This window comes from Podarcis erhardii (assembly GCF_964252035.2).
Source record: "Podarcis erhardii genome assembly, chromosome: 11".
Taxonomy (NCBI): domain Eukaryota; kingdom Metazoa; phylum Chordata; class Lepidosauria; order Squamata; family Lacertidae; genus Podarcis; species Podarcis erhardii.
The window spans coordinates 50,963,795-51,035,883 of NC_138501.1; the positions used below are offsets into that span (position 1 = coordinate 50,963,795).

A 72,089-nucleotide genomic window follows, 5' to 3' on the forward strand; every position below is an offset into this window, starting at 1 on the left:
CGTGCAGGCTTTGCACTGCCCCAAATGGTCCGCCAGCTGCCTCCCCTTCAGCTGTAGGGTGGCAGAGTGGGAGGAGGCAGGTAGACTCCTCTGAGGCCCTGCAGAGCATCCTGCCCTAGCTGGCCCCACCCCCAGGTGCAGGGCACGCACGCCACACCAGGCGCCTGATAGGCTTGCTCCACTGCTGCAGTGATCAAGTGGGTATATAAGGAATGAGATGAACTTTCAGGTGTCCTGTTCCCAGAACAGGGGTGTGCTGGCCTCGGGGGTAACCTGAGAAATGTGATCCAGGTCCGGTCCCAAATCCAAAGGTTCTGCTAGGAGTCAGTCCGATGGGGCCAACGCAGGACGCAAAGCAGGAAACCAGATAAAAACAGGTACAGGATCTCAGGCAGGATCTAGCATCCAGCAATGTTGCTCCCACAACCTGTGGCGGGGTCTGACAGCCTTTTATCTTTGTCAGGGTAACGGGCAGTCCTGATCCCCTGGTGACTCACCTCCCTGTTTCACCCAAAGACAAGCACTCCTCCTGCGAGTACTCAGGTCTCTCCTTCTCTCAGACCTTAGTCTCTGCAGCTTGGGAGACGTCGGTGGGTTACTCGACCCAGGGGCTGCCTCAGCATTCCCTGACCAAACCGGTAGTGGAGCAGCTGTAAGTGATGGCCCAGCTGGAGGCAATGAGGTAATCCCTGCATCTGGAGCCAGGGTAGGCTCAGGCCCCTGACACGGCCCAGCTGGTGCTTGCTGCAGGGGAACCTGTGCAGACTGGGACTCTTCAGGATCAGGCTCCAGACTTGGTTCAGATGATGCCTGAGGCAAAGGATCCGGTGCAGACTGAGACCCCTCTGGTTTCGAGTCTGAGCCCGAATCCCAGGCCATCGCAAGGGGTCCTCTTGAGCACAGGACCCTGATGTTCTACACTACCATCATTTTATTCGAATGCTACCTTTCCACAGTTCATGGAAAACTACTCTCAAGGCAGCTGACAACATGAAAAGATTTACATAATTGCAAACATAGCAAAGGTACAATCTCGAATCGGGCCCAGAATCAAATGGACAGCAAAAATGGCATGTGGCCGAGGTTATATGTTCTTGCTGTGCTGCTCTACTGTGGGTAGGTGGCAGGCTGCAACATTTTGTAGAATTCTTTGGTGGAGTGAATACTCCTTTAAGGAGATTGGATCTCTGGCTTTCGTTTTTGTCCTGTTCTGCAACTTGCTTCCAAATCATACACAAAAGGAAAAGCACCACATTCGCGAAACATCTTCCCCCCCACCTACCTCTCTTTGTAAATAAGTGCATGCATTTGCAGGTCAATAAGGTAATTGAGTGAAGAAAGGAGGGGAGAGAAGTTGTGAATAACTGAAATTGATTTTTACGCATAGCTCTGTGGAGAGACATTAACTACTTATGAGCTCACGGGGCCCGTGTTAGCTGTTAGCATTATTTCGCGATCTGGTCATGTTTATTTCTGGGCACACAAAACTCTTCCAACATTTGAATCCTGAATTGATGGTCATAGCTATGATAAATATCATTGACTTCTTTTGATCCTCTCATATTTTTGGATTTTGGTAGGATTCCGGATTTACAGGATCGTGGGACCAGCTCACATGCCTACCAGACCGGTATGTGCTCTTCTTCCTGACTCACAGAAGCCAGTGTGGTTCATAGCTTCCTTAACATAAAGTGCTTCATGGGTTGTCCATTGAGGATCCACTTCTGCAGGTGCAAGAGTTTGTGTGACTCTTCCCCTATGAAAAAGGGAACACCTTGCTACTTGCTGACTCACTATCTAAATGCTCAGTTGATTATTTCACTGCTTGCGTTGTGGTCTAATCCACTGGGCCTCTTGGGATTGCGAATCAGAAGGTCGGCAGTTTGAATCCACATGATAGGGTGAGCTCCTGTTGCTATGTCCCAGCTCCTGCCAACCTAGGAGTTTAAAAACATACCAGCACAAGTAGATAAATAGGTAATGTTGCGGTGGGAAGGTAAATGGCATTTCTGTGCGCTCTGATTTCCAACAGGGTGTCCCGTAGTGCCTGAAGTGGTTTAGTCATGCTGGCCACATGACCCAGAAAACTGTCTATGGACAAACGCTGCCTCCCTCGGCCTGAAAGCAGAAATGAGCGCCACACCCCATAGTCAAATTCTGCTGGACTTAACCATCCAAGTGTCCTTTACCTTTTTTTTACCTCACACATCTCCAGAATGCAATGGACTTGTTTTTTCTTTCTCCTTTTGTCAAAGCACACTCTTGAACTGAATGCAACCAAGGAACAAACCACAATTACCACTGACTAGCCATTGTCGTTAACATTTAAAATGAGATCATCCTCTTCAACCAATTACCTCTGTTTGAACTCTTATTTTGTGTAGAACAGGGTTGAGGAAACTGTTTCAGCCTGAGGGTCACCTTCTGTTAAGGACATGACTTTCCAGGGACCGCATACAAGGGTGGAACATGGCAAAAGTGGGCATGACCAAACCCAAGCTGCATCCATATGGCAGTTTATTCCATTTCCCTGACATTTCCCTGTTAATTTCTGCATTATGTTTGATCTTTCACATGATGTGGAAGCCACTTCCATAAATCTAATCAAATATGGCATATGTCTAGTGCTCATTTCTGGATTGTTTCATTCCAGAAAAAGAAAAAGAAAACCATTGGCAGCCCCCTTGACCCAGAAATTTGTAGAGTGTAGAAATTTGGAGGAATATACCAGCATGCAGTTCTCTCCTATGGTTTCATTGGGCAATCATGGGGAAACAGAAGTCTGCAAGTGAGGAAAGGGGTGGTGGTGGTTAGCAACATTGTCTGGTAACATTTGTTGCCATGTCACTTCACACCCACTGGTATGAATGAAACTTAGCACAAAACGACACAGGTACTGCAGTATGAAAGGAACATTAGAAAACAAGATAGGAGCAGTAGCATCATTTCCAGAAAAACTAACTCAACATTCCCCCTGTCTGAATGCACCCACAGATCATTCTCCATCCAGGTGAGCATGTGCTGTTATCACAGTTCTAGCCAGGTGAAGTTGTGAAGGCAGGACAAAGAGCAGGGCCAATGTGATGAATGGCCTGGGTGTCTCATTTGGGCAGAGTCCTGAGAGCCAGACAGAGATACCCAGAGGACCACATTCAGTTCCCCAGCCTGCGATTCTCACCCATGGTATGAAACGTAAACATAAGTTCCATTCATTTCAGTGGGAAAAGGGCACAAGGTAATTCTTGTGGTTCATGGCCAATCAAGTGTTTTGTGTGTGTACATTGGGGCTAAGCTTCACCTTGAGAATGCACAGAGATGCATCGCCACCAATTCCAGAGAATGGCCAAAGGCTTGCTGATGACCTCGGAAGAATGGCAGCCTTTTGGCTGCAGACTCTGCTGATGTTCCTTATGCTCCTCTGAGCCTCCTGCCCTCCAGGCAGCCTGGCTGTCTCATTTGTTTGATTGTGGTCAAGTTGTGTGCTAACAGACAGCTGCTTTCTTTTCAGCGGCTAATGAGTTTGATGATTTTGATCTGTCTCTCTTTGCCTGCTTTCTTTCTTTCTTTCCTTTTTTAAAGAACATGGTACAGATTTGTTAATCTCCACTGACTTCAAATTAGATATATGCAAAACAAGAATGGAAACTTGCATTCCAATAGCATTAACGCAGCCTTGATCACCCTGTTGCCCTCCAGAAGTTCTGGTCTTCAACTCACATCAGCCCAGAGGACTCCAGGTTGGTGCCCTTAAGAAGAAGAGAAGAAGAAGAGTTTGGATTTGATATCCCGTTTTATCACTACCCTAAGGAGTCTCAAAGCAGCTAACATTCTTCTTTTCCCTTCCTCCCCCACAACAAACACTCTGTGCAGTGAGTGGGGCTGAGAGACTTCACAGAAGCGTGACTAGCCCAAGGCCACCCAGCAGCTGCATGTGGAGGAGCAGAGACGCGAACCCGGTTCCCTAGATTACGAGACTACCGCTATTAACCACTACACCACACTTTAGCATCCTACAAAAATTATCAGATGTTTTGCCCAAGAAGGAACTTGCAAGTTAGGAATATAAGAAGAGCTGGATCAGGCTAGTGGCCCATCTAGTCCAGGATTCTGTTCACACAATGGCCAGCCAGATGCCTCTAGGAAGCCCACAAACAGGACCTGAGTACAAGATCACTCTCCCTTCCTGTGGTTTCCACCAACAGGGCTTTGGCCCTGTGTACCTGGAGCATCTCCACCCCCATCATCCAGCCCAGACACTGAGATTCACCTCCAAGAGCCTTCCAGTGGTTCCCTCACTGTGAAAAGTGAGGTTACCAGAAACCAGGCAAAGGGCCTTCTCGGTAGTCACACCCGCCCTGTGAAAAGCCCTCCAAGCAGATGTCAAACAGATAAATAGCTATGTGATTTTTAACAGACATCTGAAGGGAAGTTTTTAGTGTTTGATATTGTATTGTGTTTTTACTATTTTTTTGTTGGGAGTCTCCTAGAGTGGCCGTGGCAACCTAGTCAGATAGGCGAAGAAACAAACTAACATACAAACAAATAAAATTCAGATGCAGAGCATAGCCATTAGGGTTGGCAACCTGCTCACTCCAGGTCAAGTTTGGTGGCTGCCATGCTTCCTAATGTGGAAGCATGATATAATATGGAGGCAGTTGAGCAAAATACTCACTCACTTGGGCTGCACGCCTAACCATATCTACTCAGAAGTAAGCCCCAATGTATCCAAATCTTTAAACAATAGAACAATAATGTTGGGTTTTTCAGGTATGTGTGTGAGACGTCGCACTTCCCCATTGCGGTAGTCAGAAGCTAGAGACTCCTCCTTCTCCTCCTATCCACAGCCAGCAAGGCACCCTTTTCCTCAGGGAGGGGCTTGGATTCGGAGGCAGAAAGACTCTGCCTCCGAATCCAAACCCCTCCCCTGAAAAGGGTGCCTTGCTCGATGGCTGCAGAGGGCAAAACTGAACTGCTTCTCTCTTGGAGCCAGCACCACTGCTGCCTGATGGCTTTTCTCATTGACATTGTGGGTGCCTGGCCCCCACAATTATATTATTGTGGGTGCCCAAGCACCAAGGGCCCCCTGGAGTTGGTTCCTGTGGTCTGAGTGGTGCCATCATGTATGAGCAATGATGGGGTTCATGAATATGTCCAGAGGAGTTAAAAATATTGTGGGCTCCTTGAGGTGACAATCCAATGTATATCAGATGAAATAAAAATCCTGAAATGGCTAGGGATCCTGCCTGTTACCTTGCGGCATTTCCCACTAGGTCATCCAGGTGCGACTTTTGAGGGCTATTGAACACTGGGATTTTTCCCTATTTATCAAAATTACTGAAACACCTGTGCTGAACTTTGTTTGCCGTGTCTGCTAAATATATAAAGTTTGATGGGTATCCAAATGCTACCCTTGTTAAAAAGGAAAACAATGTGATGGTGTTTGTTTATCTGATTTCTAATAGAATTGGCTTGGGTCAGGGATGGAAGCCTCCAGCCCAAGGATGGAGATGTGAGCCTCCATCCTTCTCTGTCTGGTCCCAGTACACACACTCTCCTGAGCTCCTTATCCTTCTTTCTTCCCCTTCTCCCTTCTCTCTTCTTCCTTCCCACCTTTTCCCCAGACCAGGACTCAGACATCTTACACAAATTTAAACAACACAGATGAAATATAAAAAGCTAGAAACATATAAGAATGAATGAATGTTATTATTTTGGTCACAGACCAGTTCGAGCCCACATACAATATCAAGGAAGTCATAAAACACAGCAGGGATACATTTGAATTTGCAATTAGGTATAACAGGGACAATACAGATATAACAACAATTAAAAATATATATAAATTAAAACTTAGTCACTAACATATAACTTAAAATTATCATTTAAAACCTTAATCATTATGATAGCACAGCTCGTTCCCTAAGTTTTAACATATAAGAGATCATTGTTAAAAAGTAATTAAACTCTAATAGAATTAACACAATGTAAATAAGAATAATAGTAATCTATTAAAATGCAGAAAATAAAAACAACATAACACTGTCCCTTAAAGAAAATGTTCCCAAAGGTCGGAATGAAACAATCTTCACCTACCAGCAGAAGGACCAGAAGGAGGGAGCCAGTCTGGCTTTTCTAGGAGAGTTCCATAGTCCAGGAGCAGCCACCGAGAAGGCCCTCTCTCGTGTCCCCACCAAGTGTGCCTGTGAGGGTGGCAGGACTGAGAGAAGGGCCTCCCCCAAAGTCTCAGAGGCCGGGCAGGTTTGTATGGGTGAATCCATAGGGTGAATCCATAGGGTGGTGCTGTGGTCTAAACCACTGAGCCTCTTGGGCTTGTTGATCAGAAGGTTGGCGGTTCAGATCCCTGTGATGGAGTGAGCTCTCGTTGCTCTGTCCCAGCTCCTGCCAACCTAGCAGTTCAAAAGCAGGCCAGTGCAAGTAGATAAATAGGTACTGCTGCAGTGGGAACGTAAACAACATTTCCGTGTGCTCTGGTTTCCACCATGGTGTCCCATTACAGCAGAAGTGGTTTAATCATGTTAGCCACATGACCCGGAAAGCTCTCTGTGGACAAACGACGTCTTCCTCAGCCTGAAAGCAAGATGAGTGCCACAAACCCATAGTTGCCTTTGACTGGACTTAACCGTCCAGAGGTCCTTTACAATTTTTACAAAATGGGTGAATCCAGACCCTCAGATAGCCTTGGCCCTTTGCCATATTGGGCTTTATAGCACTTTGAATTATGCCCAGAAACAGACAGGTAGTCAATGGAGAATGGTGGTCATATAACCAGTCTCTCTGCAACTATTTAGGCCAGCTGAAGTTTCTGAGCACTTTTCAAAGGCTCCCCCACATAGAATGTGTTACAGTAGTCCCTTTCTTGGGTGGTTCTTTGCTGGCTGAGATGTGCCCTTGAAATCTAATAATGCTTCTTGCCTGCTTGGGTGGAGGGCAGAGAGGAATTCATCAGTGTTAGGAAACCAGCCTACTGTACAAAGGTAAAAATTACATTCATTGCTGTGCCCACTTTGGCTTCTGACACAACTTCCACCACTGACAGGTGGAAGGTTGTCTAAAAGGAATGTGGGTCTCGAGCCAAAAGGGTTGTCAACTCCTGGCTTCAGCTCTTGTGAATCTGCTCGAAAAAGACGAAGCGATTTGAACTCCTTTGCTAAAGGGACATGAAAATGTCCCTGCCGTCTGCAGTAATTTTCAGATCCCCCTGAAAACTGCACTGACTTTGCAAGGTCTGCCAGCAACTTTGCAACACAATGAATTTCAGTTAGAGGGTCTGCACACTGGTCAGAAATGATGAACACAGCCTGTAGACTGAACTATCAGTACAGGGGAAACAAACCTTCAACAAGATTCAGAAACCCAGATACCAGCCATAAATTTCACAAGACGGATAGTCATGCAGCCAGACTCTGGAATCTGTGCATGCAGAGCTTGTCCTGGTAAACTCAATTCTTCTCTTTGATCCCATTATGAGTTCAACACACAACTCTGCCAATTCCTGGGTCCAGTTTATTACAGGCTTGCTGTCAGTTAGCCCTTCCTGCAAGTTCTCCTTCCCCAAGCAACTTTGCATTTCCAAATACTCAACGGTAGGGACACCTGGCTGGAAGCAGCAGGGGCTGTTGGTAGATTTTGTCTAGGGGTGGGTGAATTTGTCCATACTGATTTCTGGCATGCATGCATAGCAAACTATAATGACATACAAGTGAGCGAGAGGGGCACAGCTAAGCTTGGAAGGAGAGTGGTGGATGCGACTTTATAAAAACAGTTTTCATAAAACAAAGCAAGCGAGCCAAATGTTTTTAGCATGTAATTGAAAAATTGTCCGGGCAATAAAGGATACGGAGCAAGGAGCAACGGCATGTAAATATTCCAATCAACACAAGCATAGGCACTTCTTTCATCCAACAATAATGTCTGGATTGTTAAATCTCTGTCACAGGTACTTTATGTTCCTTTTCAAAGCTAGGCGTTTGGTCCTCTGTATCCAACACCAAAAAAGAAAAACACCAACCCATGAACTGGTGCTCTGGTTTGCATTCTCATCTTCCGTTCATCTGCTTCCTCCCGGTGAAATTGTAAGGGTTGCTGCATTTTATGTTGATGTAAAAGAAAGAATAAAATAAACATCAGAGTAGATGGTTGAAACTGGGGTAAACAATCCACAGAGAATTCATGAGCATTCCTATCTGCTGTTTCTTGCATTCAGATTTTTCTATTTATTATGCAAATATTGTTTATTATTTTAAGTACATACGGGGAAAAAAATCATAGAAATGGGCGTGATATGGTGTTCTCTCACCCCCATTTTAAGTGCAGCAGTGCCTGGATCAACTGAGCCAAAGTGGAGCCAATGCATTTCCTCTACAAAAGACAGAAAAGTATGTGTGTAGAAACTACCCACCTGTTAAAAAGGTAAAAATTGTGTTCCTTGGTCCGCTTCTGCCTCTAGCTCCACCCACCATTGTGTGGTGTGTCACACAGCTACCACATCCTGTGAAAACAAAATAAAAAGATTCCTTCCAGTAGCACCTTAAAGACCAACTAAGTTAGTTCTAGGTATGAGCTTTCGTGTGCATGCACACTTCTTCAGATACACATGCACACGAAAGCTCATACCTAGAACTAACTTAGTTGGTCTTTAAGGTGCTACTGGAAGGAATCTTTTTATTTTGTTTTGACTATGGCAGACCAACACGGCTACCTATCTGTAACTGGAACTATGGAAGACATCCTGTGAAGACTGCATAGAAGGGAATGTTGGCCTTGAGCTAGGAAAGATTTTTTGCTCCTTTCATTAGAGTGAGCTGGAGGAGCCCAAAAGCAGGACCGGTGTTGGAAATTGGCCTGCAAGGAGGTTGATTGATGGAGCCTCAAGTTCAGCATCACTGGAAGAACTGGGAGCAGAGAAGCCAAACCGCTGTGCTACTTCCTGTCAATGGAGATGCTGATTCCTCCATCCCTTCATCTGGTTGGCCATTGAGATAACAGGGTGCTGGACTAGATGGCCCAGCAAGGGTCTCCGGATGTTCTTCTGTTTATCCACATAGAGAAAACATTGCCTTGGACACCCCTTTGTGGTAAGACCAATTGCCCCTTAGCAGCCAGTTCCTCAAAGGCATGCATCTTACAATGGGGTGTGATCTATGTCTGTGCACAGATACACAATGGACCCCCAATCTAAGTTCTTTGTTATTGTTGTTGTTTAGTCGTTTATTCGTGTCCGACTCTTCGTGACCCCATGAACCAGAGCACGCCAGGCACTCCTGTTGTTCACTGCCTCCCGCAGTTTGTTCAAACTCATGCTGGTAGCTTCAAGAACCATCTCATCCTCTGTCGTCCCCTTCTCCTTGTGCCCTCCATCTTTCCCAACATCAGGGTCTTTTCCAGGGAGTCTTCTCTTCTCATGAGGTGGCCAAAGTATTGGAGCCTCAGCTTCAGGATCTGTCCTTCCAGTGAGCACTCAGAGTTGATTTCCTTAAGAATGGATCGGTTTGATCTTCTTGCAGTCCATGGAACTCTCAAGAGTCTCCTCCAGCACCATAATTCAAAAGCATCAATTCTTCAGCAATCAACGTTCTTTACGGTCCAGCTCTCACTTCCATACATCACTACTGGGAAAACCACAGCTTTAACTATATGGGCCTTTGTTGGCCCCTGCAATGTCCAACCCCACTACGCAAAGACATCCCACCCGTGATCATGATGGCCACTTTGCTAGTTTTGAAGCGGAGAGGAAATATGCTGTAGGAGAGAAATAAGGCCATAATAGTGCTGGTGACAGTGTAAAATAAATAATAAAATCCCAGGATCAGGTTTCTGCAACAAAAGGCCAACCATCACCATTTGAGCGACGTCTTTGCCATCTGCTTCAGGCCTACTCACAGCTGCCACATCTAAAGTGCTGTCACTAGACCGGCCGGCTATCCCCATTACGGCTCACCTGCCGGTTAACTGCTCCCTCCTGAAAGGCGTTTAAATGGGAATTGCACATGATAGCTGTTATTGAAGAGAGAAGAGGAGAGCAAATGTCACCAGAGGACCTGATCCAATGGCTTTTACTGTGATCACCATGTGCTTAGTCAGAAGTAAGCCCCATGGAATTAATGGGGCTGCGGTGGGGGTTTCTTCCAGGTAAGCTGAGTGGGCTGGGCTTTGCAGCCGATGTGGTGAACTATCTGCAGCGTTTACATGCCGAGTCCAACCATCTGAAGCCTATATATGAAAAGAATGGTGAATTTGCCTATTTTCTGTTATTTTAATTGGGAGTTTTAAAACTGTTTTTAAAATACATTTTAAATCCTTGTAAGGATGCGTACTAGGGGACGTGGGTGGCGCTGTGGGTAAAACCTCAGCACCTAGGACTTGCCGATCGCATGGTCGGCGGTTTGAATCCCCGCGACGGGGTGCGCTCCCGTCGTTCGGTCCCAGCTCCTGCCAACCTAGCAGTTCGAAAGCACCCCCGGGTGCAAGTAGATAAATAGGGACCGCTTCCCAGCGGGAAGGTAAACGGCGTTCCGTGTGCTGTGCTGGCTCGCCAGATGCAGCTTGTCACGCTGGCCACGTGACCCAGAAGTATCTGCGGACAGCGCTGGCTCCCGGCCTATAGAGTGAGATGAGTGCACAACCCTAGAGTCTGGCAAGACTGGCCCGTACGGGCAGGGGTACCTTTACCTTAAGGATGGGTACTAAATTATTATTAGTATCAATAACAGCAACAAAAACTATTTCAATTTATCATTTTTCATGTATTGTTTTCATGTATTTCTTATATTATAACAATTGTCCAAAATTTACATACATAAAAAAAAGAGTTCAAACAACAGCGTGCAAGTGTTTTTTTAAAAGTCCTCACGACAACCTATTATAGTTTTAGTGTGAATTTTTGTGGAAAAGCAATGTTTATATTGTTGTAATTTTGCCCAATATGCATAGAATCTTGAAGTAATATTCCCCAACAGAATGAAATTGTGTATGTTCTGTCAACCACATGCATTTCAATGCACACACTATTCTAGTATATGCATATTTTGTACACAGGACTTGGCTGGAGAGTTGCATTGCAAACTTCAGACAATTGCAAATTTCAAAGAAGGCTGTGCTTTGTGTTGTATATTGTTTTGGGAAATGTGATGGACAGCATAAGAACATAAGGATACTGGATCAGACCAATGGCCCTCCTAGTCCACTACCCTTTACCAGTGGCCAACCAGAGGTCTCTGGGAAGCCCCCAAGCAGGCCAGGAGCACAACAGCGCTCACTCCATTTTTTATTCCAATCAGCCTTATTCTTCATGACTTTGTCTAATCAGCTTTAAAGCTGCTCACAGTACACAGTTAAACTGTGGAACTCATTCCCACAGGAAGCTGTGATGGCCATCAACCTGGATTGCGTTAAAGGAGAATTAGATAAATTCATGGGTGAGAGGGTTATCTGTCATGGTCTGGTTTATGGGTGGTCGAAGTCCTGGAGGAGGACGGCAGGACCAGGGGTAAGACGGTGGGGTGGGAGCAGGAACGAGAGTCTGGAAGCCAGGAGTCCAGAAGCCAAGGGTCAGAGAGCTGGGAGACCAAGGGTCTGAGGATCAGGAAGGAAGCAAGGAGTCAAGAAGCCGAACACAGCAAGGCAGGAAGCGTGTTGCTGTGGCAAAGAGCCAAAGGGAAATACTGACCTTATATCCCTTCCCGGCTCTTGCCACCAAGTGCTGTGAGTTACCAATCGGCCTCACCTGTGCGGCCATGCCTTGCCTCTTCAGAACAAACTTGGGAAAGTCCCAGTCCCACCAAGCCCTACCGGTCACAGGGCCTGGCTCCTGCATGCACTCCTGACAATATCAAAGGCTCCTAGCTGTGACTGTGCTCTGCTTCCACAGTCGGAGGCATCAATGTTCCCGAATACCAGTTGCTGAAAATGACAGGGGGGGTGAGTGCTCTTGTGCTTGAATCCTGCTTGCTGGTTTTGTCCAGTCTGGTTGGCCATTGTGAGAACAGGATGCTGGAGTAGATGGGTCATTGGCCTGATTCAGCACACTCTTCTTAGGTTCTAAAATTGGTGACCATCATTGCCACATGGGAGAGATGATTCCAGGTGCTGCATATACTTATCAAAATTATTGCAGACATTATTGGGTGACCGGTTGTGTTCTGTTATTATGAGTGGCAGAGGGGAAAAGATATCTCTGTTCATTCCCCCCATCTCATGCATAATTGTGCATGCTTTTAGCATTCTCCCTTTATTTGGGTTTTTCTTTCATAAGCAAAATACCCCAAATATTGTAAGCTTCCCTCATAGGGGAGTTGCTTAATACAGATGCCATTGCTGCCATCTGACAGAACAAAGGCTCTCTTGTCCCAATATGGATGGTGTGTGCTCTGCAAACATGTGTGTGTGTGTGTGTGTGTGTGCGTGTGTGTGTGTGTGTGACTCTTGTGGAAAGTTCATTTCCACCCTAGGATGATCTGGGGAACATTTTTACCGAAGAGCCAGCAACAGCCCATAAATTGCATTTTGTCAGAGCCAAATAGAACACAGGCTCCAGCAGTTTGTTCTAAATTTAGAACCTGCCATTTTCCAAGAGGGTTTGTCTGTTTCCGATAAAACAAGCTGTCTCCTCCTCAGCACCGTCATTTTTGTAGATAAGTGCAATCGGAAACATCTTGTGTTCAAACCCCCTGATTAATTGGGGTCACCTAGTACAGACCTGGTGAAATAATTGTGTGTTTTTATACTTGATTGGATTATTATCACTGCCTTTTTAAATATATATATATATAAAGGGCTGGTTATATGGGGCAGGGGAAAGATACTAGAAATATAGCACATGTCCAGGTATCTTCCTAGCTGCCAAAGCTCTCACATAGCTTGCACAGATGCATTCCTGGCTGCCATTTCACGGCAATCCTCCCTTACCACAAATATAAAGACATACTTTTAAAAGTACTTGCTGTCTTGCAGGAAATCTTCAGGAGAAGGAAAAGCTAAGGAGTAAACCCTACGCAAATCCACAGTGGAGTCCTTAAGATGGCTCGATTGTGCCTTGCACGCCTCCTTCTGGCAACTCCTGCAGCCAAGCTGGTGCCAAACGTATTGCTATGCTTTCCTTTGGACCACAACAGTGAGGTCGAGAGGGGGGTCTTGTTGTTTGAGCAGCACAGGACCTCCAGACACACTGCCCAGGCTTTGGCGCTGCTAATGCAGCCAAAACAATGTCGGAGGGGGCAGGTACCAGTCACCAGTCTCTGCAGGTGCTGTGATTCTTCAGCAATTTGATTCCACCTCCTCATGCTCACTCCAGTGTCTCTCAAGACAGACAGATGCCAGCAACCTCAAAGGAAGGAAGGAAGGAAGGAAGGAAGGAAGGAAGGAAGGAAGGAAGGAAGGAAACAATTTTACCTGTGTTTTGTCTCATGGGTCTTCTTTGGGGGATTGGGGGGAATGCTGGTTTCTGTCAGACCCTCATTTTCCCAGTCTTAAATTTGACTCACCCTATTTTCATTTGTGATTTTTCCTGAAAATCCATGAGCTCATTTCTCATAATACATTCTTTTCATTTGCAATTCTGCTTAATATACACACTTTTGCAAACAATTCTCCCCACTGTAAAACACTATCGTACAGCATTTTCAGTAGCATTTGCATTTGCATAATACATATATAAACAGGATGCACATTTTTCTGCACATTGGTTGTCTAGAAAATCATACTGCAAAATTTGGAGAAGTGTCAATTTTGAAGCAGGCTGCATTTCGGCTCATGTATCGTTCTGGAAAGCACAAATCAGTTAGGATCGCCTTTAAATTAGAACTGAATTGAATTTGTCTCCCAGTCCTATTCATTGGTGCCACTGCCAATCTACCACCCTTCAAAACCAGGAGCTTCAAATTTGCGGAGACTGCTTCAAATGTTCCACTGCCCAAAATTCTGTCTGGTGATATGTGAGACTGAGAACCAAGTTTTATTACTGGCTAGACTTCCAGAATCTGATGGAGGAGACCAAGTCTTCAAATCCCTGCTCAGCCTGTATTATTTTTAATTTTTGTACAGCACCTAGCCATTTAAAGTCCTTTATAAATAATAACAGTACATTGCTATCCATCTTGTCTACCAAGCAACTGAAGGCAGTTTTATCCTCATAATGACCCAGTTAGTCTGATTGATAGCAAATGGCCCAAGGTCATCTAATGAACGTCATGGCTGAGTGAAGACTTGAACAAAGGTCCCCCTCCCTGTCTAAAGCTAGCAGTCCAAACCTCCACACCTCATGCTTCTCCGACTATAATCCAGGAGCAGCCTTGGTTCTTTAGTCAAGGAAGAGGAGGCCCTACAGAGGACATCCCATCTGGCCACATCTGAAGCCTGCCCTGTTCAATATTCTTGACATTTCCATTCCACCTTAAGGAGCAGACGTGTGGAACTGTTACATGTCACATGTCTGTTTACTTTCCAGCACAGCTTGCTGGGAACTTCCATTGTGTATAGCTTTTGCTTTTTCCTGTTCTCTCTGGGACAGTGAGAGAGAGAGAGAGGGATGACATGTTTCTTGTCCTGATTTATGATTGATAAATCTGTACTTGTAGTATGCTTCCACAAGCCTCACACCTATTCTGTGTGTGCAGTTCGCTCTGCTGATAGTGTGCCCTGGCTTTGAAGCCCAGGTCGCTGATTTACATCAGAGCAGATGCCAATGGTCCTCACAGCGGGAAGACTGGAAGGAGACGGCCCAGCTGGGGTTCATCAGCTGGCCTCCTGGCCCTCTACATGCCGATAACAATAGCACTGTGGTTATACTTTGTCAGAGCTTCAGGAGTTTTCAGTGATGGCTGGTACCCATTAGGACTGGTGGGGAGGAAGGCAGGGAAGCCCAACCTAAGCCAGTTACCAGCAGAGCCAACCAATTCTGGTTTTGTCCTCAACTTCTTCCCTGTTTGTTCTACAAGGAGAAGGAAGCTGTCCCACCCCCTGGGCTTCTTGTAAGAAATAATTCAGGCCAGTGGTGGCTGACTGAGGGCAGACTGTATTCTTGCCAATGAACCAGCCCCCTATGGAATTTTTATAACAGTTTGATGTCAGTTTTTTAGAACCTGATGCTTTGGAATTTAGCAGGAGCAAGTGTCCCACAGGAAGACACCTTCTGATGAATTTTGCAACAGAGCAACATTGCTTTGCGGATCCCCCTGTTCCACATGGCTGTGGTGATTGGATCAAATGAAATGTGCTCAAATGAAAACTGGAAGGGAGTCGCCATGTCCAGATCCAACCTAGCAGGCAAATTCCGGGTGAGCTCGGGTCTTCCATGTCCTGAACAAATTCCATGATCAGAAGAGTTCACTCAACACCATGGTGAAGCTTTTGCATAATTTGATTAACTAGCTGGTTGGAGAGAAATAGCCTCTCTATTAAAGTGCTGTCAGTACCTTCTTCTTTAATGGGATACTGAATAACGCAAATATATAATTCCTATGCCCCAGGGAGAAAACACAATAAATGCAGGCAGATCATGCACTCTCTCTCCCTCCCCCCTCTCTAGCATTTTCAGTTATTTTCTACAAATTTATTTATTTGGTTTTTCAAATTAAAATTTTACAGAGATATATCAAACATGTGTAAATCATAAAAATAAGATTCCTAGGAATCTGGGGACTTCCATCCTCCTCTTTGTGGGTTCTGTTATTAATCATTTCCTCCTGCATATTTTATAACACTCCAAATCCTATACCTCTTAAACTATAAGTGATATTCCAATTCTGCAAAGGATTTTAATGGTCTACAATGGTCTTTAAGATAAGTTATAATTTCCCCCCATTCCTTATTAAAATTTTGGTCTTCCTGATTTCTAACTTTTCTGGTCATTTTAGCCATTTCAGCATAGTCCAATAGTTTCATCTGCCATTCTTCTCTGGTATGGACTTTATTTTCTTTCCATCTCTGGGCCAGTAACATCCGTGCAGCCGTGGTCACATACATAAATAGTCTTTTCTGTTCCTTTGAGATTTCAGCACGTAGAATTCCTAAAAGGAAGGCTTCAGGCTTTTTAACAAAGGTTGTTTAAAACATTTTTTTTCCAACTCATTATATATATCATTTCCCAAAATCCTTTTACTACCTTACAGTTCCACCACATATGATGAAAGGTGACTGCTCTCTAGCATTTCTTGAGTAGAATGAACAAAAGTTGAGAATTAAACAAGGCACTCCCCCCCTTTTGTGCTCTGCACAGTTGCCCCCACATCTCAGATTCATGAATGAGAGGGCTATTGATGGTCACTAGCCATGATGGCTATGCTCTACCTCCACCTCTACCTCTACCTATTGAAGATAGCAGTGCTTCTGAATACTACTTGCAGGAAACCACAGGAGGGAAAGAGGTCTCTTGTGCTTGAATCATCCTTGCACATTTCCCACAGACGTCTCATTGGCCACAGCGAGAACACGATGCTAGACTAGATGGGCCATTGGCCTGATCCAGCAGGCTTTTCTTATGTTCTTATCTGAGGTATGGGACAAGACATGGGGTTCATTAAGGACAGTGGTTCTCAACCTGTGGGTCCCCAGATGTTGCTGGACTACAACTCCCATCACCCCAGAGCTCTGGCCTTGCTAGCCAGGGGTGATGGGAGTTGTAGTCCAACAACATCTGGGGACCCACAGGTTGAGAAAGGCTCATTTAGGAGCTGCAGCCAACATAACAAAGCCAACACAGGAAAATGAATAAGATGCAACAAAACAAAAGGACATCTCTTCATCAGCAATAACTATTTCATTTTATTTTACCCACACCAGCAACCCAATTTCTGTGATAAAAGCAACAGCACTCCAACCTAGTTTCTCTACTACAAAGTCTTGCTCACTTTAAGGTAAACTGCTTTCATTACAATCAAGCAATGTATTGAGAAATAAATAAATGATGACAATTAAATAATAAAAAAGGCTGAAATATTTTTAAAAAATGGAGATCACCACCAACATGCTGCATTTTCCCTCACAAAATGGGAAGTCCTGTGATGGGTTTCTGGCAGCCACTCTTTGCAAGAGTGTCCCTTTTATTTCCCAATTGTCATCCTAAATTTCCTGGCTATGGACCATGCACAATCTGCATTGGGATATGCTGGTGCCTCCCCATTTTCTTGTCTCATAAGAGCATTTGGTAAAAATTATTTTGGCATTCGCCTTATTAGAAGGCACTATGCGTGATGAAATATGGAATGTTCTGGGCCTGGGATGGGTGGGAAGAATTTATTCATTTCAGCTGATCCCTCTGCCCCTTCTAGCCATCACGTTCGAAGTCAAATCAAGATACTTCCATGTGTCAAGCAACATATTATGTCTGTATACTGTGCGGGGCTCAAAAGGTTTGGACAGCAGTGGTGAGGCAAGGTCAGCTGGAGTTCATGTGGGAGAAGTTAATTACAAACGGTCAAGGAAATCAATTGTGCCTCTGTGATTGCCAAAGGTTTCCCAGCCCTGCTTCAGAAAACTGAACAGAATTGGCCTGCTCTCTGTTGGCGGATGAAGAAAAAAGGGGAGGAAATGGCCTTGCTTCTGTGTTTTATGTAAAATAAATACATGAAATTAAAGGACTCATCTCTTGTCTTCGTTAAAGAACATCTGATATAATGAGTGAGTATGGGTCACTTTTTAAAAAAGAGGCAGTTTAGCTTGCTTGGCATGTAACAGTTGCCACATAATACCCATTCCACATTTGTAAGAACTAAATAATGTAGTATGGCAGCGTCTATACTTTGGAACTCCCTGTCTATTGAGATGAAGTCGGCACCTTCATTGTACTCTTTTTGGCACCTGCTAAAACATTCTTTTTCAAACAAGATTACTCAGATGCTTAGAAAGTTGAAAAAATTATAATTTGCCATAGTATTTTAACTTTTGTATGATTTAAAGTACAGTTGTATTTTAAATCAAGGGGGAAATACAATTATACTTTAAAACACACAAAAGTTTAAACACTAACGCAAATTATAATTACTTCAACTTTCTAAGCATCTAGGTAGACTTATCTAAAAAAGAATGTTTTTTTTTTGTTGTTGTTGTTGTTTAGTCGTGTCCCAACTCTTCATGATCCCATGGACCAGAACACGCCAGGCACTCCTGTCTTCCACTGCCTCCCACAGTTGTTTGGTCAAACTCATGCTGGTAGCTTCGAGAACACTGTCCCACCATCTCGTCCTCTGTCGTCCCCTTCTCCTTGTGCTCACCATTTTTCCCAACATCAGGGTCTTTTCCAGGGAGTCTTCTCTTCTCATGAGGTGGCCAAAGTATTGGAGCCTCAGCTTCAGGATCTGTCCTTCCAGTGAGCACTCAGGGCTGATTTCCTTCAGAATGGATAGGTTTGATCTTCTTGCAGTCCATGGGACTCTCAAGAGTCTCCTCCAGCACCATAATTCAAAAGCATCAATTCTTCAGTGATCAGCCTTCTTGATGGTCCAGCTCTCACTTCCATACATCACTACTGGGAAAACCATACCTGGAGGAGGAACCGGCAAGCCACTCCAGTATCCCTGCCAAGAAAACTCCATGGACAAAGACAACAGCCATATAAAGAATGTTTTAGCAGGTGTCAAAAAGAGTACAACTGCTTTGAGGTTCCCCCCTCCCAATCAAGCGGTGCATAGAATTTTTTAAAAAATAAAAGAGGCCCAGGCATTCAGCCTAACCACTGCCCAAACTCATAACAATATGTTTTGACCCACAGCTCCCATCAGTGTACCAATGGTGAGAGATGAATGTGGGGGCACCAGGTTGAGGAAGGCTGTTGCAGAACATACATTTTAAGTCACCTTGAGTGAATCAGCAGAAATGTATCCACTGCAGAAATGTCATGAGCAAATAGCAAAAGAAACAAACACATTAGCGATAATCCTAACCACCGTTGCAATGATAAGTTTGTGCTTTGAACACATTGATGCATCTAACATATCAATGTACTTTTATTCCATTCAGTTCAAATATGTAACCAATATACACTCTAATGAAATGAACCTAGAGAAATGCTGCACATTTCATTACCTCTTCTACGTATCCAGTCATTTCACATCTGTTTTCACCTTCTCCAACTCCCATGACTCTCTGCCTTAAAAGTTTTCAGTTTAGGAGTCAAAACTTGTGTGCCTGACCCAGGAGGTGAAATTATTCCGATTTGAAAAGGAAGGAGGAAATTTTGAAGCAGAGATGTAGTCTACTCACCCTCCTCTCAAACAGCCCTTAGCACATGAAAAAATAATGTTACCGTGGGGTGTGCATGCGTAAAGAACCTACTTTTGTCAAGTCCGTCTGATTGACAGGTTTGAGGGCTTCTTGGTGCTAGTTGTGTCAGGTGCGCAAGTATGAAAATAACCAACACCTGCAAGGCAGCCTGACTAACAAGCAGCAATTGGGGATCGAGAACTTGATTATATACAGCTCTGACTTAGTTTTTCAGCTCTGAGATTCAGCTGCTCGGAATCTCTTGGCTCAAAGATTTCAATGCTGAGGATTCTCACAAACTCTTGCTCTGGAATTTTGCTCCTCAGATACTGCTGCTGCCCATATTCTTTCTCCTGGTAACCTCCTAAACACACACAACACACACAACACGTTGAGGCAAAAGAAACAGGATTTGTATGTTCTGGGGCCATGCTCCCATGTGAGTCATGCAACCTGCACAAGATTGCAGTCCTGAAGAAAGAAAGAAACCTTTTTCAGGGCAAGATCACAGGGTGAGAGTGTGGTGCCCAAAATGGCCAACGAGCTGTCGTGCCAAAAATGGGATGCCCTGGTTTTACTGAAGTAGTTGAGAGGTACACACATAAACTACATCCCCCTGGGGCTAACATGGCTGCTGGTCTGACAGCACAGCTGCCCATTTCGAATGAGTCTGCTGCCCCAGCAGCTTGGTCCAAAGGAGTGTCTTAAGAATGAAAGAGAACATTCTTTTTCTTTCTTTCCTATAAACAATTTTTATTTTAAAAAAAAATCAACACAAAATGCAACAAAGGCCAAACTAATCTAAGGAGGAGAAATAAGTAAGAAGAGAAGAGAAGAGAAGAGAAGAGAGGAACAAACAAATACAGTCGTACCTTGGAAGTCTAACGCCTTTCGAGTTGGACGTTTTGGCTCCCGAATGCCGCAAACCCGGAAGTGAATGTTCCAGTTTCCGAACATTCTTTGGAACCCGAATGTCTGGCACGACTTCCGCAGCTTCCGATTAGCTACAGGAGCTTCCTGCAGCCAATCAGAAGCCGTACCTTGGTTCCCGAATGTTTGGGAAGTTGAATGGACTTCCAGAGCGGATTCCGTTCGACTTCTAAGGTACAACTGTATATGAATACCAAGCCCCCTATCACAATGATATCTTAACCTTTATTCCATGCCATGCACAGAAAAGTGAACCCTCCAAGTTTCCACCTCGGAGCTTCCCCCTCTTCCCCCAGCCTCCCACCCAGACAGATCCTAGAAAGAAAGAGAACATTCTTGGCTTTCTTAAGAGTGCAAATTAATATACAGGGAGGGAAACAGGATGCTCACAATTTCCAATTAAGCCTGCCATGTGGAGTACAACCTGCCAGCCATGCTTTGTGGCTTGCAAGGGGCTTGGCATCTCCCTCCCACCGTCTTGTAGTCCTGGGCAGTGTCCAAGAAGAGGAAAGTCATCAAGCTAGTGACTGACAGGGTCATATTTGGCTTGGTGGGTAACATGTTGAGCTGGTCCTAGAACCTAACTGTCTAAATCTGGACCTTCCGAGGCTTAGCCTTTCCAATGAGAGAAGGACACATATGCTAAATGCACCCACACCTGAAAGCCATAGGACTTAGAAGCATTTTATTCATTTATTTAGAAAACTTCTAGGCCCCGTAACATTAGAGAATATCATAGCAATGTACAGTATAACGCCCTGGAGGAGGAAAAGGAGCAGAAAGAGGGTGAGGAAAGAACTGTGAGGAGACGGAAGGTCCTTTCCCCATCCTTTGGACCCATGAGAAACTCAAAAAACCATTTGTACCTGGAACTGGGTGTGTGTAAAGAGCAGCTGGATGGGATACAGCTGTGGGCAGCCTGCCGAAGCACCCATCCAACTTGAGCTCAGCTCCAGCACCTCTCAGGTGGGTGCCATTGCCATTCTATGAGAACAAGGGAGAAGTTCATGGTGAGCTCCAGAATCTCTTTTTCTAGAAAAATAGCACTGCTAACAATCTTTTAAAACCATTCACACTTGCCATCACTGTTTCTTGTGGGTCAGTATCCTATAGCTCAGGGGTGTCTAATAGGTTGATTGAGATCTATTTGCCGATAGTGGGGTGTCCGTGGTCAGTCATGGGATCATGACATCCCCCCCCCAAAAAAAAACCCCTCAACAACTCTTGCTCCCTTTGGCAAATCCAATGGGTAGATCACTGCCAGGTTTTTTTTAATAGTGGGAGTAGATCACAGTCTCTTGAAAGCTGGACCTGCCTGCTATAGCTTCACTATTCATTGCTTTTAGTACTTCCGTGGGACTTACCTTTCAGCACACCTGTTTATGATTATACTGCAAGGATGCAATTCTAAGCACACTTTCCTAGGAGTAAGCCCCATTGAACACCATCAGAGTTATTTCCAAATTAACAGGCTTGTGCTGGAAATTGTCTAGCCACTGAATTGTGACCCCATAGAATATGACAAGAATGATTTTTGAGCTTATTCTTATGCAGCCTATTTTTTTACCCCTTGGCGAGAGGGTCCAGGCTATTTCCATTTTAGCTAGGACTGACATGGTTCATTGTTGCGACAGTTTCTACAATAAATGCATTTTGTTCTTTTATGTGAAACAATTAGTGTTGAAAGTCATAATTAGGGCTCCCCACCTTCCAATTGACAGGCATTTCAGAGCTGACCGATTCCATCATGCTTTTTTGACAAAACCATTTTCTGAAAGCAGGCAAAAGAAGGGGGGGGGGGTACAAATGATTAAAAACTTCAATTCACAAAGTGACTTTTATTTTGATAATAAATAACATACGAGTCACATTGCAAAATGAGACCCTTAATCATTTGCTGCCACGTTATCTGTCAAAATATAGACAGGGAGAGAGAAAAAACGATCACTCGTAAATAAAAGGTAACTTTCCATTTTTGCCTTGTGAGAGACGGGATGGTGGTGGGGGCACTATTTTGTTGACACTTTAAAATAGAAATATTTTGTGTGAGTCAGGGAGAATGCTCTACTCAAATAACCTCATATCCTCTGTTCAGCAGGATAAGGCACTTATTAATTTGTGCATAATTATTATCTCTCACTCTCAATATAAGCTGGGGAGAAATAGGTTCCTGAGTACAGTTATTAAGAATGGTGGTTTCATTGTGGAGAGCTGGGCTTTCAAATGTACAGATTGTAGACAAGATAGGATGCTTATAATGTCAGAATTTGTACTAGTTGAAAATGTGCACGCTTTGAGCCTCTAAGAGTAAAATCCACATGCTGTCGTAAAAGCAGAATAAGTTTAGACAATTACAAGTGAAGTCTCCAGAAGGATGGAAAGCTAAGGACTAGCTGTATAAAAATTCCTTCCAGTAGCACCTTAGAAACCAACTAAGTTTGTTATTGGTATGAGCTTTCATGTGCATGCATACTACTTCAGATACACTGAAACAGAAGTCACCAGACCTTTATATATAGTGGGAGGGTGGGGTATTACTCAGAAGGGTGGTGGGAATGGGTGATTGGCTGATAGACTAATTGCAGGTGTTACCACACCTAACAGGAAAAAGCGAGGGATGAGATGGCCAAAATTAGCTTTATCATGTATAATGAGATAAGAATCCAGTGTCTTAATTCAGACCAGGTCCCTCCATGGTTTTAAGTTTGGTAATAAGTTGTAATTCAGCAACTTCTCTTTCCAGTCTATTTCTGAAATTCTTTTGTAATATGACAGCTACTTTGAGATCTTGTATAGAATGTCTTGGGAGATTGAAGTGTCCTCCTACTGGTTTCTCTGTCTTGTGATTCCTGATGTCAGATTTATCTCAGTTTATCCTTTGGCGTAGGGTTTGGCCTGTTTGTCCAATATAGAGAGCTGAAGGACACTGTTGGCATTTGACAGCATACACAATGTTAGAAGATGAGCAATTAAATAGTCCTGAGATGGTATGTTTGATGGTATGTTTGATGTTGTTGGGGCCAGTAATGGTGTTGTCCGGGTGTATGTGGCAGCAAAGTTGGCATCTGGGTTTATTTCTGTGGTGTCATATTCTAATTTGGGTTACTTTTGATAATGAGTCTGCTCTCTGGGGGTGGAGCCATAGCTTCGTGGCAGAGCATAGCATGCTAGTTCTCAGTAGCAAGGCAGGCAGAAAGTTCTGTCCTCTCCTGGTTTCCTTTCTTGTGTAGGAATGGGAAAGTTGTTTAGTCATTTAGTTGTGTCCGACTCTTCATGACCCCATGGGCCAGAGCACACCAGACACCCCTGTCTTCCACGGCCTCCCACAGTTTGGTCAAACTCATGTTGGTAGCTTTGAGAACACTGTCCAACCATCTTGTCCTCTGTCATCCCCTTCACAAATGCCAATCAGAAGTGTCTGTAGCAGGACAGATGGACCAACAGTCTGACTCAATATAAAGCATCTTCATAGATTCATATGTTTAGAGCTTGACTTAAAAGTTCCTATTTGGGACTTGCAGCAAATCTCAGGAGCCACACCTCTCTGACTGACATTAGCTCAACTACTCTGATGCCAAAGCCATAGCTGCTTAAGGTGAGTCCCAAGGTCCATGACATACTCTGCTAAATTAAACTATTGAATATCCCCAAACAATGTACATATGCAAAATAATTAAGAACCACAAAATAAAATTATGTACACAAATTCAAAATATAGTATCATAATGCAGCATCAAAATCAAAGTGTATACCTTGGTTTATGAACTTAATCTGTTCCGGAAGTCCGTTCTTAAACCAAAGCATTATTAAACCAAGGCGTGCTTTCCCATAGCAGTGGGGGACTCAACGTACAAATGGAACACACTCAACAGGAAGTGGAACACGTTCTGCTTCCAGGGCAAAGTTCACAAACCAAAACACCTACTTATGGGTTTGAAGCATTCTTAATCCAAGCTGTTGATAAACTAAGCTGTTAAACCAAGGTACCACTGTATCTAGCAAATCCCCCACCAACACAGAGAGATAACCATTCACATGCACCTCCAAACTACACAAAACTAATCTAAGCACAAAACCAAGCACTCAACAATCACATTCTCCTTACACAAACCACACCACTCCATTCCCTCAATTCTCACATCATTAAAAGACCCAATATGCAACTAATCAATAATAGCATAACAATCAATAACAGCAAAACAGGCCTACAGAATAAAAACCAAGCCAACAGTTCCCACACAAACACAAGCCACTCATTTCCACCCTTTCCCCCATCTCTCCCCTAGGAAGGTTAACCCCTGCCTACAGACCGCCACCCACTGGATAGTCAGGCCCAGCCACTGACACATCTGACAGCCATTACCCTTTGGGGTCATGCACACACATTTCCACCCCAGATACTTCATATCCTTCTGAATCCTCCCCATGCTATCACATTTGATGTCCTTCAGTAAACATTGCTGATGGCCACCTGGGCTTCATCACGGCTGTCTCTCCTCGAGTGAGCAGTTGGAGAACAGGTGTTTTCTTTGCCCTGAAAATCAATGAAACAAGAGGAAAACGAATTCCTTTGCTTCTACAGCTGCCCTTTCCTACAGCCCTATAACAACCCAGGAATGAATTCCTTCACGGAAAAGGAATGTCCACCAACCTCAGCCCTTTGTGGCGGTACTGCAGGAGGGATGAGACTAATTACATTTGGATGTGAAATCTATAAAGACTAATGAATCTTGCAGACCAGCGATCAAGTCTGTTGTTCCTAGGTAACAGCTTGTGGGCTTTGTTTTCATTGCAGGTGAGTTTAAGCACCACCCTTGTTTTTATTTGCCCAACAAGGAAAATGCAGCTGTTCCACGATTGTGCGGATTTCTTCTTGATGATTTCAATAAAGGCCTTTCCAATTTATATGCAAAGTAGGTTCAGCTCTCAGACCTCTAGCAAGCTGTCGGTGTGGCCTCTGATATCTGAAGACTTGGACGGCAGCCACATTTGGGAACATTTTCTTCAAAAATGACTGGCGAAAGGAGTTGAGAATGCAACGTTCATGTACATACCCAGCAACATTTTGCAAATGTTTTTTCATGCATATGTGTATGGATTCATTAAAGAGTGGTGTGATTGCTGTGGAACCCTCCAGATGTTGTTGAACTCCAGCTCCCATTAATTTCTGCCAGTGTGGTCAATAGAGAGGAAGCATGGTAGCGAGAGTCTAACATCAGGAGGAGGGCTACATGTTCCTCACTACTGACCTAGTGGCTCTTGTAGAAGATCCTTGTAGGCCAAGGATGGGGAGCTGAGACCCTCCAGATGTTGCTGTTGGTTTCAGGCCCAGATTCATGGCACTTACAGGAGAGTAAGACTGCGAAGGACTGCTAGAGGTATGTGGGTAAAAGCAAGACTATATACAAAACAGAAACTTCCTGTGACCCGGAAGTACGCAGGCTTGTGACACACAACAACCTGCTCCCTTTTTAAGGTGGGACGGAAATATCCTAACAGTTGCTGGACTCCAACAACCATCAGCCCCAGCCAGCATGGCCAATGGTCATGAATTCAGAGTGCTGGCTTCCAGCAACATCTGGACACCACCATCTTGGCTCCTCCTGCTATAAAGGTTTGTCCTTAAGATTGCCGGAAGAAATATCAACAACCTCAGATGACACAACCTTGATGGCAGAAAGTGAGGAGGAATTAAAGAACCTTTTAATGAGGGTGAAAGAGGAGAGCGCAAAATATGGTTTGAAGATCAACATAAAAAAAAGAAGATCATGGAGACTGGGCCCATCACCTCCTGGCAAATAGAAGGGGAAGAAATGGAGGCAGTGAGAGATTTTACTTTCTTGGGCTCCATGATCACTGCAGATGGTGTCAGCAGCCACAAAATTAAAAGACACCTGCTTCTTGGGAGAAAAGCAATGACAAACCTAGACAGCATCTTAAAAAGCAGAGACATCACCTTGCCAACAAAGGTCCATATAGTTGAAGCTATGGTTTTCCCTGTAGTGATGTATGGAAGTGAGAGCTGGACCATCAAGAAGGCTGATCGCCGAAGAATTGATGCTTTTGAATTATGGTGCTGGAGGAGACTCTTGAGAGTCCCATGGACTGCAAGAAGATCAAACCTATCCATTCTGAAGGAAATCAGCCTTGAGTGCTCACTGGAAGGACAGATCCTGAAGCTGAGGCTCCAAGACTTTGGCCACCTCATGAGAAGAGAAGACTCTGTGGAAAAGACCCTGATGTTAGGAAAGATGGAGGGCACAAGGAGAAGGGGATGACAGAGCATGAGATGGTTAGACAGTGTTCTTGAAGCCAGCAGCATGAGTTTGACCAAACTGCGGGAGGCAGTGGAAGACAGGAGTGCCTGGCGTGCTCTGGTTCATGGGGTCACGAAGAGTTGGACACGACTAAATGACTAAACAACAACAACAACAAAGCAGTAAACACCTCAGTAGAAGTGAACATCTCTCTACTGAGAACAAACACAGCACTTCCCTTTCTCCTGGAAATGGGCGAAAGGTTTGGAAAAAGAGGAATGAAGCTGATGGCCTCACAGACAAGAAAGGATGTCATTTCCTGGCCTGGCCAACTCAAGACTTTTTTTTTTTTTTTTTTTGAGTTCCAGTGACTCAAAATGTAAGTGCTTCTGTGTCACGAAGGCATCATTTCCCACCCCACACTGTCTTCATAGCATGCAGCACTGTTTCTGTAATACCACAGTTTGTTTCTGCCCAAAAAACAAGAACATGTTATTTGTCTTACCGTTGGCTGTTGTGAAATTATGTAACATATGCCACTTACATAATTAATACTGTCGGTTATGTTGTTGTTATTTTATTCCACCCCGTTCGTTTCAATGCAAAGGAAATACAATGCAAATGGGGAGTTGTAATGTAATGCAATCAATTATGTATCATTTGCAGACTGACAGCAACAGCAAATACCAATGGTATTTGCTGGATTGATTTCTGTTCTGGACATGGGACAAATAAGCAAACACTGGCAATTTCCCACTATCCACTTCTGTTTTTGTCACAAGTCTCTGACATCCCTACTCATGTAGCTTCAAGTAGTTATGGATTAGAAGTTGTGGGTGACTGTAGGCCCCTTGGGGCAGGGACTGTGAGTGTGACTAGTTGCTTTACGGTCTCATTCTGTAGTGTGCCCAGCTGTGGTGCTTCATACTTCAGTCTAGCAGGTTTAGATTATCTCAGGTAGTCAATATTGCACTTTTTGGGGCACTGTATTATTCCTGACTCTTGCATCTGTTCTTAATCTGCACAAACCATTGAGCTGCATCCCAGCAACCTATATGCAGAGTAGGCCCAAAAAAAATAATGGGCTTACATTAGCCACACGTATTAATTTCAATCGGACTATTCTGAGTATGACTTGCAATTAATTTAACAATTATTCAGTGAAGTTGAGCTGATAGCATCTGCTCCACCTATGGGATGGGGAGGGATATGAAGTTTAGACTATGTGGAATAAGTGAGCACATATCTTTTACTTCCAAGTCATATTTCCTTTCCTTCTTGGCCCAATCTTCTCTAGCACCAGAAGGTTAGGGTCATTGAGTGATGATGCACTTGAGTGAAGACTGCTGGTTTCATTCTTTGGGGGAACCCTCTGTCTCCTTGAAAACCTTCAAGGGCACCAACATACAGCTTGTTTCCAGATTCCGCACAAAGCCACCTTATAAACAGAAGTGTAGATTCATCATCAGGTAAAACTTCCAAGGAGTTTTAAGGGAAGTCTAAAGAGATTCAATTGGGATGTGGGTGGCACTGTGGGTTAAACCACAGAGCCTAGCACTTGCAGATCAGAAGGTCGACGGTTCGAATCCCCATGACGGGGTGAGCTCCTGTTGCTCGGTCCCAGCTCCTGCCTACCTAGCAGTTAGAAAGCACGTCAAAGTGCAAGTAGATAAATAGGTACCGCTCCGGCAGGAAGGTAAATGGCGTTTCCGTGCACTGCTCTGGTTCGCCAGAAGCAGCTTAGTCATGCTGGCCACATGACCCGGAAGCTGTATGCCAGCTCCCTCAGCCAATAAAGCGAGATGAGCGCCGCAACCCCAGAGTCGGTCACGACTGGACCTAATGGTCAGGGGTCCCTTTACCTTTACCTTTAAAGAGGTTCAATAAGCTCAGCAGTACAGCATCAGTTTTGTGTGTGCAGAAGATTCCAGGTTCAATCCCCAGTACCTTCAGATGTGGATGGGAAGGTCTCCTGCAAGAACAGAAAAAGAGCCAGTGTGGTGTAGTGGTTAAGAGCGGTAGTCTCGTAATCTGGGAAACTGGGTTTGCGTCCCTGCTCCTCCACATGCAGATGCTGGGTGACCTTGGGCCAGTCACACTTCTCTGAAGTCTCTCAGCCCCACTCACCTCACAGAGTGTTTGTTGTGGGGGAGGAAGGGGAAGGAGAATGTTAGCCGCTTTGAGACTCGTAAAGGGAGTGAAAGGCGGGATATCAAATCCAAACTACTCTTCTTCTTCTTCTTCTTCTTCTTCTTCTTCTTCTTCTTCTTCTTCTTCTTCTTCTCCTCCAGTATCCTGTTCTTACTGTGGTCAATCAGATGTCTGTGGGAAAGCTGCAAGCAGGATGGATAACCCTGGAGAGCTACAACCAGCCAGCATGGACATTACTGATTTAGATAGACCAACAGAATGGCTTGCTTCCCATGTAGCTATGGGCATCACAAGAAAGTGATATCTGCTGGTTCTAATGATTAAAGTGTAGAAAGGGAGCTGGTCTCTGCTGATAGAACAAGTGACCAAAGTTACCTAAGGCTTCACTTAATGTAGCTCACTTGGTATTCAGACTGGAAATAGAAGCCAATCTCTAACTTTCGTGGACATATATGAACTGACCTCATAGGGTTACAATTGAGGTGCATTAAAGAGAGTAGGTTAAAGCTCTCTCCCTCTTTCCTGCTCATCTGTTTTGAATCTGGCCGACAAATGATAAACAGGTTTGGTTCACCTATTGTTTCTTCCGTTCTTCCTTCCTCCCCACCCTCCATTTCACAAGTACTAAATTTAACATATATATATATATATATATATATATATATATATATATATATATATTCCCCAGCGTTAAAAAAGGAAACCAGATGCCGTCACTATTAACTTTTGGAATCAACTGTCATCTTCCTATTAAATCCTTCCATCCAAGTAAAGCCAATTATTTGCTTGATCTAAAAAGGTGCCGAAAATGGAGACGCACAAGGTTTCTGAAAGTCCACTTTAATAAGACAGGTGGGTAACTAATAATGTGGAAAATTGCCTGCAGATTGAGGAGACTGGGAATGACTAATGGCCAAAACTAAGCGAGTAAATTAGTTGCCAAATGATACCATTTGCAGGAGTTGTGCGAAAGGGAGATTTGATGGCCCAGAAGCATGTGGCACTGATCGGAGAGCAGAGCATTTGAGTGGGGCCCAGATTCAAGAAAGCATGCCATCAACTTATGGCAGGGCGTGCTTTAAAAAAGGAAAAAAAAAAAAAAAAACCACCCTTGACTTTTAAATTATTATTATTATTATTCTTTCCATGTAAGCGGTGCTATTTGGGTAAGTGCTTGATAGCGTAGGCACAGGAGCCCACTTAGCTCTCTGCAAAGTTTGACGGCAAAGTTGCTGCCAAGGTCAAAGACTCTGAATCAGAAATGCCCTTTAGGCATGCTGCAAATCAAGCAGAGCTGGCCAGAAGAAGAAGAGGACAAAAAGGGAAAGGAACTGGGAAGAACTGAGGGGGCGTGGAATCACAAGTAATCATGTTATATATAATTTTTAAAAATAATAATATTAATTTAAAGTATTTCCTATCCAACTTGCTATTAACAGCAAAATGAGATCCCTCATGAAAAACTGCATGGCTCTAGTCATAAGATTTAGAATCTGAGCTTGGAAAGGGACGTATTGAATTATGTGGGCTTATGTTTGCTTGGTAATGCTATGCTCTCTAGTTTTGATTCTCACTTGGAGAGCAGTGCAGAGCTGTTCAAGATTTGTGTTGTGTCACATTAGTGTGTGAGCTGCAGTGTGTAGGTGCGTCACGCAAATGCTCTTATAAGGGGTTAGTTTAACTTCTGGTTTGCTAGTAAAACTGAATATTACTGTGTTGCCAAATGATGCATGTCTAAAAAGTGTTTCACCGACGTGAAAAGTTTGGAAAGCTCTGCCCTAGCCTTCTGGATTGTTGTGTGTGACTGTTCATTTCTGCTTAGTCCTGTTAGTTCTTTTTGTGGCCTCTTTAGTAGTCATCTTATGTGTCGTATGCCACATTTTATCAATTTCATTTTGGTGATCCCAGCCAATCAGAGATCAAGTGCTGGATATAATGATGTCATAGTGCTCATCGGATTGTAGTTACATGCTGATGTTGCTTAGGGTAAATGATGGCCATTCGACTGAGGGCAATGCTTCCTGTACTTGTCACATGGGTGACCCTAGCCAATCAAGGATCACTTGTAGAACTGAACAGCTTCTTAGTTCTTTTGAACAGACCCCAAACAAGCAGACTGCCTTGTATAGTTCCCAGCTGATTACATTTTCCTTATTTTCAGGCAAATTAACCAAAGAGTTAGGAGACTTCTTCCTATGTTTCTTTGTTGTGGTGAGAATAAAGAAATGTGTCTTCACATCAATACAATACTAGAAGTTGAGGGGACTAGGTTGAAGACTCCATGAAACACATAATTTACTAATGTGTTAAAATCTAAATGCCATGATTGCTATATAAAACTTCCATGGTCAGAGGCAGTATCTATGGATACTAGAAACTGGGGACAAGCCATGGGGTAGGAGGACGCCATTTCCTTGTCATTCTTCTGTCCTTCTCAGAGGTTTCTAGGGGGTCACACTCATTTAAAGAAGGCTGAATTAGATTAGGGTTTGGTCTGGTTCAAGATGGTTCTTCTTAAAGTCCTACTCCTGGAATGTTTGGAGACCACATCTCCAGATGAACCCAAGAGTCTAGGCAGTTGTAAATAGTATCAGTCTGGTTTTAGACAAATATACTCACCCTCTTTACTAACATTCTTTTTCTGCATTTCCTTTTAATCTTATGCACTTTTCCATTTCAGATTTATCCTGTATGTGCTACAGGCAAGCCGTCATTGCTGGTTTGCTCCCTCCAATATATTTCCTAGGTGCCGTGGGTTTTTGTTTTTTTGTTTTAAAAAAGAGAAGTCTATAATTTGATACAAGACTTCACAACAGGTGGCTAATTGTTTTTGCTCTCGGCCCTCCAGGACCTTAATGTGTGAGTCAGGCTTTTGAAATCAAGAGTGAATGTTGAGCAAATAAGCAAAAGATTGAAAAAGAAAGACCCATCATAAGGAACACAAGGGTAAAGATGAAGTACAATTTCTCAGGTTTCAAGGCCCAGGGTGAATTAACCTGTGTGGAAGAACACAGATTAAGATGTGGAGGCAGCTGAGTTGCCAGCCAGTTAAGGATTTCCTGGGATGGAACAGAATTGTATCCTGTTGGCTAGTCACCAGAATTGGGGGGATGCAAAGGGTTTATTATTATTTTTTTAAACAGACCCATATCCAGATAGATGGCTCTTGCTATTAGTGTGGGTGACTGAGGCCGGTGTGTCTGCTTCCATGGAGCTTCCAAATTACCTAAAGAACAGCAAATCAATGAAACCTTGTAGAAACCGTACAGTCGCATCTGAAACTGCCTCCCTAACATCCTGAAATTCCTGAGGAAATGATGAAAAGCCTTTCCCTGATGCTGGAACGATATCAAGAGTGGTTCCAGGCCAGCTTATCTAGGAAAGGGAATCTTTAACTCAGTGGAAGAGTATCAGCAGTTGAGATTCAACTGCTGGCATCTCTAGGGAGTGCTGAGAACATTCCCACTATGACAAGCTGGAGAGATGCTGTCAGTCAATGTAAACAATATTGAGCTAGATCACAGAACAGAAATGAAGACACAGGACACGTTATTTAAGGTTAATGGGCATAAAAAGGCCACAACTTTATTGATTACAGGAATTGGAAGGTATTGGCCTTAGGCATTGGCTCCTATCGACTACCCGGCATGGAGACCAGGAAGGGTTATCCACAAGCCGTGGGAGTCCAGTTGAAGTACGCCAACTAGGATCCCACGGGTGTCACCGCTCGGGGGCGTGCCGGAGGCCCTTACCTCCCTAGGTTTCGGACAAGGCAACAGCCCCCGGAGTCCTCTACCGGACTACCCCTTTTCATTGGGGGAAGGTGATGGCACTTCCTTCCCCCCTTCATTTGCATAACAATTACCTCTGCCAATGCCTAACTGCCAATACTGAAGTTGTGACGTTTGCTACGAGGTAGGCGAAAAAACCAAAAGGCTAGAAGTGTGCCAAGTTGGAAAAATTCCTACCAGGCCCCTTGCGGCGACCAACCGAAGTCCATAGCAAGGTCAAAGCTAGCTAGGCCTAAAGAGTGGGTGGGATGGGAAAACCAGGCAGCAGGAACAGGGGCAAAGAGGGTGGTCCCCGGGCGCCCTGGCCTTAAATGGGGCCAGGCCATGCCTCCCCTGCCCGCCGATTGGCGGGCCGGGTCACGGGCACGCCCAGGGATTCCCTCCTCTCGCGGGGGCTAAAACCGGCCCCCGCGTGTGTGGGGAGGAGATGGCCCCGCAACCCCCCTCCTCTTGAGCTCAGAAGTGGCTTTCCCAAACTTGGGTCTCCAGCTGTTTTTGGACTACAACTCCCATCATCCTTAGCTAGCAGGACCAATATTCAGGGATGATGGAAACTGTGGTCCAAAACCAGTTGGAAACCTGAGTTCGGGAAACTCTGAGCTTGATTGACCAATGCTGAGCTGTGTGTGGACAATACTGATGTCAATGTTGGTCCGACTTGGGATAAGGCAGCTTCCAGAGTTCCTATAAAGGTAAAGGTAAAGGGAGCCCTGACCATTAGGTTCAGTCGTGACCGACTGGGGTTGCAGTGCTCATCTTGCTTTATTGGCTGAGGGAGCCAGCGTACAGCTTCCGGGTCATGTGGCCAGCATGACTAAGCCGCTTCTGGCGAACCAGAGCAGCGCACGGAAGTGCCGTTTACCTTCCCGCTTGAGCGGTACCTATTTATCTACTTGCACTTTGATGCGCTTTCGAACTGCGAGGTAGGCAGGAGCAGGTACAAAGCAACGGGAGTTCACCCCGTCGCGGAGATTTGAACCGCCGACCTTCTGACCGGTGGTTTAACCCAGAGCGCCACCCGTGTCCCTCAGAGTTCCTATATGGATTGCCAAAACCTTTCGCTTTGGCTGCTGCTCATCTAATTTCAGTGGGATTTTGGGGAGTACCTTGAGTGGAGAATGTAAAGTTTCTTCAGGATGATCAGGGAAAGGGCAACCAGTTAAGCAGACTGTAGGACATCTCTATTGGCAGACATGCAGATCGGTTGCTTGCTGCATCACCACTCATTCTGGATTTCCCTTACTACACCAGGATCAGCTATGAAGATTGCCCATCCTCCTTCCTTTTGACTGGAGCATTGATTTCTCCAGCCCTTCCACCTACATGAAAGAGTCCTGTGGTCAGCCATCAAGTTGTCTTCCATGCAAATTATTTCTGTGATTGTTGCTACATGGTCGCCATGGCAGCATTACAGTGGAATATACATGTGCGAGCCTTATACAAAGTCAGACCATTGGTCTATTTTGCTCAAAATTACCTACACTGGCAAGATCTCTCTGGGACTTCAGATTCTGGACACTCCTAGTCCTACCTGGAGATACCTGGGACTGAACCTGGGAGCCTTCTGCAAGCTGTTGTGAATCTTCCCCAATGAAAGCTGTAACTGTATAGTTGAATGATAGGTCATTTTCACTTGTGGGCCAATATAGACTCCAATCATTCCACACACAAAATGATGGCAAACAAAATAATGCTTTGTACTTTTAAAGAACAATACACCCTTGTTACCACCTTCTTCTTCTTCTTCTTCTTCTTCTTCTTCTTGATGTTGTTGTTGTTAACAAATAGACACCTGCTGTTTCTTGTTGCTGCCTGCTTCAACCTTTGGTTTTCAGTCAATATTAGAAAGAAACAAAACCCACAAACAATAACTAGAGGCATCAGCACACAATACATACTATTATTCCCTTCCGGAAAATAAGAACATTTTTGGTCTATAATTAGCAAAAAAAAATTCTTCTTTTCTTAAGGATATCCACAGTAGTCCACCAGGTTTGGGTTTTGATATAGATCTTGAGGTTCCATTCATGCAGATAATAATATTAAATTTCCCACAAGATTCAATGATATCTGATATTTCCTTCCTTTCTTTTTTTGCAAGTTGGGGGGTGGGGATTTGATGACACAACCCCTTACCCAAACTTGGAGAAGAGGATGGAGGATATCACTGATGTGCATTTGAATCACTGAATGTGCACTAGGTTGTGCCTCTGAGCACAGCTGGCTGTTGCTACTGGATTGATCTCAATGGGATGTGCATTGTCATGCATATGTGAAAGTGCATTTTAATCTGCAAGCAGCATGTACCAGTTTGCTGACATAACATGCACAAGCTGTGAATGCTGCTACACTGTGCGTCAGTATGACAAACTGCTGCTTTAAAGGAATGACATCACAAACACATTCCATGCATCTGTGACAGCATAGGGAAGCAGAAAACAATGCATGAATAGATGTTGTTGTTGTTTAGTTGTTTAGTCGTGTCCGACTCTTTGTGACCCCATGGACCAAAGCATGCCAGGCACTCCTGTCTTCCACTGACTCCCGCAGTTTGGTCAAACTCATGTTGGTAGCTTCGAGAACACTGTCCAAACATCTCGTCCTCTGTCGTCCCCTTCTCCTTGTGCCCTCGATCTTTCCCAACATCAGGGTCTTTTCCAGGGAGTCTTCTCTTCTCATGAGGTGGCCAAAGTATAGGTTTCACAAAATGTACCCACACACCATGATGGCCAACAATCCCTGTTGAAACCAGGCTCAAGAGAAGCATTCTGCTGTAGCCAAGAGGACACCCATGCCAGTTCCTTCACTTTGTAAATGTGCCCACGCGCCCCAAAAAGTTGGTGACCTGTGACCTAACACATTATGTGAGCTCCCAAAATATGATCTGCCTTTAAAAAGGGGTGAGAGGGAAGTAGCTGTCCAACGATCACTTATAAGGATGGGCAGTGAAGAGTGCATTATCTACAACCACACAGTTCTTAATAATAATAAAAGCTCAGCAATGTCTTTGTCTTCACGCAACAGCAACTAGGCCCCATTTTCCTCTGGGCCCCCTCTTTCCCCCCTTGCTTTCCGCAATCTTCCTTGACACCAGCGAGAATTATTAGTTGTGCTCGCCTATGCCACGCATCTTGGTTACCTCTAATTGAAATGGAGGTGATCTTGAGTGGCAAAATTGGTTAAGAAACTCTTCCAAGTGCCTCGTTTGTATAATTTATCAGGGGAATCAAATGCTTCTGAGTTTGGATCATTTAGTTCTCAGGAGTTTTTAATCTCCGATCATATCAGGAGGTGGGACAGGACTTGATCGTGGAAGAACTTGATGATAACGTGGAAATTTATTTACTGTGTCAAATGCTGATGTTGCCAGAGGAGCGGTTTGAGGTGAGAATTACCTTTCACAGAAAATTAACTGCAGGAACCTAGTTAATTTGAAGGAAATGCAGACCTTATACCTTTTTTTTTCTCAATAAATTCCTGGCAGAGAATGCGAACATATTTGTACTCTCTCAAGCTTAAACGACTTCTTTCATCAAGCACAAGAGTTAAAGCAGGGGTGCTTAAATAAAGGCATTAAAGTCTTCTTGATGTGACTGAAGAGGGAGAATTAATCTGATTAATCCTATCCGTTTTTCTCCCCAAAATATTGGGTGACTACACATACATCACATGGAATCTCCCTTAGGGATGGCAGAATCTCAACCAACTTAGTTTCTTGTTTTCTGCACATATCCGCATCAGTTTGCATCTTTTAAAAAAAATCTTCATGAAAATTCATCTTCAGCAAGGATTATTCCCAATATACATAGCTTTGTGTGTCATTCTGCATAAAACACACAAAGTTATGTAGTAAGCACATATTTCTGATCCCAAAAGTCACAGGTTCAGCCCTGAGTACCTCAAGTGAATGGATCAGGCAATGGGAAACATTTTTGTCTGAGGTCACATTCCTACCATACCTAGAAAGGACATTTAACATGCACATGACTTTGCCCCACAGAATCTTGGGAGCTATAGTTTTGTTCAGTTTCTGTTAATTGATTCTCATGAAAACTTACAGATTCTGGCTTCACACAATTAACTCAAGGCAGTGTCAATTTACTCTTGGCAGAAAGCCAAGGTCTGCTTGACCTAGAAACTACTTACTCTGATTGGTTAACGACCAGCACTCAACTCTGTTATCTAGGAATGCTAGCACAGTTTGGGGTTAGGTGTGTTAGGAGAAGGAGTGCTGTGTATGGTTAAGAGAGAGAGAGAGAAAAAAAAGAAAGGATTTATTTTACTTTGTTTTATATGCAGAAACTCTGCTGGTTTCTTTTCCTTTTGCGTGGACAGGCGGAGTCCCCAGATCCCGAGTGGTCCCCCCCGTCATGTGGAATAACGACTCTAGACAACGTGCTATGGGATTAAACTGGCCACAACTTTATTAAATTTCAAATGTGGGTAGACCTTGGCTCAGGCATTGGGCGTTCTCCCTCCCTAGTCCCCAGCCGGGGACCTAGGGAGCATCAGGGTTATCCAGTGTGTGTGGGGGGGGATGGGCCGGCCCCCGTTACGCCACCGCAGGGGAGAGCAATGACGACCTTTCGGCGTATGGCCAAAGCCTCCCTTCAAAAACCCCTTTAACGGGGAACCCTGGTATCGCCGCCGCAAAGAGGAAGATGGACTAAAGGATTCCGCCCAAGGCCTGATACCACCAAAGTTGTGACGTTTTGCTACGGGAAAGGCGAAACCTGCCAATGCAGGGAAATTCCTTTCCGGCCCTTTAACAGCGACCTTATCATAGCAGCGCCCGCATACCTGTGGAGACAGGTTAACCTGCAAAACCTATGAAGAAAAGTTAACCTGCAAAAGAAGACATTAACTGAGGGTGGGTAGGGTGGGAGAAGCTCTGGAGCCAAGTGAGGATTACCAATTAAGATCCACCCTCTATTGTGTGGGCAGGTAATCCCTCCCCTTACCTGGCCTGGTTTCCCTGGCAACGCTTCCCCCAGGTGGGATTGGACAACTCAATGGGGTAGGTGGGGACCTCCAGGTATCCCACCTGAGGGAAGGCAAAGCCTATGCTGATGGGGCCACTCCAGATCCAGGGCTGCACGCGTCCACGCAAAAGGCGCCCCCCGTTTTAAGTGGGGAGCGGTCATTAATAAATCCTGTAAATAGTTATTCTGAGTCTAGCTGACTAGTCATTTCCACCTCAACTAGCTTCTTCGCTGTGCAGGAAAACTCTGCTACGTTTGGGCTAAAGCCATTAGAGCTATGCCTGACACTTCAAAGTACCATGCACAAAACTACTGTTCTCAGCACCATTAACCATGTACAGTTCCCAGGATTCTTTCTGAGAAGGCTTGTGCTTTAAATGTGTGGCATGGATGTGACCTATGAACTTGGAGAACCAAAGTAGGTCAGTTTTTCCTCAACCTGCTGAACTCCACAAGTTTTGAAGTATAGCTCCCTTCGTTCCTGAAATATACTCAGAGTCCTGTGGTGATTCCATGCTCTTTATTGCAGCTTGTAAAACAGTGATAGAATTTCCCCCCAAACCTCAGGCTTTTATATACATTATTTACACAATGAGTTCCATCTGATTGGCTGATTCTGCTTCCCTCCTGGAGCCTGATTGGTCTTCTCTTGCAGGCCAATCAGCTGCTGCATTCTATGATCCTACCAGCCTGATAGGCTGATTAACTTCCTCCTGGGGTCTGTTTGGGCTGCGTGTGTGTGTGTGTGCAAGCCAATCAGTTGTTGCATTCTAGGATCCTACTTGCCTATTGTTCTAGGATCCAAGGTTAGTACATAACAGATCCTGACCACAAACTATTCCTGATGCAAGTTCTAGTCCAGAACACATGGAGGGCACCAGGTTGGCGAAGTCTAGAGTAGACAAAATCAGGCCAGACAGACTTTGAGCTAGATGAATTGGACGAATAGTCTGAACTGGTATAACTTGCTTTCCTTTAGAAAGACCTGAGTCATTTCGGGTGGGGGGAAAACCACTTTATGAGGCTGCATTGTGTGTGGGTTTGTGTATATGCTAGGTTGTTCTTTTCACATTGGCAGCTATAATAGCATCTATTATTAGGAGGAGAAAATAGCATTACAAATTGAAACTGAGTAGAGGAATATAACAGGAAACAAGTAGGGATTTTAAAAGACGGAGAGAGAAAAGACCACAATAGAGGTATCAGCAAGACCCAATTGTTTACCTTTGTATTTTACATCTTTCAGCAAAAAAGAAAAAGAAAAAAAACCCACCTATCTAAAGGAACAATTTGTCTGTACCCCAAGTAATGGCCTGACAGCAACCACAATAATGATAATAATAAAGTGGAATATGTGTGTGTGTTTTATTTTTTGAGGGGGAGAGAGTTGTTTGTTCTCCAGAATAACTACTTTTTGGAATTTGCCACACTCTGTGGGCACAACTTAAGCATTTCCAATCTAAGTTTACAGTGTGAAGGGGAGGCAAAGAAAGGGGGAGAGGGAAAGAGAGGAAGAAAATAAGTAAACCAATAACAGAAAAGCACAGATTACTCTGAGAAATGATACTGCAAATAACTGGAAGGAAAAAAGCCATCTTCTTCATGGTAAGTTTCACAAAGTAATTCCATGGCAGACAAACCAAGGTAAATATTTACTGTAAGTTTCCTTTGAACCTGCGGGAGTCTGCAATCCACACTGCCTGCTATCCGTAATACTTATCTTAGTCCTTTGTAGATTAGTTTCATGACCGTTATTTCCAAAAGGGTATATTATTTGTCAAAACCGTTGCTGAAGACCTGTGTTCAGAGTCGGCGGTAAGTGGGCTGCGGAGGGGGGGTGGAGAGAGAGAATGCGGAAAACTGAAAAGAAAAGCCAGGGGAGGGGGAAAAAGAACTTCTACTTTTCAGATAGTTGTCGGTTTGTGATAAGTACCGTTGTCCCATTCTTCCAGCCTCTGTTCAAGCAAGGCCTAACTCTCACTGAGGCGTTCAAAATGTGTCTGAACTGTGCAGTTCAGAGCCACATGTTGAATTCAGACAGCACCTCATTCCATTTTCCCCCAGCGCTTGATTTCCCTGCCTTCATTTTACGTAGTCTCTCACACGACGAATAAGCTGCTTCTGAAAATCTAGCAGGCTCTAGTGGATGCTGAGTGCTCACTGGAAGGACAGATCGTGAAGCTGAGGCTCCAAGACTTTGGCCACCTCATGAGAAGAGAAGACTCCCTGGAAAAGACCCTGATGTTGGGAAAGATGGAGGGCACAAGGAGAAGGGGATGACAGAGGACGAGATGGTTGGATAGTGTTCTTGAAGCTACCAGCATGAGTTTGACCAAACTGCGGGAGGCAGTGGAAGACAGGAGTGCCTGGCGTGCTCTGGTCCATGGGGTCACGAAGAGTTGGACACGACTAAACAACAACAAAGTGGATGCTTAGCAGCAGAGGCGCCAGCTTGCTGTGGGGCATAATTCATTGGTGCTGTCAAATGCAACATTCCTTATTTCTCTAGAATGGACACTGGTCCAGGGACATCCAGTCCGTGCAACTTCCTGTTCCACTGGTCTGGAGCATCCTCCCCTTGCATGTGACCTGGGAGATGCGCCTGGCCCAGGCCGACTCCACAAAAGAGCCAAGTCACACAGCCATCTTCTCAGTTCGCCTTCATACCGCTCTTGCTTGCTGATCTTTTGCTGCCATGCTGCTCTCCTGCAGCCATTTTGTTATCTCAATGTAATTTTGCTGTCTGCTGGCTCTCAACCAGCAGCACATGAGTTCAATCTCATAATAATAATAATAATAATAATAATAATAATAATAATAATAATTGTTAGGTTGTGGGTGAACATAGCAGACGACACAGCGATTTCTCCAGAGCAGCTCTTTATTTGTACGCTGGACAGAACTGAACAGCAAACAGCTCATCCGGCCTGCTTTTATAGGCAGCCGGCTGTCAACATTGTAGCAACAACAACCCAGGAATTCCTGCCTAAAATAACTGACGTGGACCTGAGTGAAAACTATCTACAGTATCCCCCTGCTGGCCCAGGGTGAGAACTTCAGTACATAATAATAATAATAATAATAATAATAATAATAATAATAATACACTCAGGTTGCGAATATAATCCATGTGGGATGCACATTCGTAACCCACAGCGCCTGCAACCCACAGTGGCGCGTCTGTGCATGTGCAGGTTGCGATTCGGCATGTCTGCGCATGCGCGACTGCAGAAAACCAGAAGTAACCCATTCTGGTACTTCCGGGTTTTGGTAGTCTGCAACCCAAAAAAACGCAACCTGAAGCATCTGTAACCCGAGTTATGAGTGTAATAATAATTTATTTATACCCTGCCCATCTGGCTGGGTTTCCCCAGCCACTCTGGGTGGCTTCCAACAAAAAAAATAAAAATACATTAAAACATCAGCCATTGAAAACTTTCCTTCAGATGTCTTCTAAACATCAGATAGTTGTTTATTTCTTTGACATCTGATGGGAGGGCGTTCCACAAGGAGGGTGCCACTACTGAGAAGGCCCTCTGCCTGCTTCCCTGTAACCTCACTTTTTGCAATGAGGGAACTACCAGAATGCCCTCAGAGCTGGACCTCAATGAGATGAACTCACTGTTTGTTTACATAATTACCAAGTAAAGCCTGCCTTCCAGAGATCATATCAGGTGATCTGAAATATGAGTAAACTTTTTGTTACTTTGTTCAGAAAGACTTTTGTGTCTTTATTCTTTTAAGAGGGATCAAAGGGGACACCAGGAAATAGTCTTAACTAAGAGATTCAAATGGACCTGCAAACTAGCTTCCAGTTATATTAAGAGGATTTTGCTCTGCTACATCACTTACTAGCGTGAAGGAAGGAAGGAAAATATTTATTCAATATATCCTTCCCTACCATCCTTAACATTCCCAGACTTGCGAGGATGATCGGGGGCCCCAATAGCGCATGTGCGACATCCAAAAATTGTGCCAGGATGTCAGGATGTTGGGTGGATCAGGGAACGGAGCTGAATGTGGTGGCTTCATGGCTTTCATGGCCAGCAGCTCCACCTCTTCCTCTTGGCCCTGCCACCAACTGCTATGGATGGAAGGCAGCTTCAACCTTCCTTCCCCTCTGTGGCAGATTGAGGAAGGGGAGTCAGCCACTGGTGGTCTGCTTGTTTGCCTCTGCGCTTTGGTGACATTGTGGGGGCCCAACCCCCCAAAATATTGAGGTGGCCAAAAGGGCTCAGCCCCCAGGAGCTGGCACCCCTGTTTAGCTCCCACTTCCATGTTAATTGCTTCCAGGGGGCGGGGAATCTGTTTGCCACCTGCAAAATCACTAGATGAAATATGGGGCACCACATCATTCTCTCCCAGCATTTTCATGGGTGAATCATGAGGGAACAGAAGTGTGCATGCGCAGAAAGCGGGTAGGGTGGATGTCCTCTGTTGCGTCACATCATGCCCACTAGTTTGAATGAATTTTTGGTGATAGGTAAAAAAAGAATCATAGTTCCATAAAGGTACTGTCTGAATCCAGCGGTTCTCAACCTATGGGTCCCCAGATGTTGTTGGACTACAACTCCCATCATCCCTGAGCTCTGGCCTTGCTAGCTGGGGTGATGGGAGTTGTAGTCCAACAACATCTGGGGACCCACAGGTTGAGAAAGGCTGGAATAGACCAACAAGTCTGAGTGCAATTCCCTCCACATTGGGGACTAAACACCATAAGGAAAGCTATGGATGTTGGTGGTGGTGGGATTCATAGAACCATAGAACTTTGGAGCTGTAAGGGACCCCAAAGACCATCGAGTCCAACCCTCTGAAATGCATATGTAAAGCGTCCATGACAGATGGATTTGATTCAGTTCACACTTATAGGCAAAGCCACCTAACTTTAGGGTTGCCATACATCTGGAATTGCCCGGATATAGCTAGCAATGGGCTGTCTGGATTTTCACTTTTTGAAATATGGCAACCCTACTTAACTTGCACTTTGCAAAACAATGCAAGATCCAGAACACTGGTTTCCACCAGACTGTCCATGACCACTAAATCTAATCTTGGCTTCTAAGTCACTCTTAAGCTCAGTCACTTGCATCAAAAGTCTAAGCTGCTTGCACATTTTCTTTCTTCTTCTTTTAAAAAGAGGCTGACTAATGTTATGCAAGATTACAGACTAAATCATATCTTTAAAAATGTATATTATATGTCTAATAAAAGAGTCACACAGTACTATATTTCTGCAGCATAATTTCATAAATATTAATATGTATTTTAGACAGTTATATATGTTGTTGCATGTATCTATTTATGCAGTTTGGAAACCTGGAATGTATATGGTAGAGGGGTTCAGAGCCTCAAGTTTCGCCTTTTGCCAGTAGCTGTGCATTAACAACAACAACAACAACAACAACAACAACAACAACACAGAATAATACATTTGGCACCAGCTTGGCTGCAGGAGTTGTCAGAAGGAGGCATAACAAAAGCCACCCAGCTATTTTGAGGACTCCAGATTTGTATAACATTTACTCCTTAGCCTTTTCTTCTCCTGAAGATCTCATGCAAGGCAGAGGAGGTTAAGACCTGAGTTTTCCTTCTCCCAGAGTGATGAGCCTGATCTGCCCCTCGCTTGCCTCTACAGCACATGCAGGAACCGCTTTCTTGACCATTGGACCCAATCTTTGTCTTATCCATTTAATCTGCTGGAGCCTCTCTTTGCATACAGGGGAAGTCCCTAATTCCCTGAAGGTATGAGACCCATCAGCTACCCTCACCTGATTTAGCTGGCCAGTCAAAACCGTTTCTCAGGGTGTGGCCGCTGTTGCATGCTGACAGCATCTAGGAGCCATAGGTGAGAGGTGAGTGCCAGGTGGGTGCCAATTACCAATGGTGGACAAACTACCAAAGAAGGAGCATGACGTATTCCACACCAGAGGTACTACCCCTCCTCTAAAACTCCATGTGCCCCAGAAGAGGAGGGGGAATCCATTTGGACACGAATATTATCAAAAAATTCTATCCCTAATCAAAAGATGTTTTGGTGAGAAAATGTGCATTATTTAAATATGATTGTTGAGAAAAAAATAAAATACGTGTTAAAATATGTGTTATGAGACTTTTTTTAAAAAAAAATCTACAAAATAACACAGAAGAGCAATGGAATGAAACATGGAAGAGTTGGGTGAAATGGAAATAAGACAGTTTTATCCAATTCTACCTCTATTGTACTACCATCAGCTCTTTGAAATCATAATAGAAAACCAATAATTTGTCTCCAGCGGGTCTCAGAGCTTGGTTCTTTTCATGCCTCAGTACTGTCACCTATAAAATGGGGATAAATGGCTGCTTACACGCTACATTGATCCAGGGACTATGTGAGTTCTTCTGATACCACTAGGGCGTATGTGGAACAAATAGATAATAATACAAATTAACATTTCAAATGCCTCTCAGATCCTTTGCTCAAAGGGGCTGTATAAATGCCAAGCATTATTAATACTATGATGGCCTCATATGGGAGCCATGAGGATTAATTAGTTAATGTTTGCACAGTGGCTTTGAAAATGAAAAGGATAATCTCGGAAGTAGCAAGTGCTGCTGATTATTTATTATCCTGAAAGATATATAAGGCCCCTCCTGAGTCACTTTTGTTCTGCTCTGGTGGAGCAAAGTGGGCCGACTTGAAGCTGCTTACTCTAGATAAGGGAGGAGATCTCTAGGCTAGCATGTTGAACCATGCACTCCCAGTCGGACCATGTCCATTCTAGAGTAGAGCTGCCACTGAAATTTTGCCTAAAGTGAGATTTGAAGAAACAGTTGCAAAAAGCCAGGACATCGTCTTTGATGAGCAAAAACTTCCGCTGTCGTGTCAAGCCATGTCAAACAGCCGGGGTTAATGGGAGTAAATTTAAGAACGTAGCGAGCTGTTTGATACTGAGTCAGACCATTGGTTCATCAAGCAGCTACTTACTCCTCAAGATTTCAGTTGCAGAATCTATTTCAGTCCTACCTAGAGATGCGAGGGATGAAACCTGGGATCTTCTGCATGCAAATCAGATGCGCTCTACCAATGAGCTATGGCCTCTTTCCCATATTTTATGGAGCTACTTTCAAGTGTGGTGAAGACTGCTCCTGGAAGAACTGGATAATTTAAAATGGCGTCCAGGAAGTTTTTCAAGGCAGCGGGGGGGGGGGGTCACCCCTCTAAAATGCTTTCCCTCCATCTTACTTAGTCCCCTCCCCCAATGGCTCAACAATAATTTCAAAAAGTTTGACAAAGGTTTCCCCCCCCCCCCATATTTCCAAATTCTTGCAAAAATTCATAGATGCTCTTCTTCATCATGGGAGAAAGCTGCAAGTGCCTCAAGGTTCTGTCTTGGGCCCAGTGTTGTTCAATGTCTTTATAAATGACTTGGATGGATGAATTGAGGGGATGCTCATCAAATTTGCAGATGATGCCAAATTGGGAGGAGAAGCCAATGCCACAGAAGACAGAATCAAGATTCAAAATGACCTAAATAGATTGCAGAACTGGGCCCAAACTAAGAAAACAAATTTCGATGGGGACCAAAGTGCATGCCGAGGAGAAGGAACCTTTCCCTTGAGATGCTATATTTCCAGATGCAGGGAGGATCAGGTAAGACTTTATTTTGCCATCTTCCTGCATGACTTTGTTCCTGCTGAAGGGAGAGGAGAGACACCGGACCCTCTCTGGAAGATATTGGACCCCACCCACCACTGATTTGCAACAGCTGGCCTTGACACCAGACTTCTGGGTGGGGAAGTTAAATGGGAACAAAACTGTTGGTTTGATGTGAATGATTTTTGGACTAGGAGGAGGTTGAGGTTTTGTTTGTTTGCTAATTAGTGGGTCAGAGTATTGCTTGGTTTATTACTTGAGTGTTGGTCGCTACTGTTTGTTCAGCTGGTATGCTCCCCCCCCCATAACATCCACCTGTGGATGTTATGTTATATGAAATATTAATGTATTGTATGATTTCTCCTCTTTGCTCCCCATGGTATTATGGTACAGTGGACGCTCGGGTTATGAACATGATCCGTGCAGGATGCACATTTACAACCCGCAGCATTCGCAACCTGCAGCGGCATGTCTGCGCATGCACGGGTTGCGATTCGGCTTGCATGCGCAAAGCACGATTTAGCGCTTCTGCGCATGCGTGACCGCCGAAACCCAGAAGTAACCCATTCCGGTACTTCCGGGTTTTGGCGGTTCGTAACCCGAAAAAACACAACCTGAAGCCTTTGTAACCCGAGGTATCATTGTGTTTTCTGTTGTTGTTGTTGTTGTTTCTGTAAGTTGCTTGGAGACCTTCAGGTGATAAGTGACTAATAAGTCTAATAAATGATATGCATTGAATATTTATTCTTGCCTGCTTGCTGTCAGTTTCTCACAAAGAGACATTGACACATACAACTGTCCAGCCCACCCCCATGCATGCAACATGGCATAAGGTTGGGGAACTAATGCATTTCACATCTTCTCTCTCCAACCACTCATTGTCACCCTACCACCATCTGCTTTGATGTTCCGATTTGGAGCTTTAAAGCACCACTCCTCAGGTGATTAGCTTTAAGAGTCTTTGCTTTGAACTATATACAGAAACGGAAGGCGGACTTCCTGTTTACACCTTGCCACTTCAGTGCCAAATTAGTCCTTTTCCCCCCTTTAAGTCCCAAATTCTTAAACTTCACCTACTCACGGGTAGTTATTTGACAGCCGAATGATAACAGGAAAGAGGACAGCGCTCTCCGACAACAGCTTTCGTGGCTTCACCCCATGGAAAGAGCGATCGACTCTCAGCACCATGCCAAGCTCCCATTCCGCTCCGGAGCCCCTTGCGGGGTCCCTTCGCAAGTCCGGGGGGTGCTACCGGCGCCCGCCGAGTCCCACGGTCGCAGGCTCCTTCTGCCTGCGATTTTTCTGCAAGGGTCTCCGCTTCGCCGTAGCGGACAACCCGATTTCCGCAGAGCTTCCCTTCCAGTCTAGAAGGGGACCGCCTTTGTCATTGGCGCCGCCTCCGGAAGTCCAATCCTGGGCCTCTGAACCGTTCTCCTGGGGGTTCCCTTGGGGGTTCCCCAGCTGGCGCCCCTCACCACTCCTCTGCCTCCAGCCAGTCCATGACATTGAGTCATCCAGTTATATCAATGGACCCTCTGTTCTGAGGTTAACAGGAGAACACAAATGAAGCATCCTGCAAGATGCAACATCTCAGTCAAAATGTGTTGCCTTTCAGAGGAAGGGCTGTAACTCTGTGGTAGACATCTGCTTCGCATGGAGAAGATCCTGGGTTCAGTTCCCTTTATCTCCTGGTCTAAGAGAGGTCTGAGAGACTCCCATCTGAAGCCCCAGAGAGAAGCAAGATAGACCACTAGTCCAACTTTTTATAAGGCAACTTCCCGTGTTCCTCTGTCCAGGGTGGTCATGGAAAGTGGGAAAACAGTGTGTCACGATTAAGTAAGCTCAACTGCCCTCTAACATTTGTTGCCTGTCATTCCTCAGTAGATCAGCGTTATTAGCATTGATTTTATTTTTCAAAAAAGGGATGGATTAAAAGAGGTTTAGTTAGAAGAGTAAGGCAGGAGTATATATTATCCAAGCAAACCGTAGCTCTGGGTCTCTACAATGACATTCCCTTCCCTGCTTCATTAACTTGCATAGCTTGTTGTGCTTTAGCTGTTTCTAATTAATTCTTTTACTGGCTTTTTTTTTTTTTTTTGAATGTGTATCATATCTTGCAAACCATATAAAATGAAGAAATCTCTCTAAGGTTTTACCCTTTTAATTATTATTTTTATTACTTAAACGGAGCTCCAGAATTGCAAATGTTGACATTTGAGTTGATTCTCTTCATTAGGGTTTTCAAAAGAAAGGGGGGAGGGAGGAGAAGAGTCAGGGAAAACATGCAGATCGGAAGAGAAATCACAGATAAAATAATACCAATATTTAAGATATTTTTATATATTCATTTTAAGCTGATGAGCAGAAAACAGATTGCCAAGCCAGCTGGGACACATAAGGAACAAGTGCAAATAAATACATCTGTCAAAAGGCTCTGCCCTTCTAAAGTCTAAAAAGGATATAGATGTTAGAGGTAATCCATGTTGCAAATGAATGAAATTTAGACAGATCCATGGAGGGCTGGTCTATGCATGACCAGTAGTCAAGGAAATTGAAACCAGAACCTCCTTATTAAGGGCAGTACTTTGCTAATTAGTGACATCCATGCTTGATTACTATCAGGAATTATTTGCAAAGTGTTTAGAAACTTCAAGCGGTTCAGAATACAGAAGCTAGGAGACTGAGCAGTCTTGTCTTCTCCAGGCTAAACATGGCCAGCTCCTCAAATGTTCCTCAAAAGTCTTTGTTTCTAGACCCATGATCATCTTGATCACATTCCTCTACACGCATTCAAGCTTGTCAACATCCTTTTAAACTGTGGTTCCCAGAACTGGAAAGAGTCCTCCAGGTGCGGTTTAACTAAGAGCAGTACTATTAATTCCCATTATCTGGACACTATAGTTTTGCTGATGCTGCCTAGAAAGGCTTTAGGTTTTCTTGCTGCTGCAAAACACTGTCGAGACATGTTAAGCTTGTGGTCTAGTAAAACACCAAGATCCTTCTTATGTTTACTGCTGTCAAACCAGGGTGTGCCCCATCTTGCATTTTTTACATCTGGTTATTCCTGCCTATATGAACAACCTTACATCCCCCACCCAATGAACTCAATTTTGTTAGTTTTGGTCCAGTTCTCCAACATGTTAAGGTCACCTTGAATCCTGATTCTACCTTCTAACTTATTAGCAACCCCTCTCAGTTTGGAATCTCCTGCAGATTTGGTGAACACCCACTCTATTCCTTTATCCATGTGTCAGGAGTCCAGGTTCCTGGCTTGATAACACAATAAGCATAGTTAATTAAAAAGGAGGACTTATTGCAAAAAACAAACAGATAGCTCCAGATGGCTCTGACAAAGCCCCCGGCATCATTACTCATCATTACTTCAGAAGATAAACCTTCTGAAGACTACTTCCGGTGTTGACAGAAGATATTGAACTTATGACCCTTACGTCTCTTGTTTTGCTTCCTATCTAGCAGCCATCCCATTCACTGATTCTTCAGACTTAGTGGATCAACTCCAATCTCTTCCTGGTCTGAGAGGCTGTCTCTGAATCTATTCACCCCTATTTGTGCTTCCTACGAGCTTTGGCTGTGTTTTAGCCTGCTCTCAGCTACTGCCTTCTCAGCCTCTCTGTCAATGTCAGGGGGAGCCGAAGTCTGCAGCTGCCGACTCTCCCCTGTCTGACTATCATCAAAGCCTCTCTGTTCCTGGCTGCTTTCTGCAGTTGGCTGCAAACCTTCGCTTGGAGCTGGCTCATTCCTGACACCATGTCATTTATAAAGATATTGAAGAACACCAGGCCCAGGACAGAACCCTGCAGCACCCCACTTATCACTCCCCCCCCCCCCCGGGATGAAAAGGAACCAGGAATCTTATCAATTTTTTACAATGGAATGGCAAAAGCTGACTAGATCCAGATTGAACATACCATACTGGGGAGAAGCAGAGAATTGCATGCTCAACACCACTTGACTACCAATGCACAAGAACCAGATATGAAAAACTCCAGGGAAATTCTTGCAGTTTTTATCAAAGCACTTTTTTTTAGAGTTTCACAATATCTTCCAGTGTGCCTTTCATGCCAACCATGATGAATTTAGGGGGGAAAGAGGTGTGAAATATGACTGCATGGATGATATTGTTCAGGGAAAGAGATCTCCTCCAAGCAGGTGGCTGAAGCTTGTTCACCTGCCAAGAACTTTGAATAGCATCCTCTTCGGTTTGGAAGAGGGCATGGTGCCATTGTTGTAATTTTCCAGGCTACAACACCTTGACTGCCAGAAGTGATTGCCAGAAGAGTAAGACTTAGAGAATGTCAACTATTAGAACAGAGTGATTGGTGAAGAGAAGGGAAGCACTGCTTGAACAGCAAGGAGAAGGGGAGGCATTGACAAGTGTCAGATCAATGTGGGTGTTTTCTATGTAACCTCGGGCTTTCAAAATGCTATATTTAAGATCTCAGAAGCTCATTGTAGCCTAGCCCATCTCCATTAGAAAGATCTGATTATCAAAAGATAAGCTAAATGTAAGAGATTGGGCTGGTATCTAACTAATGCATCCTGTCAGCACAAAAAATTACACTTGTGTAACAGAGCTTCCCCACTCTTCTCTCCTCCCCTCCATATGCCATTCCACCCATGAACAAAGCAATTTCTTTCATCTAACTCCGATGTGGGGAAGCTTTGGCACTCCAGATGTTGCTGAACTACAACTCCCACCAGCCCTTGCAATTGGCCATGTTTGTTGAGGCTGATGGGAGTTTAGTTCAACAACATCTGGAGGATCAAAGGTTCTCCACACCTGGCTTAACTCAACACTTTAGCATCCTCTGTAGATTTCATGCCCTCTGCTGGTTTACAATGCAGTTTCTCTCTTTCAGACTGTCATAGCTAAGAGTTAGGAGAGTCTCATATGGAGCTGGTGAGTGCCAGTATTGGTCTCAATCCATCCGTCTTCTTGCATTTGATTTTTTTTTTTTTTAACGCAACCTCTTGACTGGATTCTCTAGAATAGGTGAGCTATGCTGATGATATTTTAGCATGCTGGATCGTGTGCATTGAACAGCATTTAATATTTGTGTGTGTGTTTTAGAAGACCTTTAATATTCATCATCTGAGCTGGTATTGAAATGCTTTTTTTCTGAAAGAGAGAAAGAGATAAGGGAAAATAATAAGAAGTAAATTCACCAGGAATGGCAGAAGCATTTCAATGGGCTGATTCAGAGAGCATTATTTGAGAATGGAGAACAGCTCAGCAATTGCTGAAAAGGGGCCTTACCTCAAGGGTCATCTCCTTGTTTTGCATGCAGAAGGTCCCAGATTCAGATCTTGGGTATCCACTTGGAGACCCACAGGTAGGAAGACCGAAAAAAAAGACCTCTGAGAGAGAGGAGAGCAGCTGCAAGTCAGAGCAGGGAACACTGGGGTAGATGGGCTGGGAATCTGATTAAGAATAAGGTAGCTTCTTATATTTGCCACCACTCAGAATCCAAGAGAGAGCCAGCTGAGCTATTTTGGTTAGGTTGCCCTGTTTACTTAATTAAGTGGTGTGATTCAGCAATTTCCTTCAAATGCTTCAGGTCAGCAAATGATTTATGGCCACCTCAGTTGGCACTTGACACAGAGAAGACTGTGGGAGCTGGAAGAAGACAAAAGAAAACTGCCTCTTGATGGTGTGGTGATGGGTTTGTCTGGAAAGATGGAAGAGGCTATGGAATCAGCTGGTACAGAATAGAATGTTACAAAGGAGATAATATCCTATGAAAGAAATCAACTCAAGTCAGATGTTTGCACCTCACTAACCGACTCATGGGAATTGTTTTAAATGGCATCTGTGTTGAAAGAACAGATATATTTCCATGGGAGGGCACTTGATGTGAAGGCCCCAGGGTCACTGCCCAGTTTAAAAGTGTAGCAGGGCAGGGAGCCATCTCAGAGAAATATTGTGGAGCATCTCCTGAGTTGAAAATCCAATGATCTCACATGGGGTGCAAACACACCAGATTTGCACTTCTGGAAACAATGCACAAACTGAAATGTAGCTAGCTTTCAAAATTGACACTCTGTATTCAGCAGATCTCCAACCCAAATATTTTCAGAAAGCATATATAAATGCACACACACGTGTGTGTGGAGAGAGAAAGGGGAGAGGGGGGGGGGTGGAATCTTGTGGCTATATTTCAAGGTGACCTCCATTCTGTAGATGTCCCAGGGGCCTGTGCTTTCTAAATACCCTGTGACACTCTTAAGTAGGCTATCTTCATGGTGTTCTTGCCTGGAGGGGCTGACTACCACGTTCTTAACAGCATTCCTTTTTTATGTTAAGCCTCATTTTCCTTTTTTAAAAATCAGGGGTATCTTTAAGTTAAAGGGAATGGCCTTCCTGAAAAACAAAATAAGAAAGAGCTAGGGGCTTGGTGGTCAGCCTCTCCAGTCTCCTATACTTGAGACCAGAGGGAGAGACTGTGGAGTTATTCCTCACATGGGTATTTTTTTCATATCAGGGAGTGTGGGCAGCTGGGGAGGCTGCAGAGTGCTGAATAAATGTTTAATGGAAAAACATGCATTCTGCTGTTGGCTACTTCACAAAGGTAAAGAAAGCTGAACCCCGCCCCCCACTAAATTAAATTCTAAAGCGCTTATTTTGCAGAGAAAGAAAACTTGCAAAATTTGGAGGACAGGTTTTGGCACAGCACCAAATTTTAGAGCACTGCAGTTGCTTTTTTAGGAAACTCTAGCTGTGTTTGTTTATTTTTTAGTCATAATTCCCATCCCACAATGTGGGGCCCTCTGGGTACCTTCCAAATATAATAGGAAGACATTAAAATCACATAGAAAGAAATAGTGAAAACATCAGTGAGTTTTTTTTTTAAAAAAACAACAACAACATGAAAGACAAAGATAAATGACTAAAATAATTTAAAAGCTATTTATCCATCCAGTCCAACAGTTCTGTAAAATAAACAAGGGGATTTGATAGAAAGAAAGTACCAGAATTTCCTCCTGCTTATTGGGTTTTTCAGGCTGCCCAGTCCTCAGGAAAAAAAAGACACACACCCTGCTTACAGAAAGGGACATGAGCAGACAGATGTAAAAGGCAAGATACCTTTGGTGGTTCCGATAAATCTCGGCTGGCTTTATTCAAAGCATTTCATTGCAGAGGAACAAAACACACAATTGTTGTAGTGCGGAACACGTTGTCAGTTTCCCAATTACATATTCAAATAATGTTCTCGGGCTTGGAGGAAACAAACTATCAACGCACAATCAACAAACAATCAGCTCAAAGCACAATAATTTGCAAATAACAAGGAAGGAGCACATTCCTGAACAAGAAGGAGGCTGAACAATGCTTTCTGCTGACCAGCTTATTTACACGTTAACTTAATGATGCACTGGTGGAGTCCACAGATTTTTATCTAACTGAAAGAATTGGGTTTCGACACAATAGGCTAGTTTTTGTGTTGTTCCCCTGCCCCCCCCCCGCCGCTTCTTTCCTGCAACCCAAAGAAGGTAGGGTGCCTTCACAGTCACCATAAAGCAAAACTGAATAACACAAGTTGTACTTATGCATGACATGGGGTGGTCCTTTCTTTCTTTCCCAATGCTCTTTTGCATGGGACAGGGTTATAGCTCCATGGCAGAGAATACATATTGCATGCACAAGATCCCAGGTTCAATGCTGGCATCTCCAGTTAGGACTGGTAATGTCTCCTGCCTGAAACCCGGCAGAACTGCTGCCAGACAATACGGAGCTAGATGGACAAACTGTCTAACTCAGTATAAGTCAGCGTCCTATATTCTTCTTTTTTTAAAATACATTTTTATTAATTTTTACATGAAATTTCAAAAAAAAAAAAAAAAATACAACATATTTTCTTTTCTTATTCGGTGTTTTGGACTTCCACCAACCACATCTGAAGATTTTTCAATCTTATCACTTAATCTGCATTTCATTAATTTCACTTTTATTTTTTAACAGCCCTTTACTAATAATTCTCTTCATACTTTTCTCTGCAATATTTCACATAGTCCCCCTTACAAAACTTCTTGCAATCCTACTAGCATAATCTGTTGATTACAACTGCTTTTCAAATGATTCATATATCTACTCCAGTCATCTCTGGTCCCGCAGGTTTCAAATCCTTCCTGTCATCTTGTCTAGTTCTGCATAGTCCATTAATTTCGTCTGCCATGCCTCTTTCGTCGGTAATTCTTCTTATTTCCATTTCTGTGCCAATAGAACTCTTGCTGCCGTTATTGCATATAAAAACAGTTTATTATCCTGTCTATTAATATCCTCCCCTACAGTGCCAAGTAGAAGTGCTTCTGGGTTTTCTAATAAATGTATATTTCAACATCTTTTTCATCTCATTATATATCATTTCCCAAAAGCTTGTCACTTTCTTACATTCCCACCACAGCGTCCTGTGTTCTTATCTCTTTAGGAAAGGACCATAGTTCAGTGGTTGAGCATCCACTTTGCAGGCAGGAAGTCCCAGGTTCAGTCCCCGACATCTCCAATTTAGGGCTAGGGAGAGACTGCCAGATGATATCCTTGAGAGATGCTGCCACTCACTGTAGTGAATATTGAGTTCGGCATAAGATAGTATACAAAGCAGCTATCGGCATAAGATAGTATACAAAGCAGCTTCCTGAAAGTACAGGTGAAGCTTGGTCACATGGAGACAAGAGTAATGCTTGCCCTACTTCCTCACTGGATGAGTTCATAATGAATTCATAGTGAATTGGAGAAGGAAAAATTGGATTTTGGGGCCCGTTTCAGACTGACTGCACAGTCAGGTTTTAGATTTGGGAAACCCATTCCTTCAAGTTTATAGAATAGAGCAGGGATGTGCAACAGGTTGATTGCAATCTACTGGTTGATCACGGGGCTTTCCTTGTCGATCCCGGTTGACAATCCTGATGGATCAATCAAAACAACAACAACAACTTTGGTAAAGACTCCCCACAAAAAAGCTCAACAACTTTGGTCAATCCAATGGGTAGATTACTGCCAGTTTTATATATATATATATATATATATATATATATATATATATATAGTGGGAGTAGATAGCAGTCTCTTGGAAATTGGACATCCTTGGAATAGAGCATGTAGGGAGGATAGCAGCTGTGACACTGGGGAGTCACCATTATGGTGTTCAGGGTTTCCCTAGGTTGGCTTCTTAGGCCTGTGGGGCAGGTCAAGGACCCTCTAACACCTAAAGCTCAGGGTGTAGTGAGTCGAGAGGGATGGCTTCAACACATGGCTGGGATAGTGTAAGTAAGCTTACTGCATGACAATCTCACCCTGTTAGCTCGGCACCTCACCCCTAGTTTGCCTTGGTCGGATCACACCCTGGAGTACTTTGTCCAATTCTGGGCACTACAATTTAAGAAGGATATAGACAAGCTGGAATTTGTGCAAAGGATGGCAACCAAGATGATCAAGGGTCTGGAACCAAGCATTATGAGAAATGGTTGAAGGAGCTGTGTATGCTTAGCCTGGACAAGAGAAGAAGAAGAAGAGGAGGAGGAGGAGGAGGAGGAGGAGGAGGAGGGGCAGTTCAGATTTGATATCCCACTTTATCACTACCCTAAAGAGTCTCAAAGCAGCTAACATTCTTCTTTCCCTTCCTCCACCACAACAAACACTCTGTGAGGTGAGTGGGGCTGAGAGACTTCAGAGAAGTGTGACTAGCCCAAGGTCACTCAGCAGCTACATGTGGAGGAGCGGAGACATGAATCCGGTTCACCAGATTATGAGACTACCACTCTTAACCACTACACCACACTGGCTCCCAGGAGACTGGGAGGAGATATGATAGTCATCTTCAAATATCTATAGGGATGTCACATGAAAAATTTAATAAGACTACTTTCTCTTGCTCCAGATGGTAGGACCCAAACCAATGGCTATAAATTATGAGAAACGAGACTCTGATTGAACATTTGGAAGTACATTTCGATGGTAATTGCTGTTGAACAGTGGAATGGACTCCCTTGGAAGGTGATGGACTGTTCTTCTTTGGGGGTAGGGTGGGGATAAGCAGAGGTTGGGTGGCCATCCATCATTGATGCTTCAGTTGAAATTTCTGCATTGCAGAGGATTGGACGACCCCTAGGGTCCCTTCCAACATTACAGTCCAATAATTCTATGACACTGGGCAAAGAGGGAGTATCATTTGGTTTTTGCTTCAGTCAGCTGTTCCTATATAGGAGCATAGAAAGTTGCCCTGTGTCAGGTGTGCATGCAGGAGCCAGGCCCTGTGACCAATAGGATTTTGCAGGACTGGGGCCTTCCTAAGCTTCTTCTGAAGAGGCAAGGTGCGGCCTCACAGGTGAGGCTGATTGGTAACTCACAGCACCTGGTGGCAAGAGCCAGGAAGGGATATAAGGTCAGCAATTCCCTTCAGCTCTTTGCCACAGCAACATGTTCCCTGCCCTGCTGCATTTGGTTCCTTGACTCCTTGCTTCCTGACCCTCAGACCCTTGGCTTCTTGACTCCCGGCTCTCTGACCCTCGGACTCTTGGCTTCCTAACTCCTGGCTTCTGGACTCCCCTTCCTGCTCCCACCCCACCATCTTGCACCAGGTCCCGACGTCCCCAGCCGGGACTACAATCGCCTATGAACCAGACCGTGACACCCTGTACTGAGTCAGACCCTTGGTCTGTCTAGTTCAGTATTGTCCACAGTGACCTACAGTGGCTCTCCAGGGGGTTCAGACAGGGGTCTCCTACCTAGAGATGCCGGGGATTGATCCTGGGACTGTTGGCATCTGAAGTATGTAGTCTGTCCACTAGAGGTGCTGCTAATCACTGTTCTAATGTTATATGATATTGTGGCCCACCTTATCCAAATTCATGTGTCTTATCTCTCTATTTGGGCTGCAGGCACAAATATATATTTCAGAGTAGTGTGAGACTTGAAGAAAAAACTGTTTGGGAGGGCTGTTTTCCTTTCCTCCACAAGCACTTCAGGAAGAAAAGCCAGAGTCATCTAGCAAACAATATCCCCGGCTAAAGTAAATGTTGATACCATAGGCAAAGGGGGTTTGTCTGCCTGATGCAAACCCTAACTCCAGAATCCTGTAATCCTTTTTTGATAGGCTTGTGCTAGCTCTTGACGCCCACAGAGACCATCCAAGTCAGGACATCACAGACCTTTAATATTAGTATCAAATATAGTATGGATATATGGCAAGGAGGGGGTGCTAATATTGATTTGTCAAAGCAGGATTCCCCCAAGGAAACGGTTCCATAACCTCCCAGAAAGCTCTGGCCAGTGTATGGGGCTATTGGGTGTAATGAGACGGCAATATGATCCAGAAATTGTGGGGGGAGGGACTTTTCTTCCAGCTGGACATTACAAGGCAGTGCCTATTGAAAACACAGTGAAGATTGAAAACAGTAGCCTGCACGTCGGAGAGACATCAAAATAATAATTGCAATTAACTGGTATTAATTGCCAGCAATGGTCTGAGAACTGAAATGTGTTTGATTGTTTAAACTATGCCAAAATCATAGTGGGAGCAACAGGTGTGCCTCTGAAGCAGGGATGGGGACCCTCAGACAAGGGGGCTGGATGGGGCCCTCTAGGGCTTTCTCTTTGGCTCACAGTGTGATGGCCTGGGACTCTGGCTCGGACTCGGAGCCAGAGGAGTCTCAGTCCACACTGAATCCTTTGCCTCAGGAGACAGCTGAACCTAGTCTGGGGCCTGATTCTGAAGAGCCCCAGCTGCACAGGTTCCCCTGCAATAAGCACCAGCTGGGCCGAGTCAGGGGCCTGAGACTGCCCTGGCTCCAGATGCAGGGATTACCTTGTTGCCTACAGCTGGGCCATCACTTACAGCTGCTCCACTTGGGAGCAGGGTCAGGGGAGGCTGAGGCGGCCCCCGGGTCTAGTAACCCACTGACGTCTCCCGAGCTGCAGAGACTAAGGTCTGAGAGAAGGAGAGACCTGAGTACTTGCAGGGTGAGTACTTGCCTTTGGGCGAGACAAGGAGGTAAGTCACCAGGGGTTCAGGACCGGCCGTTACCCGACAGAGATAAAAGGCTGCGGGAGCAACATTGCTATTTGCCAGTACCTGCCTGTGATCCTGTGCCTGACCTTGCTTGGTTTCCTGCCTTGTGTCTTGCCTTGGCCCTGTCGGACTGACTCCCTGTGGAACCCTTGAATTCGGGACCGGACCTGGACCGCGTTACATGGGTTACCCCAGGGCCCAGCACACACAGAACCCTCCTCCAGTTCAGACCCAATTCTGGCCCTGCTTCAAATCCCGAATTATTTTGGCAGGCTGGAATGTGTCTTTGAATTCTGATAAGGCCTCTTGCTTGTCTGGATGGAGTACAGAGAGGGCTGTGCATGCTCAGAGATCTGCACTGTTTGCCAATTTACTACTGAGCTAAGTCCAAGGTGTTGATATTAGCATATAAGGTCCATAGCAACTTGAGACCAGTTTACCTACGAGACTGCCTTACCCCCACATCTGCCCACTTGATGGCTATGATCAGCAGAATTAGCACTACGATGAATAATAATAATAATAATAATAATAATAATAATAAATTTATATCCCACCCATCTGGCTGGGTTCCCCCAGCAACTCTGGCTGGCTCCCAACATAATAATAATAATAATAATAATAATAATAATAATAATAATAATGTGATAAAAAAACCAAACATTAAAAACTGCCCTAAACAGGGCTGCCTTCAGATGTCTTCTAAAAGTCAAATGGTTGTTTATTTCCTTGACTTCTAATGGGAGGGAGTTCCACAGGGCGGGCACCACTACCAAGAATGCCTTCTGCCTGGTCCCCTGTAACCTCACTTCTCGCAGTGAGGGAACTGCCAGAAGGCCTTGAGATGGGCTTCAGTGAGGGGGGTGGAGACCTTTAAAGGTCAGCACCAACACTTTGAATTGTGCTCAGAAACGTACTGGCATCCAATGTAGGCCCTTGAGGACCGGTGTTATATGATCTTGGCAGCCACTCCCAGTCACCAGTCTAGCTGCCGCATTCTGGATTAGTTGTAATTTCCGGATCCCCTGCAAAGGTAGCCCCACGTAGAGTGCATAATACCCATTCCACATTTCTAAGAACTTGATCATTTAGTGTGGCAGCAGTTAAACTCTTCGGAACTCCCTGCCTACCGAGATGAAGCAGGCGCCTTCGCTGTACCTGCTAAAAACATCATTGTTTAGAAAGTTGAGATAATTTTAATCTGTTTTAGTATTTTAACTTCTGTATGTTTTAAAGTTGTGGTTTTCTCTCCATTTTATAGTTTTACCTTTTGGCGGAATCGTTTGAGGGTTTTTCTTTTTCTTTTTTACAATCAAGCACTGTATAAATTTTATGAAATAAACAAACAAAGGTGCTGCATGAAGAAAAACTTTATATTATTTGCCCTGAATTTTCCAACATTCAGCTTCATTGGATGTCCCTGAGTTCTGGTGTCAGGAGAGAGAGGGAAAAAAACTTTGAAGTCTGTAAAGTTTGTAACACCCAAAGGCAATAAAGGAAGACTTAGAACGGAGCCAAAGAAAACAAAGAAATGATTACTAAAGTATCTTAAGTCCCATCTCTTCCATTTTGCAAATAATCCCCTGAATTTCCCTCTGCTTGGGGAAGGAGGACCACAAAACTGATTCCTCCATCCTCCAAGAGCTCATTTATGAGTCTGTATCTCACTGTTTGCCTGAGAGTGGTGTGACATTCTTAGTGGGTAAGCAAAGGTGTATGATGGCCTTTTCCAATATACCATCCTTGCTTATGCTGCAGTGTCCGAATCAGCCCTCGATTATGACTCTCCGGACGTGTCCAAATTTTTAAACAGGGTAGCGTCTGACTGCCATCTTGCGCTGTCTAGATTTCAGGGGAAAGAGAAATGGCCAGCCTGCCTTCATTAGGCGGTGGCAATCGATGGGTTCCGTCGGACTAATTGAGATATGCAGCCTTTTGTTAACTGGGTCAGCCCTGGGTCAAGAGAACAGGTGGTTGAGCACACTTTCATAACTGCTGGCTTAATATTTGGCTCTGAAATGTCCCCAAAGTTGTAGGAGGGAGGGCTAGGATCATTACCCAAAGATTGCTTAGAGAGGTAGAATGGAGACTGATGGGGAAACAGCTAATTACAACCTAATCTTCCAATTTTGGAAAGCAATAAAATTCAAACAAGACTGGCAAACGTTCAGATATTTGATGAAGAAGCCATCGCCTCTGCCACACCGGTCAGCTGCTCCTCTATATAGGACCAATACCTTCATCACACTGTAGAAATATAGACTCTGTATGGTGCAGATCTGTCACTCTCAGACAGCAGAAAGGACTGCCCCTCGACTGCCGAGAGCTCACTCATTTCTCTGCCATTTTACAGGCTACTTGCCAGGTTGGCTGCTCATTTGCTACGTCCTTAACTTGAGTCCTTCTTGCGGGAGATCTGCAGCTCTGTACTATACATGTTCTATGCAGGTGGGAACAGGAATGCCCCATTCCTGGAACCCTGAGAAATTCTTGACAGTACTAAGCCAGATGGACCAATGGTATGTCTTGGTGAAAGGTGACTTCCTATGTTCCATATACATAAAGCAAACAGATCTACAAGTCTACAAAACAAGTGGCAGTGAAGGACGACGGATAAATAAGACATAGCCTGGTAGGCACTTTTGTTGGGGGACTGAGATTACAAGGCTTTAATCTACATTTACAGATATATATATATATATGTGTGTGTGTGCAAGCGCACATATATATACACATTGAACTTTTCTCTGTGGCATACTCCAGGAATTGACCCCAGATATCCCTTGGGGTTAATCTGTTGGGGGTTGCATGGTGGGCATATGAAGAACTAAAAATAGAGGTCTCTCTTTCTCTCCCTCCCCCCATTTCCCCCACCTTGCCACTTGCTTAAATTACACTTGTTATTGTTTAGTCGTTTAGTCGCATCTGACTCTTCGTGACCCCATGGACCAGAGCACGCCAGGCACTCCTGTCTTCCACTGCCTCCTGCAGTTTGGTCAAACTCATGCTGGTAGCTTTGAGAACACTGTCCAACCATCTCGTCCTCTGTCATCCTCTTCTCCTTGTGCCCTCCATCTTTCCCAACATCAGGGTCTTTTCCAGGGAGTCTTCTCTTCTCATGAGGTGGCCAAAGTCTTGGAGCCTCAGCTTCAGGATCTGTCCTTCCAGTGAGCACTCAGGGCTGATTTCCTTCAGAATGGAGAGGTTTGATCTTCTTGCAGTCCATGGGACTCTTAAGAGTCTCCTCCAGCACCATAATTCAAAAGCATCAGTTCTTCAGTGATCAGCCTTCTTTATGGTCCAGCTCTCACTTCTATACATCACTACTGGGAAAACCATAGCTTTAACTATACGGACCTTTGTCGGCAAAGTGATGTCTCTTCTCTGCTTTTTAAGATGCTGTCTAGGTTTGTCATTGCTTTTCTCCCAAGAAGCAGGCATCTTTTAATTTCATGGCTGCTGTCACCATCTGCAGTGATCATGGAACCCAAGGAAGTAAAATCTCTCACTGCCTCAATTTCTTCCCCTTCTACTTGCCAGGAGGTGATGGGTCCAGTGGCAATGATCTTAGTTTTTTTGGTGATGAGCTTCAGACCACATTTTGTGCTCTCCTCTTTCACCTTCATTAAAAGGTTCTTTAATTCCTCCTCACTTTCTGCCATCAGGGTTGTGTCATCTGAATATCTGAGGTTGTTGATATTTCTTCCGGCAATCTTAATTCCAGCTTGGGATTCATCCAGTCCAGGCTTTCACATGATGAAGTCTGCATATCCATATCCAGTTCTAACTGTAGCTTCTTGTCCCACATAGAGATTTCTCAGGAGGCAGATGAGGTGATCAGGCACTCCCATTTCTTTAAGAACTTGCCATAGTTTGCTGTGGTCAACACAGTCAAATGCTTTTGCGTAGTCAATGAAACAGAAGTAGATTTTTTTTCTGGAACTCTCTAGCTTTCTCCATAATCCAGCGCATGTTTGCCTTTTGGTCACTGGTTCCTCTCAGAGACACTTATAGTCCATGGGGTGCAATTTGCTCACCCTTGCATCATGCTCGTGGTTGGTCACTAAGGTTTTCTACCACAATCTCTCACCTCCTCTTCTTTCCTGCATTTTCTCAACTCCAAGACTGGATGGAGTATAAAGAAGTTCAGATTGTCAGGTCAACTGAGGCAAGGCTCCAGTCTTGGTCTTCTCGTTCGTGAACATTTGCTAGACAAAATGGATGCTTTTCTGAGTTGGCATTCCAAAATGGGATTACTTTTGATGCACAGTTTCCAACTTGTAAGGTGACACGTCCTTCATACAATTTTTTTCCGTTTCCCAAACTGGAGGACTCCGAGGTTGCTTTCAAGATATGCTCATACTGTCTTTCAAACTTCTCCCTGAACAACAAGGTCTAGGATCTTATACAACGGGGTTATCTCCTTCTGCTGACCTAAATGTTTTCCCACCTCAGTACCAAACAAATGTTGTTGCTAGATACTTCCTTGTTTTCCCTTTCTTCCGATAAGCTTGTTTCAGGATAAGGGAAAAGATACTGCTTTGTGCACAGATAGAAGCAAGAGGTAAAGGTGTTTGGGTGGGAGGGAAAGCAATGTGTGTTTTATTTTGCAACAGCGAGCAATTGCCCGTGCTGCTAACGGCAAACATAAATGGGAATGCAGGCTCTTTTGAATAATATCATTCTTTAACATTTTGATAAAGATCCTTAAAATGGAATCTCCATTTGCCTCGACAGCCGTTTAATTTGCTGTAATCATCTCTGATGGAACAGCAGAAGTGTGTGCAGTTACCCCAGGTACTGTTTAAGTGGTGACTGAATTACTCTTAGACGACTGTTAAATGGTACAAAAATAGACCATTTTGCGAGATGCTTCAGCTTTTCCGCTCTGAGCTTGCCACAAGATAACATCCTCTTTCCATTCCCATATAAACTGAATCTAGGTGAATTTGTGAGATGAAGATGTGGCTGAATGTGGAAGGAAATGGTCATTCAAAGAAACAAAATCAACCTTCCCTCCCCCCCCCCCCACAGAAAACAAATTAGCTTGAAAAACTGAAGCTACATTCACTAAGGCACTGAAGAAAGGTACTTTTTAAAAACTTACAAAAATAAGAATGGAAAATAGAGATGTCAAGACTTTGAGGATTCCCCCCCCCCACTCCATTGACTCTGATGTAAAAATTGGAGTTTGGCTTTTGCTGCCCAACTCCCCAATGGGACTCTGAGTCCCCTAAGTCTATGATCGGTCAGAGAAAAATGGATGGAGACTGGATCCAGTTGAAAGCAAGGCAGATCTTTCTTTGTCTGCTGCAACAGAGTTCCCTCCCTTCCTTTCCAAGGAGAGAGAGACCCTAAACAAAAATGTGTAGGAACATTTAAAGACTTTTGACATTGCCCAACCCCCTTAGCCAAAGACCATCCCCAAATCACCATACATACATCATAGGAGGCTGTCTACAGCAGAAATCCTGTCTGCCAGGATACCTGATATTGGTCGCTGATTGCATTACCTGGGTAGCCTGGCCATTCTTTTGTGATACTTTAGTTGCTGGATCTAGGTCACAGGCTCACCCTATTCATACACTAATATGCCCTTAAGACAAGATTTGTAAGTGAAAAGACAATGGGAATGCTTTCCCCATTTGCCTCCCTTACTGCAGAGGGATATTTGAGGTCATTGGGAGAGTCAAAATGGCTTCGGGATTGCTCTCCCATACTATTTCAGACATATGGTTTGTATATTTAGATATGTGTGCATTTATGAATATTTATTCTATATCTGAGACCTTAGAAATCTTATAACAACTCCCAGAAATGCCACCAAACTGAATAATAATAATAATAATAATAATAATAATAATATACTTTTGGTGTGGACACACAAACTAAAAGCAAAAAATGAATATTCCTCCTGCAATGAAAAATAAATAAAAATTCCTTAAATTATAATGCACAGTCCAAATTCTTCCATCCAGAGCCCCGAAACAGTATGTGCTGATTAAGCTCTGCATCATTGATGTTAAATGTCTAATGAAAAGAGCTTTGAAAGTGGTTTAACCCATATTAAATACCCCACTGGTGCCCCTGGAATTAAAAGAGAAGAAGAAAATTAATCCCATCCTTTGTTCCTTTAATACATTTTAATGAATTATGCTGCATCTTCCTAATGCATTTATGTCAGAGAGGGAAAATGCTAAATGATTTGCAACTTTCAACAACAGGGAGGAGGCAAGGAAGGAATATTGGCATTCAAGTGTGGAGTGATTCAAGTATTTTGGGACACAGAGCTTTTGCCCTCACACCAGCAAAAAATACTCAGGAGGTCAAACTTTGGGACAAAGGCAATATTTATTAAAATACAGGAACTTGAGGAACTGCTGATAAATTAGCTGAATCAAGAAAGTATGGGCAGGTGAGATTTTTTTTAATGGATAACTTTAATGAAACAAACAAATAACATGAAGGTCTGACGGGGGTTCTAAGTGCATTGGCTTGCATGGACTGAGGAACCTCCTAATGACTGGAAGATAATTATGGGTAAACATATTCAATTGATTTCCACTGAATAAGAAGAGGAGACTGAAAAGACATATGTTAGTCATCTTCAAATATCTCAAGGGCTGTCACATGGAAGATGGAGCAAGCTTGTTTTCTCCTGCTCTGGAGGGTAGGAATCGAACCAGTGGTTTCAAGTTACAAGAAAGGAGATTCCGACTCAACATCAGGAAGAACTTTCTGACGGTAAGCCCTAAATGGCCTCGGTCCAGTATACCTGAAGGAGCGTCTCCACCTCCATCGTTCTGCCCGGACACTGAGGTCCAGCACCGAGGGCCTTCTGGCGGTTCCCTCGCTACGAGAAGCCAAGTTACAGGGAACCAGGCAGAGGGCCTTCTCAGTAGTGGCACCCGCCCTGTGGAACGCCCTCCCACCAGATGTCAAAGAGAAAAATAACTACCAAACTTTTAGAAGGCAGCCCTGTTTAGGGAAGCTTTTAATGTTTAATAGGTTATTGCATTTTAGTGTTCTATTGGAAGCCACCCAGAGTAGCTGGGGAAACCAAGCCAGATGGGCGGGGTATAAATTATTATTATTATTATTATTATTATTATTATTATTATTATTATTATTAGACAATGGAACAGAAGGTGGTGGATTCTCCTTCACTGGAGGTTTTCCAATAGAGCTTGGATGGCCACCTGTCATGGATGCTTTAGTTGAGATTCTTGCATTGCAAGGGGGTGTAGATGACACTCAGGGTCCCTTCCAATTCCGCAATTCTATGATTCTATGAATTTGGTCAGGGTAACTCTTTAGACCCTCATGCTAAATGTGTAAAGACCTGAATATATTTGTCCACAGACCCTGAGTTCGGGCTTGGTTGTGCACCCTTGCTCTGTAATGCATTCATACAGAGTATGGTCATCTAACCACCTGAATAGAGATCGAAGGTAGATAGAGCCCTTGTGTTACAGGAAACAAAGAGCCTTGGCATTTTATTGTATTGTATTTAATTTATTTTGTAAACCACCCTGGGATCGTAACTGCTGAAGGGTAGTTTACTAATTGAACAATGGAGAAAATAAATGTTAAGCACTGGTGACAGAGTGAAAATACATGCATGTTGACATTCCAACATATATGCCCAAGAAATGAAGTTTCTGTGTGCTTTATATTTCGATCTTTATAGTAGGGATGTTGGAGAATTGAACCATAAATGGAAACAGAAGTGAAAATTTCCACAATCTGCTTGTTCAGTGAAGGTCAAGAACAGAAATCATGCGGGTGAATTGCAGTATCTTAGTTGTTGGTTTAGTCTGCAACCATTAGGCAAGTCGGTGTATTATTGTTATATATGTATTTTTGGCATCTCCCTTCTGCTGAAATGCACTGAAATTTATTCTGCAATTGATTCCTTTAGCTATGACCATAGCAAATAATGAGATGAACAGAGTTTTTAGAGGAAGCCAAATTGCAGCAGAACAAAACAGCAGCTGATTGTGATGAACGCAGGACAGGACATAAACTGCTGCCTCCTTGCATCTCTACTGTATAGACAGAGCAATGGGAATAATAAATCACAGCCTGCAGGCAACAAGCTATAAAAAAACTAGGAAGAGAGGAAGTGTTTTGTGGGGGGGGGGGAGAGAGAAGCTGAGAAGCAGCTGGGATTGAAAAAGTGAACATCACACAACAAAATCAAGGAACATTTATAAGCATAACTTTTTTACTATTTTGCCAGTGGAAAGTGCAGAGCAAATGGAAACCAGCAAAGAAACTCAGCGCCGTAGAAGTTTTACAATCGTTTCATTGTCTTTGTTCCTTGCCGTCATCATTTTATGATTCTACCTTTGTTTGGGGTCTCTCTCCTGCCCCTTTTTTTTCTATTTTCCTTGAAAAGGGGGGGGGGAGTTTAAAAAATATATATGAACTTACGAAAAAGCCAATTTCATGTGCTGTTAATTTAATTCCTAACATAAAACCTCACTTCTTCTGATGGAAAATGAAATTACCCTTTCTACATCCTTTTTATCTGTCAATTAAATTCTTTCCACCCACCCTAATCCCTCCTCACCCCCCAAAACCCACCTTCCCATGCACACATACGCAAATATTGGTAATATTTTCCAAACCTATGATAAAATGAAAACTCAAAGACGTAGCATTTTTGATTGTAAGTATTACAAGAAAACCTGCCCGCTTTTACGTAAAGAGGCTATAATAACATCCTCAAGGAGCTAGCTCACTTTGCACAAGGTTTGTGATAGCGGAAGAGGATAAGCAGTTTAGTGTTCCATCTTTCTGTGGCTTTCTGCTTGAATCTGCAACAACCTTGTATCTGAAACAAGCTAAGTCTGCCTTTTACTGATCACCTCTCCCAAACCCTCCTCTTCCATCATTTGCTGAGCTGCCATGATGTCACAGAATGTTTAAAAATGCACACATAAACACACAAATATGTGCACAAGTGCAAATACTAAAGCTTGCTGCTGATAAGGAAGGCTAAGCCATGCAATGATAGAAGTCAGCATTGCTGGAGAGAGTGAGATGGGAGGTCAGGATACCTGTGTGAAATGCATATCAATGTTCAGGACAGGAAGGGATGTGAGCTAATATTCAGACTGCTGGTGCATCCTGTTTCCCAGAGTCAGGGCTGTCTTAAGCATATGTGGTGCCGGGGTGCAAAGATCCGCCCAGTGCCCCCCCCCCAGGTTGCCCAGTCCCAGGCACACAGGTGGGCAGAGCCGGTCGCCCGCCTCAGCGTCTCGCTGACTCGGTCGCCCACGAACTTGCGGCATAGCAGAACCTGTTACGGTGCTCCAACCGACAGGCGGACTCTTCACCGGACTCAACTCTCAGGCCCCGGACTCTCGGCCTGGCGTCCCTGAGAGCCCAGCGCCTGGCTGCCCCACACCCCTCGTGCCTATGGCTAAGACAGCCCTGCTTAGAGTAGACAAGGAAGGGGCTGTGATTGTCATACTATGTCACTATAAACATTCAATGCCTTTTGAGTGGAAGAAATAAGAGACAGACTTTATTGTATTCAAGTTGCTCATCTATTGGAGGGAATGAAACAAGGACTGTATTTGATGTTGTTCCTGTTGTGTCAACAACTTTTGTTGCTATTGTTTCCACTTATGAGCTGCTTCCCATGAAACACGCTGAAGCAATTAACAATCAAAATGCCAGCAATAAAAACCACATATAAATCCAATTTCTAATCCAATTCAGGTGAAGGGGGTGGGGAGGACTTAATAGGCATGCTGTTGGAAGAAGAAAGTATTCAACTGCCACCAAAAAGGCACGGGTCTAATATGTAACAGCAAGGAGTTCCAAAGCTTAAGTGCTGCCATGCTAAAGGCTCGATTCCTACCTCATGCAGAGAGGACCTCCTGATAAAATGGCATTTGCAAGATACCTGCAGCCAGGTAAGGGAAGGAGAAACAGAAAGTTTTGGTACATAAAATCATAGAACCTCCCAAGGGTCATCTAGTCCAGTCCTCTAATGCAGGAATCACAGCTAAATAATTCCTGACATATGGCTATCCATTGTCTGCTTAAATATCTCCAATGAAGGAGGGTCCACCACCTTCCAAGGGAGTCCGTGTCAGCATTGCCCTTGAGCCAGTGTCACCAACTGGACTCATGCACTTCAACCCCAACTGGGCTAGGCGAGCTGGGTAGCACTTCCAGAGACCACCTTTTACTCAGGAACAGGTCAAAGTGCTGTGGACTCACAGCCTGGAGATGTGAGCACCGGATTCACTTCCACAATATAGTCGTCGCACAGCAGAGTATAGCAGAGTCTGGCAGTGTATAAACGACTCGGAGAGCAGCTCTGTAGAATATCTTCTTTTACTCTATAACTATAATACAAAACTATATACAGAGCTAAATAGGTCTAAGCATAAATGAATGCTGCACTGAGTGTCTGCAGCTGCTCTTAGCAGCAACCTTATCTCTACACACGATCTCTAACACTCAGTCTCTCTCTCTCTCTCCCCGACACACTGACTGACTGACTGACTTGGTGCTGGAGCTGAATAAGTAGAAAGCAGAACACTGCTCCTCCTCTCTGGAGAATCAGCAGACTCGTCAGGAGATTCTTGGATATGGGAGGGGTGAAATCTCCTCAGTCCGTTCCACTGTTGAACAACTCTTACTGTAAGAACTTCCTAATGCTTAGTCAGAATCTCCTTGCCTGTATTTGAAACCATTGGTTGAGGTCCTAATCTTTGGAGTAGCAGAAAACAAGCTTTCTCCATCGTCCATGTGACAACCCTTTAGATATTTGAAGATGGCGATTGTATCACCTCTCGGCCTTCTATTCTCCAAGCTAAACACACCCAACTCCTTCAAGGATTCCTCATGAGTCTTGGTTTCCAGACACTTATCATCTTGGCCGCTCTCCTCTACACTCACTCCAACTTGTCAATATCCTTCTTAAACCAGTTTGGTGTAATCTGCAACCCTTTGGCTGCGAACCCCACCCCCTTCGGCACCAACTCTCATAGTTCCCTCCACAGCGAAAAGAAGAGGAGGTTACTTCACAGACAGAGTGAAAGGGGAGAGGCACTTCTGAAAGTGCTCAGCAGGAAGGAATTTGTGCCCCTAACTTCAGGAAAATTGTATCTGTAGTCAGGTTGCCACACTGCATATTTTGCATTAAAGCCTTCCTTCCTTCCATGAGGGCTAGAGATTTACTTTTTAAAAAATAAAATAAATACAATAAAAGCTTGGACACTGGACCCTTTTGCAGGTGTACGCTCTTGTGCAACTGTTTTAGTTGCAGCATAGGGACATGGGTGGAGCTGTGGTCTAAACCACTGAGCCTCTTGGGCTTGCCAGTCAGAGGGTTGGTGGTTCAAATCCCCGCAATGGAGTGAGCTCCCATTGCTCTGTCCCAGCTCCTGCCAACCTAGCAGTTCGAAAGCATGCCAGTGCAAGTAGATAAATAGGTACTGCTGCGGCAGGAAGGAAAATGGTGTTTTCGTGCACTCTGGTTTCCATCACAGTGTCCCGTTGTGCCAGAAGCGGTTTAGTCCTGCTGGCCACATTCTCATTCAAACATTCAAACACCAGAAGCCATCTATACAGTAAGGCTTCTTTGACAAGCATAAACTCACAGCTGGTTCACATATTTTTGTATTTGGAGAAGAATATGACCTGGAAAACTGTCTGTGGAAAACCCCGGCTCTCTCAGCCTGAAAGCAAAATGAGCGCCGCAGCCCCACAGTCTCATTTGACTGGACTTAACCATCCAGGGGTCCTTTACCTTTTATATTACCTAGTTGCACCATGGATAATCCTCCCTTGCCTAAGCACTGCCATTACTGGAAGTGTACTTTCTTTTACAAACAGCTTTTGCATACCTGGGAGACATCAGAAGCCTATGTTCGCCATTGTTTGCCATTCCCAGATGACTAAACTAAATCACACTCTTTCATATGAGAAATCGGTTCTCTGCACCCTTCTATTTCCCCCCTCCGCTCTGCCTGTATTTTCTTTTTCTTTTTTCTTTGGGTAGCATAATCAGAATGCAAAATGCATTTGGAGAAATTAAACGAGAGGCAGGGGCGTGAATCATGGACTCGATTTGCATGTTTGGCCCTTTGGCTCATTAGGGAGTTCAGAGTTTTCCAAGAGGGAAAGTGTCGCATTTACATATTGTTACATAGGCATGCAAATGTTACCCAAAGACAATCATTTATGCAAGGTATTACTGGGCTCGTGGGCTGCCAAACAGTAAATCCAGCCTTTAAATAATATGTATTTTTGCAAACTTGGCATAATGTGAGTGTATCGGAGGATTGGCCACTGGGGCCATTTCTGGAGATGTCAGCGTTTCCATTATAAACTCATATATTCGGGGGGTGGGGAGGATGTCTATTGTAGGTCAGCCAAAAAATCCACCAGCTGAGACAAAAAGAAAAAAAAGGGGGGGAATCTCTTCAGGCTTTCCAATCATGCTCACAGTCCCACAGCAAATTTCTTTTGCAGATTTTTTTTTTTTTAAAGGCAGTTCACTGAGGCCATTTTGCAAAGGCAAACACAACAGCTATACAGCGGCAGTCGAACAATCCTTTATTGTAATTCGGAAAGGGAACTTTAAAAAAAAAAGCAGCTTTACTAAAGTTTAACCTCGAGGTCAGCCTGGGCTTGACCCAGAAATTACTAGGTGAATTTTTATGACCTGTGTTACAAGGGAGGTCACCCGAGATGTTGATAATGGTCCCTTTTGGCTTTCGAATCCATCAGTCTATGAAACTACCCAAATTGCACTGCCTAGCAATCTGACATAACACACACAAAATTGCTTGCCATTACAGTCCATAATGGGAAGTAGTAATGCCTTTGAGAATTAAAATAATACTCCCGGCTCCTGAATGCATGCCGCTTGCTGCTGCTGCTGCTACGTTATTTCAGTTTAGAAAAGTTTAAAGGCAAGCCCGATTTCTCCGAAATAGCTGAGGCAGTGGTTAATTTCTGAAAAGAGAAAGAGGGGCTGGGGTGCATTCTGTCCACTAATCCCTGAAGACTGCGAGCTTGCTGTGAACATATTAAGTGACTTGGCTTGAGGCGAAACTACAAACTGTATTCCTCAACATTTTTGTCAGCTCCCCCTCCCCTCCCCACAAACAAAGCTCTTCTCTGTCCCCAAACCCCACACTACTTTTTGCAAAAAAAAAGAAAATACAAATAAGTTTGCATATCTCATTTAAATTGCAGCGTGGGGCAAGTTAAATGTAGCATTTTGATGCTCACAATGCGATCCCCAATTGGCTGGGCTCCTTTTTCATTATTACTTTGCAACTAACCCTGGCAAGAGGGTAGAGGGGAGGACTGGGCAGTGGGTGGGGTGCCAGGCAGAAGAAGCAACAGCACCCTCCAAAAAAAGAGAGAGGGTGTCTAATAATAATAATAATAATAATAATTTATTTATATCCCGCCCTCCCCAGCCAAAGCTGGGCTCAGGGCGGCTAGCAACAATAAAATAATACAACATTCTAAAATCATTTCATTATAAAATTAATTCAGAATCAAATTGATGGCAACCATTGGGCTAGAGTTCTGTGAAGATTGCCAAAGGAGGGAGTCAGGCTGTGCCCTGGCCAAAGGATTGGTGGAACAGCTCTTCTTTTGCAGGCCCTGCGGAAAGATGTCAGGTCCCACGGGGCCCTAGTCTCTTGGGACAGAGTGTTCCACCAGATCAGAGCCACAGCCGAAAAAGCCCTGGCTCTGGTTGAGGCCAGCCTAACCTCCCTGTGGCCTGGGACCTTCAAGATGTTTTTGTTTGAAGATCGTAAGTTCCTCTGTGGGACATACCAGGAGAGGCGGTCCCGTAGGTACGATTATGTGATTATTGAGTAATTGTTTGCATTTCCCATTAATTAATGGTACCAAAAGCAGTTCCAGAAGACAATACAGGTGCAATTGTAGAACTGCCAGATCAAATATATATACACTTCTATTTTACCACTGAGGTTTCAGCAGCTGCAATTCGTTTAATAGTTTATATGACCGTGAAACATACCAATAGGTCAGTTAACAATATTCAATCCTAGTAACATTAATTAGTGCTTTGCTGAACATTTATCCTCTATTCTTACCTACCCCTAACCATTCTTAATCAAATAATGAGAAAAGAATTTCCCCCCTAACTAATTATGATGATGATGCTATTATTGAGGGCAGGGGAGACAAAACACGTAGGACTAGGAAGGTCTCCCTGTCTGAAACCTTGGAGATCTGCTGACTGGCAACTAGAAAGCAACTTTCTATGTTCCACATCACCTTCATTCTTCAACCTCATGGACCTTCTACATGGGCAGTGTGAGATGCTGTATTTATGGAGCAATCCCAAGTGTAGGAAACTGATGGAACCTACTTAAGATCCATTGCAAGTCCTCCTGCTCATTTCAGCCCCTACCACTCCCCCAGAATACTTGTTTTTCAGGGCTTACACCAATGTAAAATCTTCTGGTTTCAGCTGAGCCCTGGGCATCAGCCGAACCCTGACTGAGCCAGGTTAAGAGATTTATGCCGGTGTATCTCCTGCTGAGCTGCAATGTGGGGCATGTAGCTTTCCTAACTCTCTCAACCTGGTGGGTATTGGTTTTGGTTTATCCACAAAGACTCGTGGCACCCTAATTGGAATTCAAGACAGACAGGACATGAGATACCAAAATACTGGAGTGCTATAGGGAATTAATTAGTCTTACTGCAGCCAGATGATTATCAGCTTCTGGTGATGCAGAGGCAGACTTTTCCACTGATGACACTGAAATACGAGAGACCCCCATCTATATTGGCATTCTGTTGGTTTATAAAGGCTTTCCCTTGATCTGAGTCTCCAGTTTTAAATGATTAACAGTTTTATTGCATATTTCAATTATGGATGTTAATATTTTAACATTTTGATGGGATTGTTTTACTATTTTTAATTATTCATTATATTTTAAAGTTTGCCTAACTGGTTTTTATACCTCTCCCTCCCCAAAAATGCTTAAAAACCTTTTTGGCATGTAGTGGTGTTTAAATTAATAAATAGCAATAATCTGTAATGCAAAAACGGCCAAATATTTATTTATTTATTGCAATTTCAC

At 44.0% G+C, this 72,089-nt stretch overlaps 1 long non-coding RNA gene across 1 annotated transcript; it reads left to right on the forward strand.

Annotated features, from left to right (window-relative positions):
• Nucleotides 1-30,552: 30,552 nt before the first annotated feature.
• Nucleotides 30,553-34,013, forward strand: LOC309352909. Its single transcript, XR_014161470.1, has 4 exons — nucleotides 30,553-30,761; nucleotides 31,231-31,296; nucleotides 31,399-31,496; nucleotides 33,593-34,013. It is a non-coding gene; the product is annotated as an uncharacterized lncRNA (long non-coding RNA).
• Nucleotides 34,014-72,089: the final 38,076 nt, after the last annotated feature.